At 44.3% G+C, this 72,089-nt stretch overlaps 1 protein-coding gene and 1 long non-coding RNA gene across 3 annotated transcripts; one reads left to right on the top strand and one right to left on the bottom strand.

Moving 5' to 3' along the window:
* The first annotated feature begins 24,657 nt into the window (after nucleotides 1-24,657).
* Nucleotides 24,658-28,735, top strand: LOC142570999 (uncharacterized). The gene is made up of 3 exons (XR_012825732.1): nucleotides 24,658-24,743; nucleotides 25,999-26,130; nucleotides 28,192-28,735. It is a non-coding gene; the product is annotated as an uncharacterized LOC142570999 (long non-coding RNA).
* A 5,084-nt stretch (nucleotides 28,736-33,819) lies between these two features.
* LOC142572781 (uncharacterized) lies at nucleotides 33,820-70,922 on the bottom strand. Of its 2 annotated transcripts, XM_075682132.1 has the most exons (5): nucleotides 70,605-70,883; nucleotides 65,223-65,374; nucleotides 45,846-45,912; nucleotides 38,426-38,512; nucleotides 33,820-34,051 (listed from the first exon to the last, which is right to left on the bottom strand). In XM_075682132.1, the coding sequence occupies exons 1-5, from the start codon at nucleotides 70,719-70,721 to the stop codon at nucleotides 33,848-33,850; spliced, it is 627 nt and encodes a 208-aa protein (XP_075538247.1). In that variant the 5' UTR covers nucleotides 70,722-70,883; the 3' UTR covers nucleotides 33,820-33,847. The 2 variants fall into 2 exon arrangements, with proteins under 2 accessions (XP_075538247.1, XP_075538248.1); XM_075682133.1 differs by lacking the exon at nucleotides 65,223-65,374 and having other exon boundaries at nucleotides 70,605-70,922.
* Between the last annotated feature and the right edge of the window lie 1,167 nt (nucleotides 70,923-72,089).

The raw sequence follows: 72,089 nt of genomic DNA, 5'->3' as shown, positions 1-72,089 counted from the left end.
CTTAGCCGTCGACTAAGCACGACACTTTGTCGACTAAGAACGACAAAACAAATGAAGTTTGTACGTCTTTGTCTGCTTATATGGCGGAGCACCATAAACTGATTGTAGACAGGCGTAATAATTTTTCAAGCAATTTTATGGGCTGTACAGAGGAAACAATCACGTACATGACAAGTACAATTTTGAACAGCTGAACTGGAAAAAGAAAACAAAGGACTAAGAGAGACCAACGAGAATGTAGCTGCACATTCGAACCATGCCCAAGAAACGCGGACACTTGCCATCAGTCAAACAATCTAACTGGTTCATGCATATTCATCGCTGCCAGTAGTAGTTCTGCAAACAGGCAATGACTGGGTGGACTGAAGAACATGGGCACTTGCTATCAAAAACCTAATACCAGCTTCATACACATTCATTACAGTAGCAGTTCCGCAAACAGGCTATGACTCGGTGGACCAAGGAAAATGGGCACCTGCCATGAGTCACACAATAAAACCTCAATAAAATCCAGTTTCAGCTAATGCTGTTTCTTTTGCTCAGTTCGACAAATATAGCAAGTTGCCTGTAATTAAATAACGTTCTTTAAAACGCTCCTGCATCTGTGTTGGTCATTCAAAACGTTGGCCACACACTTCAAGTTTTAGCTAAAGAAATGTTTCACGTAAGCTGTGATCGCGCTACACACGTTTGAAAGCACGTGCTGAATATGATAGTTCTCCCCACTGACACAAAAATTAACGTGGGAAACATTTCTCCCAAAGCAGCAGAGTAAATTGTGTCGTCTTTGTAGAACACACCTACAATGCTCTGGGCATTTTGCGTTCATAACTAAATTGCATAGGCTGTTGCTAACTCCAACTTTAAATCTAGCCTGCAGATCACATATAAATGCTCCTTTATTTTGTCAAAATATGAACACTATGTTGCGATTATTTGATTGAGGACACTGGACACGAACCACCACAAGCTATTGAAATATAGAAAGACAAAGAGCGTTAATTATTTGCAACGCTTGTAATTAAGGCAGGAACAGGAAATGTTTGCACACAATACACTCATTATTGTGCCTATTCCCACCAAAATTGAAGTTCGTAGTTTCTTCTAGCAGTCTGGAAAACATTACACATATTGGCGGTATGTCAGCTTGCAATGCTTGAATAGCTATTTTTATAGAGGATCCACAACATGCTTCTTACTCGCAACAAAATGCAAACAGTGGGTATAGCGTGTTTTTGGGCAGATATACGATCTTCATCGCTTGCTCATTCACAATGTAAACCTCATTGGTATGTCATGCGTAAACTTTGCAGGCATGTCACAGCTTAAGAAACAAATGATATAGATATTTGTTTACATATCTACGCGAAACACAACAAAAAAACATGTGCCATGGCAGTGCCAGCTCAGGTGCATACAGGACAAGAACAAAAATACGCAAAGCATTTGTCATTGTCTGCATCTCTTTAAACTATCTTCTACGGCACTTTTGATGAACATATGGAAATCTGAACGAGTATATAGCCCTTTCAGTCACTGTGTCTCAACATGAGGACGCGATTTTCTTCGTCACCTTTTTCATCAAAAAGCAAAGCAGTCACACTAAACACTGACGCGGTTAATAATCGAAACATACATAAATGCAATGAACGCCTTGTGAAATGAAGCGGCTAAATACTACTGCAGAAAATAATGTTTGAAGACGGACGACTCCATGTTTAACGGTAGCTCTGGTTTGTCGCTCCTTTCTCTTTTACAGCAGCCTGAATCATTCAGAACACTTAAAACCCCTGTTTTATGTAAGGAAAGACCTACCTTCAATGAAAAACAGTTACTCAATACTCATGGTTTTCTTACTGAATAGTTTTGACCTTTCATCCGTGTCTGCATTCGGAGACACCATGACTCACTCAATCTTTCTTTACCACGCCGGCGACCCATTGTCACCACGCGAAAATTTCAAACTACTGACGCTTTTCGGACTTCTTGCGCTATCTAGTTGACCGTCGAAGAATTAAATTTGTTTTTTAGCATTCCTTTTAATTTTAATTGGTGGCCATTTTAAACATCGTACCAATCGTCGTACGCACTGTTTGAACGTGACGATAGTAAAAGCTACGTTTCTGCACTATCAAACTAAGGACGCCGGTCTGGCAATTTTGTCGCGTCCTGGAATGGTTGTCTATATATGGCACTCCTAGTTTGATGCAAAATCAACGGAATTTAATTCGGGCGAAGCTTACCGGCAGAGTCAGTGCAGACTGTTGTTTTTTATTTGAGAATTTTGTTTGCCCTCCAGTTTTCTTTCAATGTCATTCCTGAATAGCTCATTTTGAGTCACCGTCCATGCTCTAAACGAAATGCGATTGTGTGAGGTAAGATGCGAAGGACCACTGACCCCAGTAAGTTCACTCACCGTTTCCGTAGCGGAGCAAGTACGAGAAGTGCGCGGCGAAAACCAGGGCCACTGCCCAAAATGTGTTGTTTTCCGGTGTATCAGAGCTCAGAAGGACTGTCTCTTTCAATATCGCAACCTGTGAAACCGTTGACGCACCACTCGCACAACCTTGAATAAATTGTTGCCCTCCTATCTGTAAACTGGCAAAGTGCACTTGGGAAAAATAAAGTATTGAGTCACGATGTCCTCATACGCGGACGCGACCGAATTTGCATAATAATATTCATAGGTGAATATTTTTCTTCGGACTCCGGAAACCTACAACATAAATACCTGCAATTTCTAAAATATTCCCCGCAGAATACCACAATTCGTGACTGAATGGGAGACATACCGTAGGGCGCCTTTATAAACAAGTACTTCGGGCCTCCAAAATCATTCGTTATACAGGTCACTTCGTCGTAAAGCTCGTGCATTGCACACCTGACACTAGAAGCGGAACCGAATTATTCCTCCGTTATACAGGTCACAATGTTGTAGATATGGTTGACTGTACAAAATCAATTTTCAGTAGCTGCTTGTCCGATTGTGCAGGATGGATGCTGATGTAATGATATTTTCTTCTAGCTTCTTGGTTGGCGTTCTTCAAGGCGTTGACCGGCTGGCAGCAGCAACTGAGTGCGTGATGGCTGCTGCCGAGCGACAGGCGGAGAAAATGGCCGAGGCACCGCGGCCAGGGGGCCAGCTTTCACAGCTACTGACCATGCTTACGTGCGAGCATGGACATTCTTGGTCATTCGGACGACCATGAACGTCCGAACGCCCCTTTCCAGCGGCCGAACGCGCAAGAGCAGTCCCCTTGCGGACTAGCCGTTGCTGAGGAAAGGTTCTGTACGCTTCTGTCACTATGCGATATGCCATGTGAATGTTCTGTGAACGCAGACAAACAGCAGTAGTGAACGCAAGGAAACGTTTAACACCAACTCTCGTATGGGACTAAACGCTGAAGGAATTACACTTCACCACCAACATCACCGCTAATTATCGTCAGTCAAAGTAAACAGCACACAAAGCTTCGCGTACATCGATTCCATCAGCAAGTGAATGAATGAATGAATGAATGAATGAATGAATGAATGAATGAATGAATGAATGAATGAATGAATGAATGAATGAATGTGTGGTTTTTAGAGGCGCAAGGGCCAGGTATGGCCAAAGAGCGCCGTACCATTGGTAATGACTTCGCAGTGCAGCAATGAGTTCTATGAAGTTGATGTGACGTGGCTGCAAAAGGAGCCTAAAAGTAGTTGCTGCAGATAGCATAAAATCTACATGTAATAAGGTTATGGCGATTACTAATGACGTGTACTATGATTAAAGGGAAGCTGAAAGGTTTTTCAGAAAGAATGAGTGAGGAGCTGTACGGTCATGGTCTTCAACCCTTTGAATTCGAATATCACATCGAAATTGAGCGAAAGAAAGCGCAAACAGATTATATTTCGACGAAAAGTGCAGCAGCATCCTTGGGGCATCTCGCGCGCCTCGTTTCCACCTGCGATTGGTCGGGCGCCTCGTGACGTCAACAACGGTGTTCGTCCGGACAGACCGCTGCCGCTACACACGAAGCACTGCGCAAGGTGGTTTGGCGCTGTTCTGCTGAGACGGTAATGGAAAATTTCCAGAGCTTGCGTTTCTCTGAGGAGTTCGGCGTTAAATCTAAACTCCATGAGAGCTATGTTGCGCGTGACGGCGACGGCTTTGAGCGACAAAACGGGCCCTCGCTTGAACAGATAGCTCGGTGTTGTCACTTGACCGGTCGTTTCTAGAAATCTAGAACTCGTCGCTGGTTGTCCGGAAGTGCTATGAGCGACTAGCCAATTGCGCGAAGCCGGAACTGGATGTACATAACTCAGGTATTACTGACTGTTGCACGGAACGAGCAAACTGTTGAATTTTACACGTGCAAGAATAAGAACCTAGTGCAAAACGTTCAGATATAGTTTATGCTCCTTTTTACAGTAAAATACATCAACTTAAGTTAATAAAGCACGCGCCACGCTAATTTCGGCGCGTATATTGCTGCCCTCATACCGGGAAGTCGTCGCTCAAAGCTGTCGCTCGCGTCGAGTTCGGCTTGTAGGTGACGAGTCAGCGCAACAGCCGTCTCCATCGCCTCGCTTGTCGTTGTCGTGTGCAAGATCACTTATATGGGGTTTATACTTATTAAAGCAATCATAGAGTTTATACTTTACTCTATACATGTACGAGCCGATTACGAAGAGCCGGCATCTCCAAGAAGCGAAACATGCTGGTGCAAGCAGTGCTTTCGGCGCGAACGAAGGCGAAGTGTTAGCCTCTCTTCGTGTTGGAAATATTCTTTGGTGAGTATGCTTTTTCCTAAGCTGCACTCAGCGATCCAGTGAGTTCGTTTCCGGGAGAACAACTTTAGTGTTATGTTCCTGCGTGCCTCCTCGTAGAACGTAAGCGGTGATGCGATCTGCAAATTTGTGCGCTGCCCCAAAGCTGTTGGCAATCTACACAGACGGTTTAAATGCGGGAAAAGTTTACCTGCTCTATAGCACGTGTAGCGTAGAACCTTCATCAGCGTGCCATCGGCACGCTACTCGTAACCGGCGAATTCCGTCGGCTACGTGAGATGATCGGTTTCTCTATGTGTGCGAGAGAAGGGGGAGCGCAGTGTCCTGGCGTGAGCCGGCTTTCCAACACATGCGTACTTTACACTTGCATGGCGTTATGGTAGCTGCATGCAGGCTGTTTCACAACACACGTGCGAATAGAAAATTCGCGGCGCTGGGCGACGAAACCTGCGTCAAGGGTGGGAGATAAACATGCACCTTCCGTTCAGCGTGTTAACACGAAGGAGAACCCAAAGCACGCATTACTGATAAACTCTGGTAGTCAACGTCGTCACGTAAGTGATTAGAGCACAACACTGTTCTCGAGCGCTTGAAAGTCTTTCGCTTGACAGCAGCCTCCCACTTAGCTGAAACCTTCTTGTCTTGCGGGAAGTATTGGAAGACAATATCGTCGCGGCCACTGGTTTTCCTGCGTCGTAGGCTGCACAGAACGCCGGCCTTGTCGGCCCACGATTTCAGTTGACGGTGCGCACGTTAACTACTACTCTACATACACACAAACAAAGGAATTCGTGTTCGAGCGAAGCAGCTTATGACGGCACGCACGCAGAAACAGGCACGGTCAGGCTCGGTCGCGTGAACTGCAAAGGAACGGAACACCAGCGCTGACTTCACTACGCCGCAGTTTCCGGTCTCCGCTCGCATCGTCAGCGTCAGCAGCCGCGCGCGGCGTTCGACGGGGGGCGAGCGACAGTGCAATTTCAACCGATGGTTACGTCCTTGCTAAGTAAAAAATCCTCTCCAAAATTTTACCTGCACAGTTTATAAGGTTCCAGCATCCGTATATGAGTGTCGCATTAAATTCGACACTCTTCAGCTTCCCTTTAAAGCGCACTGCGAAAAAATGATATGATCTACAATACATGTCAGCTGCAAAGATTGGCTACAGCACTACCGCCTCACAATAGCCCTTGAAACACAAGGGCCAGGAGGCATGGGCTACACAATACCGCTATCACGAGGGCATCCTCTGAAGAGAGAAAGCGCTGCGAATGTATAGAACTAATAACATGCAAGACAAAATCTTTCAGGAAACCTTGGTCGGTGTCGGTATTAAGAAATGGTTTTGGACCGAGAAACATCGCAGGATGAATAGAGATGAGCTGCTGGTATGCTAGCGGAAAATGTTCCGTTCTCTCAGATTCGGCGTCCCGACACTCCAGGAGGACAAGGAGGATCTTCAGCATCTCCTAGCATGTACCACAGGTTGGAGGTTCATTTCTAGTAAGTAGGAAATTATGGGTGTCAAATGTGCGTGCTATTCTGAGACGACAGAATAGGACATCTGTTTGGTGTGACTTAGTTGCGGAGGGCTAGAAACCTAACTGTGGCTTTATCACGTGCAGCCTATTATTTGTTTCCGCGTCCCACAAGCGTTGCCAGTGATATTGCAGTTTCCTTCGCAAGAAAGGCTTCAAATCTGTGGCAGGGACGGAAGCAGTAGGAGTAGCTTGCGATATAGTTGATGTGGCCATTTGGTCTGCCAGGACATTGCCATGAGAAAGAGGGATCCGCATATTAAATGCAAAGCATTTCTTGGCTAACATTTACGACTTTGACAGTACCTATCAATATTTCCACCCACCCACGTCTTGGTGCTCTCATGGTCGTTGCGTTAACTTGGTATGTACTAAGATTGACATAGTATGACAAGAGTGTCATGACTATGCGCGTCGTGTACGTCATGAAACAGCCGCCTATGTCTGGGTCGCCTCATGGTCATTTCGTTAACTTTGAATCTACCACAGTTGGCACAGTATAAGAGCGTACGACGAACATAAAGAATAGAGCATGACATGAATGTCATCACATTTGTGTCATGTAGGCCAGGAAAAAGCCGCCTACGTCTTAGTATGTGCCAAAAGTGGCATAGTATGACAAGACTGTACGACTAACATAAGGGATCGGTCATGACATGAATATCCTGACATGTGTGTCATGTAGGTCATGAAACAGCTGCCTACATTTTGATGCTCTCATAGTCGTTTCGGTAACTTGTAGTGTACCAAAATTGCATAGTATGACAAGAGCGTGTGGCGAATATAAATGATATGTCGTCACAGGAATATCACGAAATGCGTGTGGCGCAGATCATGAAACAACCACCTACACTTCGTCCGCATGGTCGTTTCGCTAACTTGGTAGGTGCCGAAATACGCATAGTATCACAAGAGTACGACCAAAATAAATGATCGGTCATTTCATTAATATCGTGATATGTGTGTCATGTAGGTCATAAAAGAGCTGCCTACGTCTTGGGGCTCTCATTGTCGTTTCGTCAATTTGGTATGTATTATAATTTGCACAGTATGACAAGAGTATACGCTGAACATAAACCATGTGTCATCAAATGAATGTCATGGCATTTGTGTCATGTACGTCATGAAACAGTCGCCTACGTCTTGGTATGTACCAAAATTGGCTTAATGAGACGAGAATGCATGACGAACATAAATAACAGTTCATGATATGAATGGCATCACATGGGTGTCATGTAGGTCGTGAAACAGCCGCCTTCGGCTTGTGCTCTCATGGTTTTTTGAGCTTAGTAGGTACCCCATTTGGCACAGTATGACAAGAGTGTATGGCGAACATAAATGATAGATCGTGACATGAATGTCATCGCATGTGTGTCATGTAGATCATGAAATAGCTACCTACACCTTGGTAAGTACAGAAATTGGCATACTGTGACCTAACGTTACTAGACTATGTTCAGTTGTCGAACTCTCCGCCGGCGCCGTGCTTCGCCCGTGTCTCCATTTCCAGTTTGGCCGACAGACGGCGGGAGCGTTCGATCGAGATCCAGCTTCGCGGCTGATAGGCTCGCGAGGCTGCTGTCGGGCGGTCAGTGTGAGCGTTAGTTTACGTTAAGTAGGGTAGAAAACTTCAAATGCGTCGCTGCAACAAATTTTAGCCACTGGGTTTGCCTCAAACCCTGTAAGCCTGGCTTGATTTGCAGTTCCGAGTACAAAGACGCCGGCAACGTCTGGCGTTAAGCATTGTGTGCGTCGTTTCACTACCGTTTTAGTAACCTTGTTCGCTGCTTTCCCGCATGCTCTGCTTTATTTTGTAAATTGCCTTGGGTTAAAGCTAGCGTAATTTCAACAAATCAGACATTCTGCATCTGTATTAATGTAAACGATTCATGCGGCAACCTAGGCGCGTCGCAATAAACGGCAGTGGCTTCTGGGCTCGTGAGCAACCCCCCTTCAATGTAAATGCGGCTTCATGTTGTCTCAGTGGGCAAATCACGGCCACTGCCGAAAGTAGCAATTTCAGCATGGATTAGAAAGTAACAGGGCAATAGGGTTTCGTTCAACAGTTTACTGAGATGCATTCCTTAGTGCATTTCAGTTCTGGCTGCTATTGGCATAAAATTAAAAAATTGCGCTAATTGTTCGCCCACTTCGAAAGGCTCAGATTGGCGAGGTGGTGGCATTGAATTGCTATGACGTGTTTGGGTTCCGCACTTAGAAAGTCATGCCACCACCTCGTCAATCTGAGCCTTTCGCAACAACTCAATCGTCTAGAGAAGGCCGGTTTTCCTAAATCCATTATTGTGTCAATATGTGAAGGGCTAGTGAAGAAAATAAAGAAAGGGGATGCACCCCAAAGACAGATCGAAAAAGTTAAAAAGTACGCAGTCATCCCTTATGTACATCAGATGGGGCATGGGTTAAAAAAGACAGCCATGAAATATGGTGTTCAGGTAATCTTTTCAGCAAAGAACTCCTTAAACAAGATTTGCAATCTTGTCAATAGACCTAAACAGGCGTCCAAGGCTACATGCCACGTCAAACACTCGGGGCAGCTTGTGGCATGCTCGGTGGGAGTGGCCTACGTCATTCCACTTCGTGCGGCAAGATGTACTTTGGGCAGACGGGACGCTGCCTTAACATCCGCCTTAGGGAGCACCAAGGTGCGATCAGGAATGAAACAGGTTCGAATCTGGCCGCACATTGTAGAGTTTGCTCATGCAAACCCATGTTTGAACAAACGGAAATACTGTATAAAAATATGCATCAAACTAACCGCGAGATTGTAGAGGCCTACTTCATGCATGTGAACTCAGGCGCATGCGTCAGCCAGCCTTCTATCACTCTACAGGATAAAGAAGCTGACTTTTTGAATAGCAAGACAGGCTAACACCCTTGTAAACGTCATTTTACACGTGTTTACATTTTCTGTATATTATAGTCCGTTGCTTGAAATAATAAACCAGTTGTTAGTCTGCGCTCGTGTTGTGTACTTCCTCTCGTCCTTCGTCCGGGTTGCGCTGCGCACCCATAGGAACATGTTAAACCAAGAGAAACCTGGAAAGCTCCACTAAAGGGAGTGCCCTTAATTTCAGAACCTTTCAGACGACTTCTCATAGACACGGTAGGGCCTCTACCAAGGACAAAGGTGGGTTGCAGGTACTTGTTTATCATGCTGTGTCCGGCTACAAAGTTTCCAGAAGCAATCCCTCTCAAAGAACTCAGCTCCACTGAAGTAGTAGACTGGCTTTTGACAGTATTCGCACAAGTTGGGTTTCCAGCAGAAATTCAGGCGGATCTAGAGGCAGTATCCACCTGCTCACTGACTTCCACATTCTTACAATAGTGCGGGGGTAATGTTGATACACAGTTCCGTCTACTAACCTCAGTCAAATAGTGTAGAAAGGTCGCATTCAGTGCTTAGGCGAGTTTTGCAGGCGCTTTCTTACGAGCACAAGGAGAACTGGGAGAATTGTCTTGCGGCCACTTTGCTTTGCGAACGGTTCCTCACGAGGCTACCAGGTTTTCGCCAGAAGAACTAGTGTATGGGAGTCCAAAATCAAGAAAGGGGTGATAGATGAAATAGCACACTGTAGTATAAAGTTTGTAAACAGGGATGGAGTGCCACTGAACGGATGGCGTTTTTTTCTTAGTGCCTCAGAAAGGCTGGCCAATGGTTCGACAGGAGGACCTATCCTTGTCAAAGGCGGCCTCGTCATCCTCGGCATGTTAGTTTTAAATGGTTAGTGCAGTGACGTCACGTGCGGGTGTTGTCGCTGGCGGCTGGTTTTAAAGAGAGAGACTTCAGAGGTAATGAGCGCTGTCGTCCGACGTCTGTGAGCTTCGTTCCCAAGACGAGGGGACAAGAGCGGGAGAGTGGGAACGCGGGGAGAAAAGAAAAGAAAGAAAAGTAGAGAAAAAAATAAAAAAAAATCTGGGGCGACACCAAGAAGAAAAAAATAATAGAGAAAGACGGGGGCATGGGGAGCGCGTTGGGTAGATGAGAGGTTAGGGGTGTCGTTGGCGGCATGTTTTTGTGGCATTAGAAGAGCCGGTCAGGCGGTCAGTGCGCGAGTAACACAAAAGACAAAAAAGAAACTTAGCTGAAAGAGTGATTGGGTAGCATAGCAGCAATACGTCGAGTATTGTTGAAGTAGCCTTTCTGAGGCACCTTATCCCTGTTTACAAACTTTATACCACAAAATGTATGCGAGGACACTCCGTTCTCCACTGAGAATGTTGAGAGATGTGGGAGGAAAGAGGAGCGAGTCCAACAGTGGTGGAATACATGTTAAATCTTCTGGAACGGCTAAGTGCAACCCAAGAACTTGTCGAAAACAACATGGGAGTAGCTCAAAAGAACGCCAAGGTCTATTACGACAAGATTGCAAGGCTTCGTACGTTTAACGCTGGAGTCCAGGTAATGATCCTCAAACCTTCAAGAAACAGCAAGCTGACAACAAGCTTGAAGTTCACTGGGACGGACCCGTTAAAGTGTTGCACAAACATTCAGATACTCACTCTGCTCTGGAAATTCCCGGTCACAAGAAGGAGGCGAGGATATACCACTGCAATGTGATGAAGCCGTACGTAGAGCGGAGCGGGGTCGTTAACTGTATCATGAAGGGGCACGATGACACTAGTACCAAGTTTAATGAGTATAAGGCGACCTCCAACTCTGAAATCAGCCTGGAATATGTGGTAAAACATTCAGCAACCTCGCACGCTCTTAGACCGGACCAGCTAGATGAGCTAAAAGGGATGTTAGGGGAATATCTCGACAGATTCACCGATCGGCCAGGTAGAACCGAACTAATAGCACATGAAATAGAGCTCACATCACCGAACCCGTGAGAACAAAGCCTTACAGGGTGTCTCTACGACAGAGAGAAATTATGGAGGCAGAGATACAGCGCATGCTAGAGTGTGGAGTTATTGAGCCCGCTGAGAGTGACTACACGTCACCGCTAATCCTTGTAGAAACCCCTAATACGTACCCTCGTCCGTGTGTTGATTACCGGAAGTTAAACGCCATCACTAGGAACCAGCTGCAGCCGATACGCAACATTGAGGAACGAATCGAAATAGTTAGCGCTGCTAAATACATTTCAACTATAGATCTCATGCGGGGGTACTGGAAAGTTCCCCTTTCAGAAAGTGGCAGCCGCTACGCCGCATTTATCTCACCTCTAGAAAATTTTCGCCCTCTCGCCCTCATCTTCGGGCTGAAGAACGCGCCGTTTAGCTCCTCTAAGTAAATAGATATTGTGCTAAAAGACAGTAGTACGCCTTTGCATATATTGATGATGTAGGAATTTTTTCGGACAGCCGGGAAGAGCAAGTATCGCACCTCAAACAAGCGTCCTCACGGTTGAGGGAAGCCGGCTGAACGATGAAAGCGGTAAAGTGTAGGTTTGGCTGCTCGCAGGTTTCTTATCTGGGGCCATGTTGTCGATCAGTGTACCAGACGATCGGCACAGCTGAAAACAGCTACGATTGGATCATTTTCACAGCCGCGCACTAAATAGACATTCGTTCATTTTAGGGACTTGTGGGGTGCCATCAACGGTACATGCCGAATTACTCGCAAATAACAAGTCCTTTAACGAACGCCCTCCGAAAGGGAGCACCGAATAGCGTGCACTGGGATAAGGACAAAGAGAACGTTTCCAACGTTTGAAAACACTATTGGTTTGTCGTCGTGTGCTTCGCGCGCCAGACTGCACAAAGGAGTTCATAGTTCAGTGCGACGCAAGCGACAGGGGTATGGGCTTGGTACTTAGTCAGGTCGGCGAGGATAATGAGGAGCGTCCTAACTTCTATGCCAGCCGTAATCTAACTGTAGGAGAGGAAGCCTACAGCGCTTCAGAGAAGGAATGTGCTTGTTTTGTTTGGGCAGCCCAGAAGTCGTGTTACTTGTACGGAGAGAGGTTCATCTTCGAGACCAAACAGTGTCCTCTGACGTGGCTCAATCAGATGTCACACAGAAATGGCCGCTTCCTCCGCTGGAGCCTCACTCTCCAAGAGTACAACTTCTCGTTAGATATAAGAAGGGAAAGTTGCATAGCAATGCGGATGGTTTGAGCAGGCTAATTTGAAGAATTCTGTGTTTAAGGATCCCGCCTAAATTTTAGGGTTGTCATTGGCAGTATTGTTAAGCCAAGAAGATCCTCACTCATTTAACAGTACTCCATCTAAGATTGCTGAATTTGTCAGCATGAAATTCCTTCGAAAATTGGCGTAGCGAAATGGAGCATTTGTTGTTTCTGCACTTATGTTTTCTTTGAAGCGTAGCGGGTATAAAGTGAGATCCAAGATACGTCATCTCGGCGCAGAACCGTGTTGTGGAGTTCGCTTTGCAGTTTCCTGTCCTTGTTGGATGTTTTGAGGTGGTGTCATCATTTCACAGCTGGTCGCTACAAGGCAAGGCATCCTGCCCTTGCCACCAGCCATTCTCTTCCTTCCCAGCAGTTATCAGCACTGGCCCTTCAAGATTTTCCGGGCCATGGATAAGCTGTTACGTTCGTCCTGCGGGGGCTGGCGATTTTCGGGGAAGCGACCATCGAAACCTGGCCGGCCCATGCGGCGACTCGCTTTGTAAAGACGAAAATGCGCAGCGTCCCCAGCCGAATGGAGCCCGGATGTCTAGACGCAGTCGGTGGACAAAGTATTCTTAGTGGATTCGCCGTCACTGTCACGGTTTGTTTGAAGCGGGGGAACTCCTGGAAGATGTTTTGCGGCGCCGTCTCACGGGCCTTAGAAGTCGTCAGTAAATGGACAGACGCGACGGCAACTCTCTGCGAGGTCAACTGGGGGATCAAGAGGCGCCTGCTCAGGGCAAGACCCCTGTCTGCGAAAATCCTCTCACCTTGGTGGGGTCAGTGAAATCTGAGCGGAAGTATGTAAACCCTCCCCCTCAAAGGCGGGTCGGCTACGATGACTTTGGACGCTCCGAATTGGTAGAAGGTTGAACGGCCGTGTTCCCTCACCTACTGATCTAGGAAGTGTTTATAAATAGCCGTTGTCGGCTCTTCAGTGTGCATTCTCTTTCAGTCATGCTCGACTGATGAAATGTAACGTTCTCATGCAGATACTGTAAATAGATCCCATAGTCCTGGTTCTCCATGAGAACAAATCCTTCCCTTCAACAACGTCCTTAGCGTGGATGAGTTGAACGACGGCATGGCCCAGCTACCATCTATTTCATGCCCGACCCCAATCATTAATTACACTATGTACTAAGGTTGTGTAATTTGACAAGGGCGTATGATGAACATAAATGATAGGTTGTGACGTGAATGTCATGACTATGCGTGTCATGTAAGTCATCCAACAACCGCCCACGTTTTGGTGCTCTCATGGTCGTTTCGTTTACTAGTAGACTCCCCGCACACTGCTTCGCATAACATCGATTCCTACAGGGTGTGTGATCTGCCGGCTCTTCTTGGCACATTTTTACATCCGTCTGGACGGTGTCCTTCAGAATCGTACGGCTTCGTGTTCGACAACTACGCCGAGCCTCTTTCTTGCGGCTACACTTGTTAGGCATCTTAGCTAAGTGCCCTGAACAATGCTTCATTCGCGCTACAGTTGTCGCTTCCAGCTTGTAAGATAACTTTTTATTGCGATGCAGTGCTGTTCATCCAAACTGAAAATAAAGGTATCTGCACGCCTATGATGAGATTTTTTTGATCCTCTGTTTGCGTTGGACTCTCGCTTTGAGAGCGCGAACTGAAGTTGCGCAAGTGAGGTGCCACATGATGTCCATGCCTGGCGAAAACAGAGGACAAACGGCATCTGCCACCGGAATTTCAGGACTTGCTTCGTGGTCCGCTCTTTCCGTTCACCGCAGAACTTACCTAGTTATTGTGCGGTTGGATGTTGCGCGTAGTTTCTCTTGCTCGCGTTCTGTGTATTCATTTTGTGCTTTTTTGATTCAGGCGTGCGCAACGTGTAGACTTCATAGCTCACAGACTATTGAGCTTGATGCAGAGGGCAATAACAGGAACAACCCTGCAATTGTATGGCCAGGCTCGCTATGGAGACGTCTCCATAACAGCGCCGGATACAAAGATACGTAACTTGATTTATTGCCGAGCAATTAGAGATCCCAAAGCAAAGGCATACGAGGTAACCTAATGTCAAAACACTGCAAACGATTTGACAAGTTGTCTCGTGATGAAACGACAGCTTGAAGATAGAGCCCGGGCAATGTCCATTTTAACAGCCAGATGCACTGCTGTATAGCAACGTGTACTGACGTCGCTACCGCTGTTTCATTTTCCTTTTCTTGTGTGCGGCAGAACGTTTTAATCAACATTTTTAAGCAGCCTATACTTTTAAACAAATAAATGACAGTAATTTAAGGCATCCTCTAGCTGCACGCTTATACTGCTGTGTCAAACCGCTCTTTTTATTTTGTATACGAATCGAAATACACTTGTTTTAACATCGCGCTGTCATCTCAGAAACTCCTTTATTTTTTCAAAGCCTGCAAAACAAATTGAGCAAACTTCATGGTGGAACAGTCAATGTGAGCTTTTATACCATTAGCAAAAAAAAAAAAGCATTTCCCGCTCATATGCTGAAAACACTTACCGTTATCAAAGTGCGCTGTTATAAAAGCGCACTGACCTCATATAAAAGAACTGTGTAATCAAAAGACTAAACATACCTTTCGAACGCAATATGTTGTAGAGCTGTTATTTTGTCATTTACCACAAAGGGAACAGTCATGAACTCTTTCTTTAGGTTGGAAGCCATAGTACTACTCGTATTGAACAAACAAGAGGAAGTGGTATATATTTTAAATATTATATTTTCCTGTTAACAGCAACACGCGGTCCACAATGTCGTCTTGGCCATGCATTATTTAGCGTGTGTTTAATTTTATTCGCTGTTTTTGTTGCATTCATTGCGGTAAACACGCCCCTAGGTTTATGCTGGCGTGTTCAGAAAACCGTTTCTGCGATTATATTAGCAAACAGCAGTGGCCACACCCTACAGAATAAGGCTATCAAAGCAGCAGCTAATCGCGTAGCTAAGCTTTCGAGTCAGCAGTGTCGTTTTCCCGTGCCTTCATTAAGAAGCTGCTGGCGCTTCGCTGAAGATTGATGGACGGCAGTTGAAATTTTGAATCCTTAAACTTAACGCGCGAAGGAGATCATTTTAGTTTTGTCAACGAGACGCGTAGCTTTTGAATACTTTCGCATGCATGCTATCAATGTGGCTGTCCCATTTACATTCATTTTTTAATATGAAGCATTTCTCTGCGAACATTTGCCACTCTTACAGTATCTATATATCTAGCCGCCTACGTCTTCGTGCACTCATGGTCGTTCCGTTAAGTTGGTCCGTACCAAAATTGGTATAGTATGACAAGAGTGTGTGACGAACATAAGTGATTGCTTACGGCATGAATGTCATGACGTGCGTGTCATGTGTCGCGAAACAGCCGGCTACACCTTGGTATATTCCAAAATTGGCGTAATATAATAAGAGTGTATCACGAACGGAAGTAATGGGTCATTACATGAATATGATGACATGCGTCTCATGTATGTCATGAAACAGCCGTCTACGTCTTGGAGCTCCGTCATGGTCGCTTCGTTAACTTGGTAGGCTCCCCGAACACTGCTTCCCATAACATCGATTCCCAAAAGGCGTGGGATCTGCAGGCTTATTAGAATGACATCGAGTAACACGCAATAACAAAAAAAAAATCCCTCTGAATATGGGTATAATTTTAATCGTCATCGTTTGACGTTCGCCGCAAGCGCGTGTTTATCGCGGAGGCTGACTATATAACCGCTTGCCAGAGAATAGGCGTGCGCATTCAACTTGAAAGGAGAAGAGCGTGATACTACCGATACAGAGAGCTGTGTTTATGGCTGTACAGAAATCGCAAGACAATGCGCCCAACAGTGATGAATAAAGAAGTTGAATAATCCTGCATAACTTATGGTATATAACATTGATAAGCAATTTGCATAACTACACAAGACGCACGTATAGCATAACCATAAGCTAACCAAAGCATATCCATAAGTGCAACCGTGAGCATAACCATAGGCTAAATCATAAAGCATAACCATAAGCGAAACCGTAAGCGTATCCATAACTTAAACCATAAGCATATCCACAAGTTAAACCGTAAGCATATCCATAGGCTAAATCATAAAGCATAACCTTAAGTTAAACCGTAAGCATAACCATAGGCTAAATCATAAAGCATAGCCATAAGCTAAACCATAAGCATCACCTAAGCTTTCGCTTCGAGATATCCAGGCTTAACCTTAGCTAAGCCCCAGCCAATTTTTTTTATTACACGCAATTAAACCCATGCTCTCCGGCAGGTGCGAGTTCCCAGTGCCTGAGCGATCGGCGGCAGCCGTCTTTTATTTCGGAACGGGCAACCTGCGGCTATTCAGAAGAAAATTCAGTTTTGTTTGGCATAATCATGCATCTTTATCGCCTACACGTCACTTTGACGGGGTGAATATCTGCCGTTTTGTGACGTCCCGTGACAGGCAGGGGAAGTGAGTGCAGCCCGAAAACATTTGACCAATAGCCGAGGGCTAATGGAGAAAAGGGGTCGAATAAAAAATACCCCTTTTTCTTTTGTTCGATCAAATCACACATAAACAGTGTGTACACATCACACAAAGATGAGGAGCTGTCACGGTTTTGTGACGTCGCGTGACAGACAGGATAAGTGGGGGCGGTCCAAAATGTTTTGACCAATCGTGGAGGACTCATTGCAAAATTGGAATAGAAACGTTTGGAATAGCTTTACGCTATAGCGCCCAGGGTTTCTGTACTCCAAAGCGCGCACGCAATTTAGGATTCGCAGCTCGCGACGAAGTGGGAGGAACCCTAGCAGACGACGCGCAGCTAACTCCGCCTCTGGCGCTGAATGCGCATGCGCGGCAATACTTCGCGTGGCGCCCGTCCTGGCGCTCCGTGGAGCGCGGCCACCCGCTCTGTGTTACTTCTAACAGTGTCCGCGCCTCTACATCTGTAAAAAAATAACGTGTAGTGGTGAATTTCGTTTTTACAGGCTTTGCGGGAAACTTTCGTACTGATCGATTGCTTCCACATTGAATATCGACATGCACATCGTGTATTTTCTCAATTATACGAAAGCTAGATCGCCCTAGGAAATGCGGTCACCATTTAGATATTGATTGACGAGCCCTCGCAAGCGAGTCCCTCGCATGAGCACAAACGCAAGGACACTTGAACAGTGCGCCTCTGCACCATTACCAAAGAAAGCGTATATAACGTCAAATAGGGCGATACGCCCTTGAGGGGCTTTTAGAAATGATTTTAGGCGCAAAAAGGAAGACACGCACAACAGAACAAAAGAAACAGACAAACACACACTCGGTATTGATTCTTACTTTGCCCGTTGCTTCACATATACACCCTCAAGCATGAGAACAGGAACATATACAGGTGAGGTCACTTGAGATGGAAACGGAACCTAATCATATCATATCAGCCAGGAAACTAAACTCATTCTCGTGAAGGGACAATGACGGAACGCTGATATACTGGTCACCAAATTTTGATATATATCGCCTCTGCTAGTTCCCGTGCCAACGTATCCTTACTTTTTCGTAATATGCATGTGCCAGAGAACTACAAATGACTGTTTCAGAGACATTATTGGAAAGTGCGCGCACCAAGACGTAAGCGGCTGTTTTATGAGCGACATAAAACAGCCGCTTACGTCTTGGTGCGCTCAATAGATGGATAGATGGATACGGTCAAAGCGGCAAATGTTCGTCAACAAATAGAAAAAAAACTACGCGAAACTAATTTTATGAACGCGGTCAGCTTTGATTTCTGGCACGGTGCTGCAATCGGCGCGTGTAAGAACGCCGTTCGCTCTCCGTTCTCAAGTTCCAGTGTGCACTTGGGTTGTCCTCTCTGCGACATAAGCTATACTTAACCAAGAACCAGTGACCCATTTTTGATATTCGCATTTGAGCAGACATACACAAGCGCGAGACAGCGCGAACTGCATTTGCTTGTAGGTCTTGCTCACCGACAGAATCAAAATACAGCACGCAATAGCTCATGCGTGTAAACATAGATTAGGCATCGTCGCTGCCATAAACCGAGCAGGAGCTTCACAATCTGTACAAGATTTCACCTTATTGCTTTGTACCAAAGCAACGTTCGCAAGGCTCGTCGCTGCTTCGTAAACGTGTTTCATTTCCTGGCACCCTAGCTTTAGCGGCGCCATATCACTGTGCTTGACCGAGAATCGCGCGCTGCGTCGGTCAGTGCTGAGTTCCCAAAGCGAAGCTTTGTTTGCCTACCATTCTGAAGTTTCTTCTAGGTCGCTCGGTCACTGTTCGGGTTCAGGACGTATAGATTCACTTACTCTTAAAAACCAGAAGCGCGTCCGGTGTTGGCATTCGAACTTGGACCTGCCAGCGCAGCAGCCTGGTGTATTAACCATTAGGACTCGCACCGATACTTCATTCTCGTGTGCCACGCCAAATATCTCTTTACATTCACCACCCCGTGTCATGACGAGGATTTTCATACTGTGGCACATACGCACAATATGGGATTGGCCATGATGCGGGCGGTACAAATTGTGCAACCTGCTAGCGCTTACAGGCGATCGCTGCGTGTTGATTTTTATTGTAATTCCCCTGCTGTAGCACTTACCCACAGCCGGTGATCAACCGTAAAGCATATCGGCGTGTTGCTTATGACGATACTGATTTCGATCACCTTAACCTAAAAACCGGCGGCACAATTGCACATGTCAACTATGGTAGACTTGCTTGTCATGAAGCAGGTGGCACGCATCTTGCCATCGCCAATTAGCTCTTTGCGAAGGTGGCCGCGTGTTAACGATGATTATAATTTCCATACTATGACACATATCCGAAACGGACAATCTGCCAAGTAGCGGCCGGCGCATTTAAAATTGATAGCGGTTCGTGTCCCTAGCTACTGAAAAACACCTTAGAAGTGGTTTTGAGCTCGCGTGTATCCGAAGCCGCGCACATAAGCGAAAAACGACGGAGCCATATTGAGCCACGTCGGAGCGCTATGCAGGTCGTCTACTTCCTCCCAAACAATGGGCAAAAATATTTCGAGTCAAAACTGTTTACCTGGAGTAGTAAAGGGTAAATATCGCTAAATGGTCGTAAAGTCTTACGCAGTTAATACTTTTCTATTTCAAGATAAATTGCTTCTGGCAACATAGAAATGTACAACGGTGGCTGTTTACGATAAAGCATGTGCAATGCAGCGCCTTCAAGCTTCACCACTTGAGGCCACTAAGCAGCAATGTGAATGAGTTCACCCAAAATACACCACTTTTGTTTACCGTAGAGTGTCACAATGTGTCGACGTAGGCACTTGCAGAGTGACAACGGCCGCTGGTGCCACAGTTATTGCTATAGGGCCACACACTAAACATTATTATACCCTTATGGGTGTTAAGAGGGGTGCTTTCTGCATTTACACCCAGGTACACACCCTTTTAGCACCCTTTTCGGTCAAAACACCCTATCACAAGGGTGTATACCACACATAAGGTGCGACTTTGCTAGAAGAAGGGTGGTAAATCAACGACTGAAGGGTGTTGAACGCATTGATGCATAAACCTAAGTAACGTGTACACGTCCACGCATTGAGCAAGGTGTGTATGTATTGCATTTTTAATGCGAAAGCATTTTATGGCCTTTCAGGTAGGAAAGATGGCGTTCTCCGCAACAACCATCCATACGGGACCCTGCTCATGCCAATCTTGTCATTTCCCTTGAAAACATTCAGAACCGCGCCGAACTTTTATTCTCTCAAATTATTCACGTCATTCTAGCGTCAGGTCCATGAAAAGAACACTAGGTCAACCTTTTGGTTGCGTCGTAGGTACCTTCGTCTCTGTATTTTTCATAGAATATGGTACTTTAACCCTTCTCTTAAAGAAAATATTTTCACCCCACCAAGTTATATCTCGTCTCGCATGGACGATCAACACAAAATTCATGTGCCATTCTTCCTTTTTGCCAAGAACAGCCACTGAATGGAACCGCCTTTCCGCTTCCACAGTCCCAATTTGTGACACCACTAATTCAACATCGCTGTTCAAAGTGTCTTACAGTTTGATTTTCTATTCTTGACCTGCACTGCAAATATTGTATACTTTCACCCCTTCTTTCTGTTGTATCTACTAGGCCTTGAAAGTATGTATAATAAAGCAATAAAATGTGACGTCATCAGCGTCTTGTATGACGTCAATAGTGATACAGAAGGTAGTAAATAGAACAACGTTAATTATGAGCAATTATGGGTAAATAATGTGTATTAGGGTGGAATAAACTCGGTTACGGTTCGTACAAACTGTAGCAAGGTGGATTGCGGCAGATGAAGGTAGAATTGTAAAGGACACGTGACAATGTAGGACGTATCACGGTCACGTGATAATTGCAAGTGTACATCCATGAAGTCATTAAGTTTTCGCATTCCTAAGTGGCTGTCAATCTTTTTCTAGGATTCTGATGTTACTCGCATGACGGCCACTCCAAAATGTATCATTGAGAAAATGTACGCACTTTCACTTACAATTTAATTATCACTATATTTTATGCTCACAATTATATTATCATGCAATTAAACACTTCTAAGACAAACTGCAATAGCAGAATGAAAACGCGCGAGCAACTTGCACAATTCTGCACGAATATTTCGGTGTCCTTAAAAGCCCAACAAAAAGTGGCGAAATTAAAGAAGCTGTGTGGATACATTGCTGAACAAACAGGGACGTGCTGTTAGACGAGCCTCTGCTGTACAATGGCATCAACGCAAAATTTGCTTGGTGAAGCCATAACGAAGACATTTACAGCGGCGAGATCACGCTGGAAGTTCTCAAATCCGAATCTCCACGTACCTTGCCTAAGTTATTCAGAGTTTTACCAAGCTACTGGTCTGCTTTCTAAGCGCATCCTCGGACACAGTTTGTAAGGCTCAGCCTATATATTAGGGGCTGGTGTAGTCAAAGCTGTAATTGCTTATCCACAGCATACGCTCTTACAAACACATTCTTCAGCCGCCTCATGAATGCTTACGCGTCGCTGTCGCACGACCAAGATGTGAGGGTCTTTATCGAGCCAGGATATCGCTGTAACTACGCTGTGACCTCGCAAGGTTGCTTCGTTCGGACGCAGCAAATAATCTAATCGCACCAGCAGAAGAGCGCCGATCGTCTCGCTCACGGTCCCGATTTATATACTGTACCCTCAGTCATGCAGCACAGACTGCGTCCCCCCCCCCAAAAAAAAAAAATGCTCGGCACAAAACGTAGTAACAACTACCCGCCTCACCGCTCTAGTTGGAGACCAGAACGAAGCAGCAGCAAACAGGCGGCCATGCGAGCAAGCAAACCTGTCAGAATAAACGTTCAATTTGCGCGGCCGCCCCCTGCCCAATGAAAAGCGACCGGAAGTGACGGAAGGACGCTGTACAGTCACATGCCGTCACTTCGGCGCGCGGCAGGACGGGAAGGCGGAAGCTACGCCATTATTGCATTCTCTCGCTACATCAAATGCGTTCGCGTCTCGCGCTGTGGGAAATAATTTTAGGTAACACTGAACTTAGTGTCACACATTACTTCCCCCCTCTTCCTTGGCTTCTGGATTGGATTGGCGCGGCCCGCTACGTGCTTGCGCGCGCTTTTCCGAGCGCAGATTGCTGTGCGCCTGGTTGCTGCACTAGGCTCTTATACAGTTGCTTTTCGAGCGCAGATCGGTGTGCGTCTGGTTTTTGCACTAGGCTTTTATACGATCGCTTGTCGCTGCTTTCCATTCGTCGCGGCTTGGTACTGGCGCACAGACTTGGTGCGCGCCTGCTTTTTCCACTGGTCTTTGAAGACATCGCTCGCTGCTCGCACTTGAGCAAAGTGAGCGTCGCTTAGCGCGGAAGTGCTGCGCCGCGAGCGTACCGTGTATGTAAGCGCGCAGCAATGCCGAGAAACATTCATGCAAAAGCAAAGGGTCAGAAAACTGCGCTTTGTTATCCATTACTTTGTCATGTACCTTCACACTGGGTAGCGCCGAGCGATCGCTTCTAACAAACGCAGAAATGAGTCTTTGCAGCGCGTGTGGCCATTAATTGACTCCCACCCCACAGCCATGTGAGGTGCGACTCCAGCAGCGGTGCAGTTACTCTGCAGCCGGCGGAGAGGAGGTGGCGCTTCACTTGCTGCGAATAACTTTCTTTTTTTTTTTTTTTTCGTGTGAACGCCCGTGATAGCTCGTGAGGTTGTGCGGGATGAGCTGCTGGCGCGACCCCCACTCGGTGGCCCCGGGAGGATTGTGCAAATTGATGAATGCCTCCTTCGCGGCGAGCGAAAATACTATCGAGGCCGCCTGATGACGGGCGACAACGTTCCGCCGAGCCGCCAAAATCACGGCGGCATTGCAGGTCGTGGACCATGGGTATTCGGCATGATCTGCGTGATCACCGGGCAGCTCCGACTATTCAAGGTCGACAGACGAGACGCGGCGACGCTAGGCCCCATTATTGCAGCCTACGTTGAACCGTGGACCACTATCCACAGTGATGAATATGTCGCATACAACTGCATGCCGAACTTAGTGGATGCTAACGGAGCGAGCCTCAATCTGCAATGGGAAACTAAACCACAGCGTGAACTTTGTGGACCCAATCACGGGCGTTGACACGCTAAAAAATGGAATGTTATTGGCATGCAGAAACTGAAGCGCCACCTCCTCTCAGCCGGCTGCAGGGTAACTGCACCGCTGCTGGAGTCGCACCTCGCATGGCTGTGGGGTGGGAGTCAATTAATGGCCACACGCGCTGCAAAGACTTATTTCTACGTTTGTTGCGATCGCTCGGCGCTACGCAGTGTGAAGGTACATGACAAAGTAATGGAAAACAAAGCGCAGTTTCCTGACCCTTTGCTTTTGCATGAATGTTTCCCGGCATTGCTGCGCGCTTACATACACGGTACGCCCGCGGCGCAGCACTTCCGCGCTAAGCGACGCTCACTTTGCTCACTTCGTAATTATATATAACTGCGAGCAGCGAGCGATGTGTTCAAAGACCAGTGCAAAAAGCAGGCGCGCATCAAGTCTGTGCGCCTGCACCAAGCAGCGCCGAATGGAAAGCAGCGACAAGCGATCGTATAAAAGCCTAGTGCTAAAACCAGACGCACACCGATCTGCGCTCGAAAAAGCAACTGTACAAAAGCCTAGTGCAGAAACCAGGCGCACAGCAATCTGCGCTCGGAAAAGCGCGCGCAAGCACGTAGCTAGCTGCGCCAATCCAATCCAGAAGCCAAAGGAAGGAGGGGGGTAATGTGTGACACTAAGTTCAGTGTTACCTAATTTTATACGTGTGATTAGTTTTGTGCGCGGTGTAGAAAAAGGTGTGGCCCGTGTTTTGTGTATTACTCGTGCTCCACTTGAAAGCAAAGCGTTCGTACGCGCTGGAAGATGGATCTATGGACGCTGAGACCAGCAGTTGCAATGTGCCCTGTGTCGGCGGTCGGTAGTACTGCCATAATGGGAATTTTCAGGCAAGTGCCCATTTATGTGGTATTTCTTTCGTGGGTTACGTGTTTTTGTTCGCTCTAGAAGTTTCTTACTGTGATCTCGTAGCATAATTCACTAATGTAAGAGCAAGAGCAGCTGCACTCCTAGTAGGGCAAGTTAACTACCTCGATCGCGCCCCGTCTTATATCGGGCGCGGTGCGCCTACATAGTTACGCTTTGTTTCTCAGCGCTTGAACGTTTGTAGATATGATTCTTTTGTGCGTTCAGCGTGGCTTCTTGTAATGTGGTCGACCACTTTTGCCTCGCGTAGCAAAAGGACGACTGACTTTGCCACCTTTCGAAAGAACTGGCGCGGTATTGGTTCTCCCTGATGCGGTCGCGTGCTGCTGTTGCTGCTTGCCGGGCGCCTTTAGCATGTTTTCGGCTCGTTTTGTCTGTGCGTGTGTGCGTGCTCGCGCTCGGCTCGATTCGTGTGTGTGCGTGCGCTCAGCTCGCTTTGTGTGCGTGCGTGCGCGCGCGCGCGTACATGCCGGTTTGTATGGGCCGGCGTGCTTGCGTGTGTCTAGTGCGTACGTGTTTTGTGAGCTTGTTTCTGTGGGTCGCTGTGTGTGCGTGCACGTGACAGCGTGTCTGCCTGCATGTATGTGTGCTTGTTTGTGTTTATCAATGTGCGCTTGCGTGTTTTGTGTCTGCGCTTTGAGAGTGCGTATATTTGTGTGCGTGCATATGTATTGCATAAGGCCGGTAGTTTTACTCGCAATAAAACTCTTCCAATTTGGTGCAGCGAGTGTTGCCGCCTGAAACACGAGTTTGGTCTCAAGCCAACCTGGACAACTGCTGTATGAGGCGCCGTTTCTCAGGAGGATCAGTGGGAAGGCGTCAGGTATACGCTTCCTCCTTTTTCCCTTCTCTGCCCTGATGAATCGATATCCTTGATTGTTATTCTAAAGGGAACGTTACATCCTACCCGCCGTGGTTGCTCAGTGGCTATGGTGTTAGGCTGCTGAGCACGAGGTCGCGGGATCGAATCCCGGCCACGGCGGCCGCATTTCGATGGGGGCGAAATGCGAAAACACCCGTGTGCTTAGATTTAGGTGCACGTTAAAGAACCCCAGGTGGTCAAAATTTCCGGAGTCCTCCACTACGGCGTGCCTCATAATCAGGAAGTGGTTTTGGCACGTAAAACCCCAAATATTATTATTATTATTATTACGTTACATCCAGAGCATAAATAAATGATTAAGAAATCTGGTAGTGTGTTTCACCATTACACTAATTCTGATGTTAAAGACGTGAATTTCCCATTAGCCCACATTTCCGTTGATACAGACAACCGCTGAAATTGTGAACAGCAGGTTATTCGAGACGTCCTACGTATATAACAATTGTCCTCAGGAGCTCTAATGAATTTTGAAAATTTGGAGTGTTGTTGTTGTGCTTTAGAGGTATCATATGCAAGCTTTAGGTCTCTCCTGGTAGTTTACATGCCCTTCGAGAGCTGTCGCCTATAGCCCTATTGAAATTCGTAACTACAGTTTGGAGAACTGGGGAAGCTGGAAGGCTTGTCCTGTCTCTCGAGAAAGTGTTTAAGCTGGAAGTGTAGGTTGAGGAGTTTGGGGTTGGTCACACGAAGGCTTTTTTATGCCTTAGCAGTAGGAGTGTCAAAGGATAAAAAATGCAGTGTGCCAAGCGTGGGAAGTTGCTTATGTGGTAGAGGCTTGTGTGTTGTGTGTGCGTGTGTGTGCGCGCGCGCGCGTGCATGCATGCGTGCGTGTATGTGAATTCGCTCCTCACAAGGGAGTGTGTGTGTGTAAGTGAGCTACTTCTTTGCTGGTGCTATTTGCCAAAAATTGGGAAGAAAACACAATGATCAATATAACTTGAAATAATAAGCTATGCAAAGCATGCTGGCAGAGTAGCGACAGCAGCATATGAGCATACAAACGTGCAGCTGTGTGACAATGTTAATGCATGACTGCAACATCTGGAAGGAAGCTTGCTTCTTTTTCAGTAAGCAGCACAAAGTCCATATTTTTTGCTTTTCTCGTGCAAATCAAAACGAGGCTCATTGCCAGTGATCTTGTCTTTCATTCTAATAGCATTTGTTTATCTTTAACATAGAGCGTTGTTTCTCGCAGGTCATGCAGATGATAGCAGCAATTTCACAATGCCCAGCCTTGGTGCCCTCCATCAAGAGCAAGCCACTTGCGTTCGCCTTCAGGCAGATAGATGGTTGATGTCTTCTAGGTAGCAGTTGGGAAGACAACATTGTAAGTAGATATAGGTGTGAAGTTTAATATAGTAAGTCAAGTTATAATTTAAAACTCTGAGGCTCCTTGGCGGCTTAAGCTTGATATTATGTGCAGTTGTGTGTGTTTTTAAATATTGTCGATTGTACTGCATACGGCAGGTATGACTGCTGATCCAAAGCATACACTTGCATTTTCTTGATGGCCTTTCATAATGAGGATTTTCTTTGTGCAAGAATATTCACAGACTGGATCATTCCAGCGTGATATTCTTTATTGTGCATTCAGTGCTAATTTCGTATGACCTTCCTGCTACCAATGTTTTTGCAGGAAAGGAATATTTCCTTACTCTATGCAATGAGCTTGTTATTTGCTCGTTGCATTACTCTGCTACCTTTAATTTAATCCCGTATAATTCTCAAAACCTTAAAATTTGAGCAGTTTTTATTTCAAATACAATATCAAAATGCGCCGGATTGCAATCTAGACTGCAAGGGATTTGAAGAAATTACAAGAAACTAGGACCTCTCATGGGTGTTAAAAAACATTTCCGCAGGCATTGCGCCTATTTCTTGTACTGAGCTAGCTGCTCATGAATATTGCAAGCATATGTCATTTCACACAGTTTTGCAGGATATAGTAGGCCTATCATTGTCACTAAGCACAACCTTTCCTCATTTGCATCATGAAAATCTGCCTCATGCTTAATTTTGTACAAGTCTTGAAAAATGAATGTTTCATAATTTTGAAACTACACAAAGTATTGGTTGGGGCTTGGCAGTTTTCAGACAACTTGACCATGTTGAACCTAGCCATTACAAGACGAAAAAAAAAAAACATGCACAGGACTCATTCAATCAAATGCAATGCTGTGGTGATTTTCCATGTGGAGAAATGTACTTTTAGGCGGGAGAGGGTGGGTAGCCAATTTACAACCATAGCGACTCATGCGGGTAGTGGCAACACAGGATGAGAAATGGTTGTGGCTCTGAGGTTCATTGAATATGAACACTTAGATACAATCCCTCCCCCCCCCCCCAATGAGGGGTAACCGTGCAATATATTTCGGGTGGTAAAGATGATTTTTTTAGGAGACAAGAAATTTGGGGCTCTAGTTGAGAGGCTACATAAAGAAGGACCATGTATGTATTCGCAGAATAACATAAACTGCCTAGGAGGGGTATCACAGTTTAGAGCATGAAGTAAAAAGTGGGAGCATGACGAAGGATCATAAGTATATTTAAACTTACGATCTTTGGGAATACTACTTGTCACCATATCGCCAAGCTAACCCATTGAAAGAAAGGGGCCTGCTCTAAGGAAAATAGTTAGCACATGCTAAATTTTCAAGGAAAGTATGCCGAAATGTCAGTTCTTACTAAATTAGTAACTAAGAAATACACAATAAATTTCAGTATACAGAAATGGTCTAATAAACTGCATTGGAGAGTTGGAGATTGTTGGGCTGGATGCAGGCATTGCAGGGCAAACGAGAATGCCAGTGGGGGTTCCCTCATTTTCATTTTGTGTGCACTCTCTGTAAAACTACTCTTTGTCTCCTAGTGTAATAATGTGTAAAAACAGCCATTTTTTAATGTCTTGTGCATGTCAGTCTTAATGTGCCATATCCCGTAAGGTTCTCAGCTGCAGTACTTATAAACTGTAATGCAGAGATATATTGCAGATTTCATGTCAATTTATATTAAGGTCACATACACACTCTTCGACAAATGTCTTTTGAGAGATGTCATTGGTAGTGTCATTAAATTTAATTCACTCTTATTTTCTATGGTGAAAAGGCTACTGTAAATTTATTTGCTTCTGCTGCTGTATGTGCCTTGTATTCAAAGTGACATAGTGGTTTAGTGTTCACAGTAAATGCAATTCCTAAATTTGCAAAATAAAAATTTCTCCTACCTTTCACCTGTCTTGCCCAGTTGCCTGAGCTGTGCATTGTTCCCAGTCACATTAATTAAATTTGTTACTTTCAGGAGCTTGTTGCCTTATCAAATTTTCCACAGTGTACATGTGTAATTGCACAGACTGAACTCTCATGATTCTCTTCTTATTTTGCTAATGCAGGACGCAAGATTCCAGCAATGCCATGCACTGCCATTTATTGGTCAAGATGCTCAGAGAATGGAGTCCCTGCACCTCGTGGTTAACCGTGAACATTTTTTTTCTTTTGGAAAGCTAAACGTCATTTGCTGCATCAATTGCATTTTTGCAGCTCAGATGTGTACTATATTTTTCTAATTTTGAATCAATTAATATTCACTGTGCAGTATAAAAAATGATGCACAGTGGGAAGGACAAGGACTGCGAGAGATGACATACATTGCGCTGACTTCCAACAATATTTTATTGCGTTGCCACATAGTGTGTTTATACACAAGAGGGGTCATGGGGGGGTCGCAGAAAATGAAAGGCAGTCACAAGGGGTGTTCTAACGGCAAGTCAATGTACTAAGAACATGGTCACGAAAAAAAATCACAATCTCTATCTGTGGAGATACAAGACTTCACTAGGGGTCAGCGTGATAGAGGGGGAACTAACGCACACACTACCCAATTTCCTGGTGCATTCAGCTTCAATAATGTACCGGGTGAGCTGTGTCTCGCTAGAACTTGCGTATCTTCATAGAGGGGCATGCAGCGGCAGTCCCGGCAATGAACGCCCAAGTGGCCTTGAACAGTGTTATGGACGTTATAGTGCACTCTTGAACGATCATTTAGGCACCTGCATGTCCGTCCAACGTATTTACTGCCTCAAAACAGGGGAATATGGTAAACCACATTCGGTGCACATATCGCAAAATCTTTTCTGTGCCCGACAGAGCAAGAGCTCTGACGCGATTTAGGCGCGTTTACATGCTTACAGAGCTTTGCCAGCTTTTCCGGGGCTGAGAAAAGAACTGGGATTCCTGGAGGTTGCCGAATCTTTTTTAGCCTATCGGAGACATCATGTACATATGGTAGCACTGCGAACCTGTGTCTTTCAACCGGCTGGTTCCTTGACTGTGCTCATCACGTTTTGTGCCCTTCAGAAGCTGTTCCGCTATGGCTGAAATTAAGGCCAAAGGGTAGCCAACCCAAGAAAGGTGATCAACCTGTGCAGCTATACTATCTTGCATTTCATGTGAGCAAGATTTATTGAGGCTGTTAACGAGGCAAAACTACACAATACCTCGTTTAACAAGCTTTGAATGTGCAGAGTTAAAAGGCAAGAGTGACTTCTTACTTCTCGGTTCAAAGCACTAGCACACCTGTTTGTTTTCAAGGCACTGCCTGAGATCTAGAAAGCGCAAAGAATCATCAATGGGGACCTCATTTGTTAGTTCTAGAGGCTGCAGCTCTTAAAGATCTCCAAGTCTCCCAAAGCAGCAGGCTCTAAAGCGTGATCAGTGCAATCAATAAATACCAGGTAGTCGTCCACAAACCTGCACACTTTGACAACGTGAGACGCATCCAGGTGACCTTGAATGTTTCAATCATGATTAGCTAGATAAATATCAGTGGCGGCGCCAAGCATGATCCTTCACAATATACAAATAAATGCTGTTTGTATAGGATCATGCCTCACGCCGCAACTATGTGATATTTATCTAGCTCATGATTTCGATATTGAAGGTCACCTAGATGCATCTCCTGTCAAAGTGTGCAGGTTTGTAAATGGCTGCCTAGTATTTATTGATTGCACTGATCACGCTTTCGAGCCTGCTGCTTCGGGAGTCTTGGAGATGTTTAAGAAAACCTCTACAACTAACGCATGAGGTCCCCATTGATGATTCCTCGCGCTTTGTAGATCTGAGGCTGGTGCTTCGAACCGAGAAGTAAGAAGTTACTCTTGCCCTTTAACTCTGCACACTCAAACCTCGTTAAATGAGGTATTAAAAGTTTTGCATCCTTAACAGCCTCAATAAATCTTGCTCACACGAGGTGCAACATAGTCTTGCTGCACAGGTTGATCGCCTTTCTAGGGTTGACTACCCTTTGGCCTTAATTTCTGCCATAGCGGAACAGCTTCTGAGGGGCACAAACCGTGATGAGCCTGCTCAGTCAAGGAACCAGCCGGTTGAAAGACATCGGTTCGCAGTGCCACCGTATGTGCATGATGTCTCCGATAGGCTAAAAAAGATTCGGCAACCTCCAGGAATCACAGTCCTTTTCTCAACACCGGAAAAGCTGGCAAAGCTCTGTAAGTGTGTAAAGGTGCCTGAATCGCGTCAGAGTTCTTGCTCTGTCGGGCACAGAAAACGTTATGCGATATGTGCAACGAATTTGGTTTGCCATATTCCCCTATTTTGAGGCAGTAAATACGTTGGACGGACAGGCGGGTGCCTAAATGATCGTTTAAAGTGCCCTATAACGTCCATAACACCATTCAAGGCCACTTCGGCATCCATTGCCCTGGAACTGGCTGCGTGCCCCTCTTTGAAGATACGGAAGTTTTAGCAAGACACAGGTCAACCGGGAAATTGTAGAAGCAAATTTCACCAGAAAACTGGGTAGTGTGTGCATTAGTGCCCCCTCTATCACGCTGACCCTAGTGAAGTATTGTATTTCATGAGATAGAAATTGTTTTTTTTTTCAGGTGACCACGGTGCTTAGTACAATGACTTGCTGTTAGACGCCCTTTATGAGTCATTTTCTGCGCATGCCCGCTCTTGTATACATACACACAATGTGGCAACGCAATAAAATATTGGAAGTCAGTGCAGTCTGTTGTCTCTTGCAGTCCTTGTATATTTATAATGTCTGATACGACCATTTGCTGGCAAATGTTAACAGTGTGATATTTAACTTCAACTTTTACCTGACTGCCTGTGTTCTTTTAGTAACCAGAGTATGGCTAATTTATTAAACCATATTTGCTAATTTGCATACTCACATGCTACAGCAAGCCCTAATCTTGTATTATTGCATCTAAGTGCAAATAATTTAGAAATTTACTACGTATTCTAAAACACTGCCCACCTTTCATGCTCAGCAAAATCGTTTACTCAACAGTGGTCTGCTTTTATCAGGCCTTCTACTGCACTTTGCACCCACACAATAGTAAATGTGGAATATTCACCCTTGATTTATAGTAAGAAAAGTACCTATTTTCAAACTACATATTGTATATGTACCAGTGCCTTCGGGTTACAAGACAAAAATTTATAGAAACTGGAATTGTAGTTAGAAAATCTACTACACAGCACCTTTAGCACAGAGAACTCTCGTTTCACAACAGAGGACAAACTATGTAGGCACTAAAAAATTCTACATATTTTTCGTGCTCAAGTAATCTTGTTAGAAAGAGAAAATTAGCAATAATGCTGCTGGCTTAAGCCTCACTTAAAGCACGTCTACGCTTGGAAAGTATTGTTTCAGTCTGAAAAATGTTGGCCAGTTATGCTTATATCGACCATCCAAACTTTTCATAAGGCTTTGCGATTACATTAGTTTACAAAATAACAGGTGTCTTGTGCATTTGCTCTGCATTTCAATTGCTTCCCTAATTCACCTTTGCAATATCCCTTTTTTTTTCAAGGCATCAAAACTTGAATTTTCGTTCATTGAGCCTTATACTGAAAATTTATTCCTTTATGTGGCCCGAAACACTGCGAGGTCAACTCAGGCTCTTTCAGTGCCGCTATACATAGTTTCTTCTCTAATAACAGATTTGATCAATACATATATTTTAGATACCTTTGTGGGAAATGTACATGTTCTTGTACTTACCGATGTGTTTGGTGAGTGTGCATGTTTATATTTCCTGTGATTTATGTATATCATGTACTCTGTATTGCAGCATGCAATAAATTTACATTTTTCTTGAAAATGCAGCATATATCGTACCAGTCTGTGTTGCATGTTATGTGGATCTGGAAATCGTGATAACCGTTGGTGTTGATATACATGCTCAAAAGTGACATTTGCTAGGTTGTATTTGTGCAGCGAAGGCAGATTTTGCAATATACACCGTGAATTACTAATATGTCATGTGATCCACACGTATAGGTGTGTGTGTGCCCATCGAAGCTTCAAGGCCGGCTGTTCGACGGTGCGTTTGGTAGCCGAACTTGAACCTTCGGACACACGCGAGAGTTACGCGCGGATCGCTGTACATAGTAGTAATTAAAGGCGTGTACTGCCGAACCTGCCTTCCATACACACTAGAAATAAAAGGGTGTACACCCTTCCAACACCCACATAGATGGGTGTTAATATGGACTTGCACGCCTACACCCTAAATTTATTTTGCTGGACACCCTTCCTCTAGGGTGCTATAATGGCACCCCAACTGTAGGGTGTAGACAACAGCACCCTTAGGGTGTTCGTCTGGCGACAAACTGATTTACACCCTTAAGGGTGTTAAAATGTTTAGTGTGATGCATACTGTTCGCCGCTTTCTGACAAGCACGGACACTTACATCTCACGAAAAAGGAAAAACAACACAAGCAACGAGGTTGTCTAGCCGTTTGAATGTGAAACTAAAATAAGTGGACAAAGTACAACATGGGGATGCCACAAAAATATATACCATCCAATTTTACGCTATATGGAGCTCCTGCTTATATCAACACCTTCTTTAGCCCGATGGGTGCAGCCATTATAGAGCTTTGGTGTGGCCGGTATTCCGGCAAACACTAGTTCAAGAAGCATCGCGCTCATGCACTCTCACGTTCTAGCGCACCGTTAACCAACCAGTCAGGCCACAAAGTCGACAAATGTACCTCAAGGTGAGTGGTCAATTTGCTGATACGAAGTCGCAGCGTAAGGTACTGCGAACTGTTTTCAGTGCTGTATAGCGCAACCGCTAGCACCCCACTTTGAATTGGAGTTGCCGATACAGACAAAGCTACCCTGGAACTAAAACCCCTTAAACTTCGTAAAGTAGTGCCACGCTTTGAAGAATTCCGCCTCCTCCTCGCGCGCTCTGGCCGAGGCCGACGCCACGTCGCTATTGGCCTAATAGCATCACGTGGGCCCTCGCGTCGTGCATCAGCACCATTTTCACTCGAGAAGCGTCTACGGAGTGGCTAGGGGCGCATGTTGGCGCCGTTGCTACGCTACGGTTGAGGAGGGAGCGTGAAAGAGAGGAGAAATGAGGAGGAGTGAAGGCGGAGGAGGAGAGTGTCGCTACTTTACGAAGTTTAAGGGGCTTTACCTGGGACACATCAGCCTCCCCTCTCGTTGGTCGCTCATGCCGCTTCAAGATGGGAAGAGAGGACGTTAGCAGCAAGCTGCTATGAATCATACCTATTTTCCGCGCATCAAAATTAGTTTTCCGCCAACGAATATCTTCGTTTTGACTTCGTGGCTCTTTTTGTTGTTATGTTTGTTTGAACGATAATAATATGCTTAGTCTACTTCGCTTGACTTTGAGGTTTGTATCGTACTCCGGTAGCATTTCTTTTAAAAAGGAAGACTTCCAGAAGGGTGGGGCTTGTTCATATGGAAACTATGTCACCGAGCATAACTGCCCGATGCTGCAGTCGCTCCGCCACTACCGCGAACTGGGCTATGATGTATCAATACTCTGTTTTAGCTTGCAGTGACGCGTAAGAAATATAATTATACGATTTGGCAATGATTTCTGGCTTCCAGTAATGTGTATTTCAGCCGCGATTTTATTGTTGAAAGCTTCAAAAGTTTCCTCCAGAGGACCAATCAAAATTGTGCCTATAGTTGGTATTTTACAGAATTGTGCTAGACACCATGTAAGCGTGAGAAACTTATTTTGCAAAGATTAGTCAAGCGACGTGCTGTAGTGCAATGAATAATCTCCATTTGTCATTGCTATAACAATCCTATGATCCATTGACTTTAAAAAAAGGGCTGCAGGTCTCATCATCAAATGTTTGTTTAGCGTCTTCGCACTTGTCTTCATATTCGTCTGTGCAACGCTCAAGAACCTTGTTCTTTGCTTCCCAAGATATCCACAACATGCATTCTGTGGAGGCAAAAAACAAAATTGGAACAGTAAATTATACAAAACAGCTTAAGTGGTATTAAACAGCAGAACAAGAACAAATAAACATTCTTTTTTAGTTTCTCAGCTGTTGAAAGCTATCTCTAAAAATATATCAGGCAATGTGTCTCTGTGTTTACCATTTTTATGAGCAAACAAGAGTGTAACTTTGAACCTAAGAGGACATTGCAAGATTACTACAATTATGGCAGGTTCAGTTCCGAAGACTGCGATTGAAACGTCCGCCGAATTGGTCGGAAATGTTTTTCCAAAGATCAAGTTGTTCCTCTAAATTCTCCATTATAATTTATCGACGAGCTTCATGACGTCATTAACAGGATTTTACCATGTTATCCTTCTTAGCCAATTATATTGTGAGATGATTTTAATTTTCGCAACATCTCCTGGGACGGCGCTTATCCCGTAATTTCTCCGTTCTCGTCACAATGTCAAAGGTATTTAGAGCTTTGCGCGTGTGTCAATTTCACTGAACTAGTTTTCAGCCCAAGTAGATGTACCGCACATTATGCTAACACTGTAGATGTGGGACTATCTACTCACCCCGAACTCCTCTCTATTACCACTTTACTGCCCGGCCTAAGCGACCACGCTTTGCTCCGCTTTTTAAAGGCTCCACCGAGCCTAACCAGCCAATCAAAATTAAAAATCATTCATGATTATCCTAGGGCCAATTTCAATATTATCAATGAACAGCTGTCAACTTATCTAGAGTTATATCTGACCGGCTTACAGCAGTGTTCGGTTCATGAAAACTGGGTTTTGTTTTGCTCAAAAATTAACGAGCTTATCAACACATATATATCTGTGAAGAATATTCAAACTAATGCTAGAGCACCACGGCATAACCGAACTCATGCGCGTCTGCTTTTTCAGAAAAAGCGCCTATTTCGTCTGGCTAAGTCACGGCAAACAGATGCTCGCTGAGATTCGTATTTTTCTGTACCCACAGACTACGCTAAAGGCTTTTGCGCTATTAAAGAGCATTTCTTTGTCGACGCATTACCAAATATGCAGTTCTGGTACATTCTTAATACCAAAGATAAATGCGATAAATTCTTTTTGTGACGAATCCGGCCAGCCGGTTTTGCAAAAGGATTGCCCTCTAGTTTTTAACAACGTGTTTAATAGCATTTCTTGTTCTTCAGTTTTGGAAGTTGACAATCCTAATGCCTCTAATCATGATTGCTCTCCGATGTTTCCTATTCTTAATGATTATGTAGGCATTGTGAACATAATTGATTCGTTAAAATTATTTTTTCGTGGGCCCGATAACATCAACTCAAAATTCCTAAAAGAAAGAAAGGTCTACAGCTCCATCTTCCTGGCAAAATATTTCAGCACTCCTTGGACAATGGTGCCTTAGCCCAGCAATGGACAACCGGGAAGGTGCCTTTGATATATGGATGAAGTCACAGACTTTCACCACTAAAGTCTAGACCCATTTCCTTATCTAGCATTCCGTGGAAAATAATGGAGCATATATTATACTCCCAGCTCTTTACCTTTCTTGAAAGTAATGACTTTTTCACATCATCACAGCATGGCTTCTGACGCTCGTTTTCCTGTCAAACGCAACTTCTGCATTTCACGCACTCACTGCATGCTAGGCTAGATCAGGGTTCCATGCTAATTGTGTTTTTCTTCATTTTTCAAAGGCGTTTGACAAAGTAAGTCATAATTTACTAATGTATAAGCCATCTTTACTTAATTTGGATACTGATTTGCTACTATGGCTCGAGTGTTTTCATACGAATCCCTTTCAGGATGTTACTATTAACGACCACGATTAACTACTATTTGCGGTGACATCTGGTGTTCCTCGGGGTTCTGTTTTAGGTCCGTTACTTTTCTAATATATGTTACTGACTTTCCCAATAAAGTGCCTTCATAATGCACTTATATGCAAACGCTGCGTTCTTTAGCGCAAAATCCGCGACCTCAGTGACGAGCAGGCCTTACAAGCTGACTTTAATTCTGCCACAATTTGGCGTAAATCTGGGACAATGGAACTCAACTTTAGCAAATGTAAACTGATGCGCGTTTTACGTGCGAACATTTCGCCTCCATCTGACAATTTAAACAATATTTCAGTAGAGACGGTATCTTCCTATAAGGACTTAGGTGTTCTCATCTCTGCTGACTTGGAAACCTCACGTTCACTCGATAATCTGTAATGCTAACCGTATGTTAATGTATCTTCGGAGAAACTTGTGTAAAGCACTTGCCTCTCTAAAAATACTCACCTATAAGACACTCGTTCGATCAAAATTAGAGTATGCAGCTTCAATCTTGGACCCTAACCAAGCTCGCCTATCTTAAGCCCTTGAACTTGTCCAGAATAAGGCAACTCGCTTTATCCTTCCTAAATACAAGCGCACAGCTAGCGTAGCCCCAATGAAGAATAGCTTGTCATTGCCGCCGCTGTCATTACGCCGAAAGGCTTTCCCTCTTTGTCTTTTCCACAAAATTTACATGTATTTGAGAGACCAGCTCATTTGAACACCCAATGTCTCGGTTTGACCAGAAAAATAAAGCCGTCTACATCCGCTGCAGTACGAAGACTTTCACTAATTTTTTTATACCACTCACAACTATAGACTAGAGCCACCTGGTGGCTTCTGTTGAATCTGTCGCCGGCAGTATGTTTCTTTTTAAATGCTTGTTTGATTATTTTTCTTGAGGTACTAGCCTGATATATTTATTTTTCGTGCTACAATACATATTATATACATCTGAAATAAATATATATATATATCTGTTCGCATGGTGCACATTCACTGGCCACCTTACATTATGTGCGCATCTGGTCTATCATAAGTGGCTGGTGCTTACCTTTCTTTTTTTTTGTAGTTTTCTACCTTTCGGTTTACTGTACTATACTACTTTAATATCATGTAAATTTAAAGGTTTCCTATAATTAATGTTTTCCAGTGTTCTTCAATTGTTTAACACTTGTATAATGTAGCCACCTTTCTTTCCTGAATATTCAATTATTTCTTCAATTGTAACCCCACTTCCCTATTGGAAGTTTCGGCAATTCAGAGTATTCGTAGTAAAATAAATAAATAAATAAATAAATAAATAAATAAATAAAAAATAATAAATAAATAAATTGAGTTATTACCAAGGAATCTCGCAATGCACGTATCCTACTCAGAATCTTGCCTGCTTTGGCTACTTGCAAGAAAGTGCTATTGTCTTGAGAGATTCGTTTCCGATGTAGTCGACGTGGAATTCGGGACTTATACTTAATACTAAGGTGAGGTTTAGACTGAGGTCGTTAGTTAGTAGACATTCCGAAAGCTTGACTTCATGCGGCTGCTGCCCTGCCCCGAGTTTTCAGAGACAAAGCTGGTATTGATAAAGGAAACAGTGCCTGTTACAATAGAACTATTTGCTAGTCTATCACGTTCACGTGTCACGAAGACATAACAAACTAAAGCGATAAGCTGGAAATAAGAATATATAGAGGTAAGTGCTTCTAATTGTGTTCATCGGTGCAATCGTCCCAGTGCGCGTTGATAGGCCTTCGCTACGAAGTACTTGTCAGCAGCTTGTCGACGTTTCTCGCAAGTAACACTGCCGCTGCTTCTGCTATGGTCTAGAATTTTTGGAATTAAACACACAGTGCTTTCTCTTTAGGGCTATAGTTACGAGGCAGCCTATGTCGATGTAACCCATGGGGTTTTACTGTTATAAAATATTGTCGTAAAAAGATGACAGCATCTGTTTAGTGCGTTAGCATTCCTCGCACTTTGCAAATATACCCACTCGACTTTCTCTTCTTTTAATCTTTCTGTCCAATTTTCCCTTTCCTCAGTGTAGGGTAGCTAACCGCGCTCAGTCCTGGTTAACCTCCATACCTCTAATTTATCATATGCTATCTCTCTCTTGCAGCAAGAAAAAGTAGTATATATACATATGAATTTTTCCACAAATACTCCACGTATACTAAGAGTGAGTCACTGTGTCGTTGTTGGCGTGGTCCTACTGGCACCATTTTTTTTTTCTTTGCTAAGCTGCCCGCAGGTACGAGCGAGGCAATTTCAGGTTGTGCATTCAAGCAAACATAGTCGATGTTGGGTAATAAAATGAAGATAATGCTTAAGTGCCGTTGCAGTGTAGTCGCAATTTGTATTCATGTACTTGCTTCATTTAAATGTTAGGGTCATTTCATGAATCAAATGACAGAATACATTATAAACCGCAGGTGCATTCACTGGAATGCTATTCGTTCTTCTGATAGCGTTTCATTTGAATCCTGGCTGCTCAAGAAGTGCGCTCTAACAGGTATTCCTAAGGCAGTAGGTGATTAGCAGCGTAGCTGTCTTTTACCTTGTGAATTTCCGTAAGGCAAAGCCGCCACGATACAGTCCTTGTAGTCAGAGTAGAATACTGTACCCTCTTGAAGAGGCCCATCAGCTGCAAGGAGATGGAGACGGTTAAATGCCGCACTTATATATCCAGACGGTTTTCTGTAGGCAGTATGTGCAGCTCGAACCTGTGACGAGTTTAGGCTGCTTCACGCGGCGCCCAACGATGGCTATTGGTTGAATCGGAAATTCGGCGCTGGCGTTGGCACCAGGCATTACTTAAACCACTGGTTCGCATATTGGTATAGTGCGTTTACTAGGATTTGGGAAGGTAAAGAAATAATTGGGTGCCACATTTTGGAGCGCCACAAGCATGAGTCCTTCGCTGCATCAAGACTTATCGCCACTTAGAGCTAAACGTGTGAAGTCTGAAACGTGCTCTTGGGACAAAGGAACGGCGACGTAGCAGCGGGAACAATTAAAAGGGCATTTATTGCGCCTTGTATACATGAACCAAGCCAGCCGAACTACTACCAATAGAGCATTCTGATGGGCGTTGATAAAGCGAGCAAGTCCAACTAACTGAATAATATTGAAGGAATATCTTCGCCCCATGCCGAACTCCAACGCCAAATCGTTTACGTGTACAGGCCCGCTAAAGGTGGCGCGTTCGAACCATCGTGTTATTTCATTCCGGTGCCCCGGTTTGAAGTTTTTTTGCAGGACAGTCGTACGACGCGTGCCAGCGAGCGCACCGGTTTCCGCGCGCCACCGGCCCCAAGCCAAAGGGAAACAGGCTACTTCCTTTACCGCCCTAGTAACCCTGCCGTTAGGTGGCGTTAGCAGCCCAACACTTTCGTAATCTCTCGTACTATTGTTAACTACACGGCACGTCGGCGGGACACAGCTATGCGGTAAACCGGGATTATAGGAGACGCGAGAGGAATGTGGGGAAAACAACATCAGGGTACACGTGAGGGTCCAGTGTCTACCCGTAACCTTATATTGTTACATATTCTGGCGAAGGATGTCACACGGTGTAACATGAAGTCGTGCTTCACAAACAAGAGGCAGTACATGCGGCAGAGGGCGTGCCGAGGGAACGTCCTGGCGCCAAACCCCTGAAGTAGGGATACTTTCTTCACCTTCCCTTTTTCACCAAGACTACAAAAATTATAACTATAAAAAGTACCGACTCTAAAAATTTGCAATTCTTTCCATAACGTATGCGAGAACACACAACTAAAGAGAATACAATAAAAAGAAGCACTGTGAGGCTGTCACTTTATCTCTATACTTGCAAATGAGTGCACCTGGTGTCAAGCTTACCACGGAGATCACCAGCTACTTGCTCGACTGGCAATCACAGAATGATTTTGCCATACCTCCGACCAAAGAGATCGTCGGCATGCTAGATAAGGTGTCTAGTCGAGATAACGGCTCCCGAGAAGTTTCCCTGAAATTTTTTTTTCTTCAGTGCCTTTCTTTTTTTATTTGTGCATCACTGTGTCTGCGAGCTAGCGTACGTCAGCGTTCTGTTTCATGGGTTTGTATAGAAAGGGTGTGTTTCATTGCTTAAGAAGAAATTTAAGCTCGGACCTATCTCCGATGCCGGGTACTCAAATGCATCTGAAACGCAGGAAAGTATTTATGAGAAAGCCACTGAACCAATTTGAATAAAACTTCTTCCACTTAGGAGAGAAACTTGGAGTGGTGCCGCAAAAACGTTTGATATTTGGCACGATATTTTCCGGAACAATTGTCGGAAATCGGTAAACTTGAAAGTAAGCACGAAGTTTACAAATCGATAACTCAGCACCAAAAAGAAATTTCGCATTTCTATCAACAGCATCCGTTGGAGCAAATAACGTGGAAAAGATCTATGTACGAACTTACAAATTATGCGAACTTGGTACAAAGCTTGAAACGGTTTACCAAAGGGCATGTTTACAAATTATTGTTTATTTCAGGGTGGCGCATGAAAAATCATGTATCCCCAGTACATGTAATATTAGGTGCAGTTTACAGAACTTGAATATTGTTTTTAGTTGCTACCGTATAGAGTTGTATACTTCGTTCTGCTTTTATAAATTTTGTTATTTTTACGCATTTTTGTTAAAAAATCTTGTAGCCTAAATAAAGAGCTGAGTTTCTGAAATACCTACATTATAGCCTTTTCTTCTAAATTCAACATAACAGATAAAACTAGGTGCAGCCGTTGCTTAAAACAACGATTGTCGATTTCCAATTTACTATTATATGATGCCGCGACATAGACCCACCGCTTTAGTTCGAGTTAAAATAAGGTATTTGTCAGTAGGGATGTTTGTAAATCTGCTTGGGAGGAAGAAAGAGGCAGGAAAGGGAGTAGGCAGGGGTGCTAATTGGAAAAGTGTTTTATTGGCTAGAAATCACAAAATTCTTACCTCGGGAATTCTATATCTGTTAGGCTAAATAATTTAGAACAGGCTACTGCCGTGTGTGACGGAACAATTCAAAGCGCTACGCTACAACGTTCATCAAAGACGACCTGTTCTTCAGTAGTTATTCTTAGTACACGAGTGAAATATTGTCAAGAAATTGCCTGGGGCCCTATAATCTAAACTGTTTCCAATATGTTTTTTATTACAATCTCCTGACGCCAAATTTACGCAACCGCCGAAGCAAGCAGTGGGCGGTGACCGGCAGCGTTGCCTCAACAACACAATCAAACACTCTCCCTGTTTATCGGAGGCCACTTTTATTTGCTTTGAAAAGGAATAACATTGCCTACATTGAGCGGTTTTTCTTATCTAATTGACTGACAATACGAGGCTGACAAGAGGCTTTAGTGGAGAGGGCTTCAATGGGGGCCTAGCTAGTGCACTGAAAACCGATAAACGGATGAAGAAGGACGTGCCGGCGTCTGCGATTGGTTCGCTGTCTCTTAGCTTGCGATGGCTTGTCTAAAATCGCTGCGGCGTGTAACGGACCGTTACAAATGCCACTATAACACATCCTCAACAAAGAAGACTTGGCACAGGGATGTGCATACGTGCTGAAAGGGTTCGATAACATTATACTGCCATGTGAATCTCTTGTTGTACGCAAATATACCCGTACTTTCCGGCGTGTGCGAGTAGCAGCGCCTGAGCGATCGACGGCAGTTATCTTCTATTGCTTTCGGAACGGGGCAGCCTGTGGGTATTCCGAAAAAAATCCAGTTTTGTTCAGCATATTAATGCATATTTAAAGGGACACTAAAGCTTAATATTAAGCCAACGTGGACTGTCGAAATACCATCTAAGAAACCTCGCAATGCTTGTTTCATGCGAAGAGGAGATTTATTTTAAGAGAAAATGCGTTCTGAATCATCCGCGTTCCTCTAGCGTAGTTCAAATCGTCCACTCTCTGATTGAAGAGTGGTGACGTCATGGCCTCATAGTGACGTTGCGCCGTCTATGAGTAAAACGGCGCCCGCAGACGGGGCTACGACTTTTCTGTGCAAAACGCAAACGCGCGGCCAGAAACAGAGCCGAGACAGAGCCGGCAGCAGCACGAAAGCAAAACTATGGTAGCTAGCGGAAGGGAAAGCGTGCGACGATAAGCTGGTTCTTTATTTTATGACGCCAACTTCGACCCTCGTTGCAATGGACGACCCTGACAACGACACATTGGCTCGCGATGCTGGACTCGACTTCAGCGATTTAAGCTCTGATGAACGTGACCTGCTGCTGAGGGTTCGCGCTGCCGGCGTCGTTTCGTGCTACTACGACGGCAACTGCATGTCATGGCTGTACATATTCGCACATTGCTAGCTTTTCTTTCGTGAAAACCAAATGCCACACTCATCGCCCCGTCTTCGACCTGCAGTTGTTCTTGCACTTCGGAGAATGCAGGCAAGACCGACGGAACAGCGCTACGGGAAAGCGTTGCCTTGAAAGGCGCTCCGCACGGCTTCAGTAAGTCGGCGTTGAACTCGTAGTCCTTTGGACAGAAGTTCAGCGAGTACACTATGCGATTTTTCGGCTTTTTGCCAACGCGCTGTGGCAGAGGTACGGCACTTAACCACTTCGAACGGAGAGGTTCACTCGTTGGCACACAGTGATAAGTAACGTTGGATGTGCCGCTGCAACTGCACTTGGCCAAGTTTCGCGGATCTTTCGCGCATCCCAGGACATCACATGGACGTGGAATTCTCGCTGCTTGTTTCAAATGCAAGCTTCGCGAGCCAGCAGAACCAGCGCAGCACGATGCGATAATGAAACAACTAGAACTCCAAAGCGCGCGCGGCGCAGAGTCGAGCGAAAACGAAACCTTTCGACCACCCATACTACTCAAGGGTAACGTCAAAATGTTATTTTTTCTTAGAATCGAATAGAAGTAGACAAGTAGCATTTTCTTCCGTCTTATAATCTAATGAAATTATCTTTTTAATACGAGTAGTTTAGTAATAGTGACATAAATTATGATGAGGAGTGCCTTCGTTATCGGGCTAGTACCCGAATGTCACTGGGGGGTCTCAAATCGTGTTACGCATTTACCCCAATTTCTTGGTTACTAAAGCTCTGTTCGTGATTACATTGACGCCTTAGACGTTCTAGAGCATTGCTATATCACTTTAACTTGACTTCATAGTAACTTTTAGTGTCCCATTAACGTGGACACGTCACTTTGACACAATGAGCTTTTGTGGTTATGTGGTATCGAGTGACAGACAGGGGCTGTGGGTGCAGCTTGAAACCTTTTGACCAATAACAGAGGGTTAATTGCGAAAATGCGTCGAGTCAGAAATACTTATTTTAATTTTGTTCGTCATGTCACGTCGTGTCAGATTGGAAGCTATCGTGGTTTTTGTGACGACACATGACAAACGTTTCAGCGTCTGCTATGACATGATCCGTTTTAACGGCATTCTTTACCTTCCGTTGCACATCGCCTCGATTTTCGATCAGCCACAGTGAGCTAAGTAAGGGGAAGAGGGCCAATCGCAGACGCCATAAACACCTTCCTCATCCGAATATCTACTTTCACAGCGTTGGCAACGCCCTACGGGAAGCCTCTCCACTTGATCGGGCTCCTCGCCTCTTGGCAGCCAATCAGATAAGAAAAACCGCTAAATGTAGGCACTTTTATTCGTTTGCAAAGCAAAGAAATGTGACCTTCTATAAACGATGAGAGCATTTGATTGCGTGCTAAGACACCGCTGGGAGTCACCGCCCGATGCTTGCTTCGGCGGTTACGTAAATTTGACGTCTGAAGATTGGAATAAAAGCAGATTGGAATAGTTCTTCGTTATAGGGCCCTAGCTTTACGTTACTAGCGCTGCTCGCAATCTCAAGAACGTACACAGTTTGCGCGGCCTCACAGAATCCAGTAAAATTTCTAGCTAAGCTCTTTCTGTCGAGCAGTCACAGTAGGAATTTTAATCGCCTGTAATAATAATATACCGCTTAAAGCGTTCCCAGCATATTATATTGCAAATTATGCACTCCAGAACGCCATTTGTCGTACGTGGAAAGCCAGTGTCAGGTTGTGTTGTCCCGAGACGCGTAAATACATGTGTACAGAACTTGTATAACGCGGTGATTAACGGCACGAACGAAACTTCGCAAGCACGTATGACGGATGTGCGCATTTCTAAAAATGTGAAGTCAGTTTCTAGTTTATCAGACAGAAGACAATGGGGACACCTACTACATGTCTTGTATTGCATGAGAAAATTGGGGGGAAAAGCAATATTCCCTAACTATATGCAGCGCTCACAGCTAACCCCGGGAATAATGAGCTTGAAGCTGCGAATTCCTTTCGCTATGTTGGTGTCATTAGCGTCCCCCAATTCTGGCTTCATCAATTCAGTGCTTTATTGAAACTTAAAATAAACCTTTAATGTATCAATCAACAATTCCTGGTTTGAAAGACAAAGGAACAGGCCAATAAGATAAGGAAAGGTGAAACTTGGCAAGTGCTAACCACAGGTTTAAATTGTGAAGTATTTGAGCTAGTAGGAATCCGCCGATTTTGATCCGTGTAACTGCGATTCAATTGACTCAGGCTTCAATTCTCTAAGCACGTCACCATATTGCGATCATGTAAAAATTCTTCAGCATTCATCTGTTGACTTATCATTCAGTTAACTATAGAGCGGCGAAAAACATGGTAAAAATTTCAATTGAGGGCTCTCTGACCTTGACGTCGTCGCTAATTGGCGTAAGGAATGGCTCGTAAAAACAAACGCTAACCAATGCAAATTGACGCGTGTTTTATTGTTTACTTGATCTTTAATGTGTATTTAAACATAACCGGCAGGCACCATGAAGGCGATTGCGATCAGTGGTGATTTGGCGTACGGTGGGCCCGTACATCACATCCGCCGGCTAATTCCACGCAACAATGGTTATTGGAAAAAAAATAACAATCATAGAGATCATCACTACAAAGGTATGAGCCAACTTTAGGTGGATGGTTATTGCACGAAAAAACATAATACTGGGTCTTCAGATCAGCAGATTCCCGCATGATTTCGGAAGGTTGAATTAACCAGCTTTGGGGCGTAACCTGCTTCGTCGTTCAAATACAAGCATCCAACCAAGTTTATTTAACACGAATGTGACTTATGCCGGGCTTTTACCAGATTAGAGAGCAGCAGTGCGAAGTTATCGTACGGAAAGTGCAGTATACGGTACGCTATTATCCTTCTGTTTTAACATACTGCGATGACCAAAGACGTTTTAGTTCCTTGTTTATCTCAATGCGTGCTATAACGTGATAATCACGATAGTACCCAAGATTCAAGCGTTCCAGAATGCAACAACTATGGACTGAGTGCGAAATATTCATTTCAGCGAATACCAGAACGCTTTAATTTGTCCACACACATATTACTCTTTAGGGATGTGCCCGATTACGGAAAATGTGGACGCCAGCGACAAAGCTGGTAGCAACATCTTGCGACACTTTGTCTTACAACGCGTGAAACCTTGTTTTATTACAGAGGTGTTTTTGGCTAAGCAATCAATAAAAAAGGGGCATTTTTTTTGTAAGGTGCACTGCTGCCTACACTTACATCAGCAGATAATTAGACAATATGTACTTACTGCAATAAAAACTCACGCCCCCTCTATGTAAACTCTGCGTCGCTAATGGTGCCTCGGATACAAAGTGCTGCTTTTTTGTCACCTTTCATTTTTTTATAAGCATAGCCAGACTTGCTTGCTTCGTTCACTGAATAATCTGTCATCAATTCCACAAATTTGGTACGCTTTTTTATCGGTTTCTTTTCAGTTCTCCTTAGCGGAACGTTGACCTTTCGCTCTAAATTTGCCATTTCTTTAAAGCCATGTTCAGTCCTTTAATAAGATGCTATTAGGCAGCGCCATTTCTTCTCGTTATTTTGTTTCTTTCTTTAATAACAGCCCCTAGTTATACAATGCGTTTCTTCTTGACCGCAGCAATATATTCACCATTTTTGTCCTTGAAAAGGAACTGGCCAGGGCATCGCCGGGGCGGACATAGAAGTAAATATCTCGCCTGCAATGATCGAGAAAATGTTGTTTGAAAAAGACATGCATAAAAATAATTGGATTTGGGATTATGTTCAGTTCGCCACAAGACAGTACGTGACGGCTTGATTGCCATAATGTACTGGATAGTAGCTCGTGTGTTGTTTCTCATACCGAGTGGTATGAGCAGCGCATTAACCTTCGTACTCATCTAAAGATAAATCGCACAATTTTGGAGGCTATAACGAAACGTCGTCTTTTACTCGGACAAGAACTACGGCAGTGCGCCAATCGCCTCAACACTGGATACCGCACTCCGGACTGGCGTTGAAAGGAGTCCTAAAGCCTGTTTCACATGGTTCAATTTTCGTCCTTCCACAATGGTGATTTTTGTCGAATGTTCCCCCCCCCCCCTTCCCCCACATATACACGCACCTGTATTAAGGAAAACGTTTATTGTCAATATCAAAAAGCTTAACTGTGACTATCTAAAAAAGTTTGACAATGTTTCGATTTGAAACTTGCAAAGGTAAAGAGTTTTATTTCATGGTTGTTGACAAATAAGCACATAAAAGCGGTATAGCTATCGTCAAGGCTTAAAGCTTTCCCTCAGAGCAATAAGTAGTATCCTATTAACATTGAAGAAGCTTTTCAAAACAAAGAAAAAGAGCCAGTTTCCTTTGTTTTCAGCATTAAGTCATTGCTGGTAATTCAAGGAAACAGAAAACTTTGGTAATGCTATCCATATGGTAGTACCAGATTAGACTGAACCTTGAGGCGCCTTGATTTGCATTTTCTTACCTTGTTCGATTCATCCACTTAGAAAAGATTCCTCTTGGGATGCTTTACTATTGATCTAGTAAAGGTTAAGTGCATGACTCGGTTAACAAATTGGAATTATTGCTTTAATTTCCAGTGAAGGAACTGTAACAACTGCTCCGGTTGCGCAGGTTTTGATATTCCGTGCTTTCGAGCCTCATTTTAAGATAATCTGTTGAAGCAGGTGGCGGCACACGCTTGTCAACGAGATTGGCTGATACTTACGATAGCTTCCAACCTTTCGCGTTCAAACAACTAGTACAAACAATTTAGGCGCTCTGTCTTGTTAATAAACCAGCAAATATAACCCGAACAACGTATGTCATGTTGGCCGTGCTCTACGCCGCCGCGCTGCGTAGTGGAGCATATAGATTTTGCCTTATTGGCACACATTCATAGTATATATTAAGAGCGCGAGACACAGGTCAAGAAAATGCATTACATTCGCGTATGTTAGAGTGCTGTGGTACCAAGTTCAATTCCTCAATAAAATATGAGGTCAGTGTTTGCGTCTTTCGAAACATTTAGTGAGGCCTTCACAGCACACGCGCCCCGAGGGTTACACTGATAGCTGGAAACATTGCTAAGGAAGCCACCCGTTGATACAACTCATCATGACGTTGTCGTGACTAGCGTGCGCCAGTAGCCAACGCCAGGAAAGACAGTTGCTCTTCAACAAATCCAAGCGACCGCGGCTGCAGAGCTCCGTCGTAATGAGTTGTTACCCCGCACTTCCATCAAAAAGGTGACGTTGATAAAGATTAGGCAAAATTACATTTGCAATATATCTACACAGGAGTAGAAACCAAGACGCCAGAATAACCACAACCACGAATGAGCCCTTCGAAGGTCCTCTTCGTCAGCCTGGTGAGCACGTTCTTCAGAATGCGGGAATTGCTTGTAACAATATTTATAGTAAAAATGCTAATTTTGCGTGCGGAACGAAAGTCTTTATCTCTGACATAAAGTTAATTAACTCACTGCTATCAGATGGATAAGCAGGCACCCTGCGTAATGTTACGTTCTACTTTTCGCTGTAACCGTTTATGCAAAAAATACCTTCCAGGGCCAGCGTTTTGTTCTTCCATAAAGGCCCAGCGTACTTTATAACGTGCACCACTGTAGAATTCCAAAGAATAAAGCACAATTCGTGAAACATTCACGATGCATTCATTGTGTCTTGGAGCAGTGGGTACCAAATGTCAATAAAATCTAGCTCGTCGACTATTCGCTGGGCTTTAATGAATTCGGGAACCCCGCCAATCTCGTCATTATGGTGCAGATTTTGGTGACAGAACAACACGGTTCGGTTTTTAACAAATGATTATTACTTGTTTTATGTATTGAGAACAAGAATGATGTGCGGGGCTGAACGAAACGGACTGATAATGTTTCATGACCTTACTGGTTAGGCATGATTTTGCTTTGGCAGCGCAGCGAACCGTGCTATCCATCCTGCGATCGCAAAAACGATGGTGCGTTCTCAAGCCGGTAGTTAATTATTTGATTACGCCGAACATAGCTGCCATCACTGACTCTATACTTTGTTGGTTGACAATAAGTGCTACATAAGTTGCGCATTACAGAGCATTTAAACAAAACCTCAGAGGGGGTGCGAAGGGTAAAGGAAATCAAAGCTGCACTTTAAAAAAGATGCATCAGAAGGAAAATCTACTTAAAGGGCCCCTAAACCATCTCCAAACTTTTTATTAACATTTCAAATAAACACGCGTATCAACTTCAGAATGCCTTCAAGATGAACGATACCAAAGCCTGAAGCGCTACACGCCATGAGAGTGCCGCAAGGTCAAAAAACAACCCCGTGCTCCACTCTGGGACTTTCTAGTATCCCCAGCTCTCGTAGTGACGTCACCAGGATGAATCTGGTGATGTCATCAGGAGCAAACGTTCTCTATTGGTCGAGCAAGGACCTGCGACTACCGGTTAGCCTGCTTGCAGGTACAAATGAGGTTTAAATGTAAAACTTGCTGGGGAGCGGAGGAGGCACCCCTGAGCTAAACCGCGCACCGCCACCCTGCCATAGGCAGAAAATGCCCCTTCCGCCACGGTAGCTGGGGTGCGTAGTCAGCGTGGTGGCGTCCGGACGTTGCAGTGGTTACGCAGCAAATCCAGCGAAAAAGGACTCTGGGATTAAGTTTACTTGAAAGTAGCACATTTTAAGCTTCATGAAAACTTATCTGCGTTTCGCAACGCGCGCTGACAGCTGGCAATCTGCCCCTAGTTTCACATCTGATATTCATTGTTTTTTATTTCAAACAGGTTTCCTAAGAAAGCGAATATGCGAAGCACGTGGGAGCAGGCTGTCGGCGGGAACGCTGGAAGCCAAAAGACGGCGATTAGATACGTTCGAGGTGCGTCACGCCGGATGGTTTTGACCAGACCGGGCAGACAATACGGCTACGACCGGGAAGTTGTCCGACCGTGTTCGACGCATTTTGAAAGCCCCTGAAAAGCCGGTGAGTACACATTCTTGTGCTGGCTGATATCGCCGGTGGGGAGCGCGAATAGGAAAAGAACGTGCCGTTTGCTATTTGATGATATGGAATTGATGACTCCCTAGATTTTGTCATCGATTTCTGTGTTCTCTTGTTTAAAAGGGTTGCTCGCAACTACGAGAGGTTAAGTAGTGTCGTATGGGCAATATACGAGCAGCTGTGTTGTGTTACGCTTGTGTCCTTTCTGTTCATATATTTGTGTTTGTTTTACGCGATACAGTGAGTAGATCCAATAGTTCTAAACTGTGCAATTCTCGCTCCAGCTAAAAAGGAACCGACCCCAACCGAGGCCCCAGAGTACTTCAGCCGTAAAGTGTTGAATTAACAAAGTTGTCGAAGATGTGGCAGTTGCATCGCCTACAAAGGAGCATTACAAACGAAATCATTTTTCTCAAGAGGAGATAACACAACTTAATGACATCAAATTTCTGCCGCAGAACAAACGGTGACTGACCAAAAGGAACGATACTTTTGAAGAGATAATAAGGGATATTAACAACCAGAAGCGCATGTCTGAGGAGCGCATGGGATTGTTCACTGCAGTCTTTTCAACTGATATAAAACAACTCCTCAATAGGGCAAGGGAAGACGCGAAAGGCACGTACCCATCCGATCTGCGTGCATTTGCCTTAACGCTGAACTTCTATTCTCCGTCAGCCTATAAGTATGCACGCTCGAAGTTTAATGGAGTACTGCTAGGAGAACGGACTATACGAGAACGGTACAGTTCCATCAACGGCGATCCTCGCTTCACGACTGGGTCACTGTATTTCGTGATAAGCTTGTCCAATGCCACACGGAGACTCTGTAGTGTGATTTGATTGTTGATGACATGTCAGTCAAGAAACGTGTTGAGCTTGGGGGCGACAAAATGGTTGGATATGTGTTCTTTGGGTCTGGAATGCATGATGACAGTCTGCCAGCCAAGAATACATATGTGTATATGCATGCTCGTTGGTTTGAACTTGGGACTTAAGTTGCCAGTTCGGTATTTCTTAATTGATTCATTGACAGAAGTAGAGGAGTCACGCTAACGAAACAGTGTGCTGAAAAGGTAACGTCCATAGGTTGTTTCACTGACATTTGATGGCACTGCATCAAATATCGCCATGACGGAGTTCTTCGGCGCAGACCTCCGACTATACTTTGAGCCCTTTCAACATGTTTTGAGAACCGGTGCCATCGTTAAAATACATGTACATAATCTTGGATGCATGTCACATGGTCAAGCTCATCCGTGATTCCTTGTCAACCATCAGTCGCTTGTTTGATGGTGACGGAACTATGTGACGTGCTCATGCAAAAAAGCACTAAAAACGCTGTCACGACAAGAAGGGCTGTGGCTATGCAATAAGCTGACGAATGGCCATGCGCAATGGGAAAAACAGAAAATGAAGGTGAGGCTCACAGTCCAGAAATGAACTGCGACAGTGGCTGATGCTCTGGAGTTTTGTGAGACTGAACTAGAGCTGCCAGAATTCAAAGGTGGAAGTGGTACTGCAAGATTTGTAAGAATTTTTGACTGGCTTTTTGATATGCTAACTCCAACAATCGTCTCGCCAAGTCGTTCGAGGCACGGTTGAGTAAGCAAAAGGAAGCTAGCTGGAGGCTGTTCTTTTGCAAAGCCAACGCCATGTAATTACTGTGAAACAGCCTAAAGGCCAACCAATTTTAGAAAGTGCAAGGAATACTGAATTTTCTGGCTTCCTCGTGAACATAGAAAGCAGCCAAGAAATATTTGACCGGCTGGTCGGACAAAGCGATCTCAAGTACATTCTGACTCACAAAATGAGTGAAGCCCACAAGGAAACGTTCTTTGGAAGTATTAGAGGATGAGGTGGGGTAGAGTAATAACCCGACAGCACCGCAGTTCATGGCCCCGTACAAGCGACTTCCGGTGCAAACTGAACTAAAATCTTCAGGCAGTGGAAACTGCACACAAGACATCGTGTCCATACTGAGTGGCACAGCAGCTCTTTAACCCTTTGAGGGTAGTTTTTATCGCCAGATGCGATCGCCTAGGGTCGATGTTTTTTTATTGCTGATTCCAATTCTTCTTAGGAAGTTATTTTGAAAAAATTTCCGTAATCTTTCTAGTGTGACTGTAGAGTGAGAAAAAAATATTTTGCGTTGGTATATATGTACTCTTCATTCATGAATAATAACAATAAAAATGAAATAAGCTTATCAGAATTGAAAATTTTATGAATAGTATACTTCAAGGCGTTGAAAATGCGCACACGAGAATATTTCGCAAGACTCAAATGTTCCTACTCTTACACTAATATGTACATTCATAGCGTAACCGAACTGCGTAGGTGCGTGCACTCAAGAAAACTGTGTGGTTGTGTGCCCGCAAAAAAAAAAAGAAAGCAAAACGTGTGACAAACTTCGGCTAATCTTCATCTTATCGCCAACCAGCGGCAATTAGTTTTCGCGAGTCTCAAAAAATAACAGCAACGGAAACGCATGCTCTGCGGCATCTTTCCTATGCGCACACCTGTGAGCACTAAACGAGCGAGAAACAAATGGTCGCCCTTTGAACGATTAGTAACGAGATAGCCATCAGTTTTGCAAGCGCAAGAAGCCGAAACCGCCCGCCGAACAAAATCCAAGCCGCCGCCAGCCCGCGCGCTATATAGACGCGCGGGAGCGAATTAGCGCTAAAACAAACCATGCAACGAAAAGTGAGAGAGGGAGGGGCGCGAAAAAAAATTCCCTGTATTCCCACATAGTGGCAGCACATTACAGAAAGGAAAAAGTTAGAATATTGGCGGGCTTTTTAAATATGCAGACGACGCCGTAAATATAGGGCATTGACCATTTTGGAGTTCATTCGCGGCAGGGGCGTAGCCAGGGGGGGGCTTATGGGGCTTCAGCACCCCCCCCCCCCCGAAATTTTGTCGTGCTGTCATGAGCCGCCGACTAAAGCAACTCCCGGCGCAGGAAATCATGCTCGATTTTGACTAGAGTGTCCTTTTCAGTCTCGAAAAGACATGTCAGCGCGAACATTACGAAATTGGGCTGTAGTTCGTGGCAACGCCAATGCACCGGGAGTCACATAGTAACGCCCCCCCCCCCCCCCCCCCCCCGGTTTCAAAGGCGTTTTGATGGCTAGCGGGCTTGTCGCTGCATCTCGCGGAGGCCGCGGAATCTAGGGAGCGCTTGGATTTCAATTCTGAAACTTTATGGGTATAAAGTTCTCATAAACTTTTGATGCGAAAGGTGCATTGACATTTCCAAATTCGTGCTTTAGATTTTAAATTCCGGAGCTTTGCGGGTTTAATGTTGTTATAAACATTTCACGCCAAAGGAGCATTAAGTTTTCTAAAGTCGTACGTCGGACCATACAATGAGACAGAAAATCAACGCACTATCGGACAAGTTTGCTAAGTACTCAGTGAGGTCCGATGAGTCGAAGCGTTATGGGGGTTCATTTGTGCCATTGTGTCACAGAAAAGAATATCGACATGTTTTTCACCTGCGCCAAAGCATCCATGTGAAGACACTAAACCAAGCGAAGGTACCTACGTTCTTATTCATTTTTGGAGTTTGACTTTTATTCGCGAGTGCACATTTAACCTCTTCACTTTTCTTGTTCTCGTTACCCGCGGGCTGCCAGAGCGCATACGTTTTTCTTGTGTTGTCCCGACCACCGCGCGGCGCACTTCGGTGCGTATTCATTTGTCTGACCGAGTGGCTTTTTGCCTGGCAAAGTTTTGGACGCTTTCTGGCTAGCAGACGAGTAAAAGAAACAATGGTCCCTCGCCACCATCACAGTGGGGACTCGACGGATTGCAACGCGTTCGCTTGAGCGCAATATGTCTGGAAAATCCTGTCTCGCCGGTGCAGGATGCCGAGGAGTATGCGTATGGTTCTCTGTGGGTCAAGCGTCTCACGTTTTCTTCGATATTCATTCGGTATCCACATGAGGTACCCAAAGTGGGCATTCGATTGTGGCCAAGATGCTTTCCTTTGCGTATTTATTTTTTTTTCATTTCGGTGCCTGCGCCCCAAAAAGGAAAAAAAAAGACATTGCTGCGACGCAGCGAATTGCCGCATGGTGAAAGTTAGATTTCGTTACTTCTTTTGCGGAGGATAAAGGGCTACGGGACGCTTCAGTTGCCGGGTACTCTTATTATATTACTCCAATAGCAGTTATATGGAAACTCCCGGCGCATTCCTGCCGTCGCCGTCGAACTCATGTTCTCTATGAAGTCCAAAGGCAATAACATCGTGACCGCGCTCGGCATGTTGCATGTGCGAGTGAAAGCGAAAGGGAGGGGGCGGCATGGGTCAGCCGACGATGGTTGCTCAGTCTTGTGTGCGCAAGGGAGAAAATCTGGCAGGAAGCGCGCCGCCTTCCGTGGCGCGCATTACATGGGGGGATTGGAGGGAGGAGGGGGCGCTGATCTGTGAATCTGTGGTTGCGCAACATGTTTATTTGCCTTGGCTGACGCATCATATATAGTGACTTTTGCTTAGATACGTAGATTTATTGGATAGTTATACGTATATATAAATATCTTATTGCGAGGTTTTGTGTATATGTACAGTGAACTTTGTTTCCAGTTACACATTTTACACAGATACACATTTGTGTATTCCATTGTATCTTCGTGTTGCTAATGTACGAAGGCGAATTATATGAAAGTGAGCCAACTCACCCTGCACAATAATGACTCCGTTCATTACCTGCGACGCATGCGCGAGACACAGAGGCATCTCTCATTTACAAAAGTGACACGTTCTTTAATGCTCTCATACACTAGGTTGAACATGGTTGGGACACGTAATGGACATTCCAAAGTTGAACGGTGGGGCGTCGTGAGGTTTGTGAGAGATGATGTTTCCCAAAAAGAAATTAGTTGCCGTATGGCCGCCGTGTACGTTGAACATTGCGTTTCATTGGCCACTGTAAAGCGTTGGAGCAAACGGTTCAAAGAAGGACGGGAAAGTTGCGAGGACGATCCAAGACCAGGCCATAGCCACCGTGCAATCAACCCCAACACAGTTGCAAAGGCTGATTAGAAAATAACGGATGATAAGCATCGAAGAATTGGCAGGGCGTGTGAACATCAGCCACGGTTCGGGTCCGACCATAATTCATGAACATCTTGGTTATCAGCTCTTGTGTGCGCAATGGATGTCCAAGATTTTGAACCACCGCCAGAAGATGGATAAGTTCGGCGCTGCCTTGACTCATTTGATCCGGTATCATGATGAGGGTGACGACCTTTTGTCTGCAATTGTGAGCGGGGACGAATCATGGTGCCACTACTACGGGCCTGAAACAAGACGGCAAAGCGTACTGTGGAAACATTTGAATTCCCTACCCCTAAGGAAAGCAAAGGCCGCCATTTCTGCCGGAAAGGTGTTGTTGACTTCTTTTTTCTATCGTCAGGGGCCATTATTCATAGAATTTGCTAAGCCTGGAGAGACTATCAATCGTTTCCGATGTTATGAAACATTGGATCTGCTGCGTGTCGCACTAAAAAAAAACACCATGTAAAATTGAGGAGTGGGGTCATGGTGCTCCGCGACAATGCCCGTCCCCACGTTGCTGGTGTGGGTAATACAAAACTGGCAAAGTTCAAGTGGGAAACGCTGCAACATCCGCCATACAGCCCAGACCTCTCGGGTTGCGACTTCCACATTTTGGAGCATTAAAAAAAAACAGCTCAAGGGAACCATGTTCGTGTCGGACAATGACGTGAAATAGTCAGAGACATTTTGAAGCAACAACCCAAGGAGTTTTATTAGAATCACGCAACCAGCTAGTCAGTGGGACAAATGTCTAAATGCTCATTTGAGGCTACTTTTCAATAAAGTACCTTGTTTGTTATATATTAGCATTGACTCACTTTCATTTCCCTCGCCCTCATATATTTTGCAGAACTGCTGCTTTCTATATATTCTCTCTGTTGAGACTATAATTTTGGTGCAATTACTCACAATACACGACCAGTGACAGCTGCTTCTGCACAACACATTGGAACAAAGGACAGCGTCATTGAGATTGTTCCCTGGTCGTTGCATATGTACAAAAATGTAAACAAGTTTCTTGAATGACAGAGAGAGAGAAAGATGCAACTGAGAGAAAGGCAGGGAGGCTTATGAAGCTTTATAAAAGTATTTGTCCTCAACTTGTTCATTTCAAGGCCTTTACATTTTTCATATCAGCGGCATGAACTGCTTTGCTGGTTTGAAACTGACATAGTTCTTAAGTTCGTGTGATATTTGCTTTACGCATTAAATATACAGAAAACATGGAAGCATCGATATCAGTTATTTCCGGCGCAATTTTTCAGACATACGTGTATATTCTCAATGAAAAAATACACATTTTACTTGTCTTGACAGTGCGTAGCGTTCAAGAATTGGTTTGCAGCATCTTTGGCAATGGCAGCGCAGTTATTATTAATGTGTAATGTACTTGATCCCTGGAAAACCTCTATAAGGAGGAGGCCGAGCTGCAAATTGAGCCCCCTCCCTCCCGCCCCCGCCCCCCCCGAACAAAATTCCTGGCTATGTCACTGTAATCATATGAACAAATACACACTTTACTTGTCTTGACAGTGCGTAGCGTTCAAGAATTCGTTTGCAGCATCTTTGGCAATGGCAACGCACTTATTATTAATGTTTAATGTATTTGATCCCTGGACAACCTCTATAAGGAGGAGGCCGAGCTGCCTTCTCTTGGCTTCTCTTGGCACCCATTCTGTAACTCTAATCGCGCACCGGTTGTTCATCCTGCGCATTAGTTGGCCTACCCAGCTGCATTTTGTCTCTAAATGTCAATTAGAATATAGGCTATCTCCGTTAGCTCACTGGTCCACACCGCTCCCTTCCTTTGTCTTAGCGTTACGCCTAATATTATTCGTTCCATCGCTCATTGCGTGGTCCTCAGCTTGTTCTCGAGGTTCTTTGTCAGCCTCCAAGTTTCTTCCCCATATTTTAACACGGGTAGAATGTATTGATTGTACACTTTTCTTTTCAATGATAGTGGTAAGCTCCCAGTGTTAAGGTTCCGTATGCACTCCAACCCATTTTTGTTCTTCTGTAAGTTTACTCCTAATGATCAGGATCCTCTGTGAGCAATTGACCTATATAAACGTACTCATTTACGCACTCTAGAGGCTGACTGGTGATCTTGAAATTTTGTTCCCTTGCCTGGCTAATGGACATTATCGTTACAGTCAGCACATTAATCCTCAATCCCACTCTTACACTTTCTCTGTCAAAGCCCTCAATCATTTGTTGCAGTTCCTTCCCAGCATGGCTGAATAGGACAATGTCATCAGTAAACCAACGGTTGCTGTAACATTCGTCGTTTGTCCTAACTACTAAGCCTTTATATAGTTTGATAGCTTGAATACTTCTTCCAAGCATGCGGCGAATAGCATTGGAGATATTGCGTGTCCTTGACGTCTCCCGTTTCTTTATAGGTATCTTTCGACTCTTGTCGTGGAGCACCAAGCTACGTGGGCAATCTTTGTAGATATTTCCCAAGATATTTACGTATGCCTCCAGTACTCCTTGATTAGGTTACGCTTCTATCACTGCTTGTATCTCTACTGATTCAAACGCCTTTTCATAATGTATGAAAGGAATCTAGAGAGGTTTATTATACTATGCATGTTTCTCGATTGCCTGATTGATAACATGAATGTGATTCATTGTAGAGTATCACTTCCTAAAGCCAACCTGTTCTCGTGGTTGGCTGAAGTCATGTTTTGCACTTATTATATTATTTTCTTTATTGTTTTATTTAGTACATACTGCAGACCTTTCGGTCCATGCAGAGGGGCAATTGAATGCATACAAACAAAAGAACAAATTAGGAACAAGCATATACAAATTTATACAATTTTTATTCCCACTGCGTGTGCAAACTGTCGTTCCAGTCTGATATTGTTCTGGGAAAAAAAGAAAATTTAAACGTGTCAGTTCGAGCATATTAGGGTGTTTGTGAGTCCGGATGATGCCGTCTTTTGTGCCGTGTTATTGCAGGCATTATGTACGTCGGTGGTTTATTTCAAGCCTGTTGTTTAGAAGAAGGGAAAGGAATTCAAGCCATAGCAGCTTTCGGCGTGATTCAAAAGTGGGCATGTAATTTTCTGTCATCATTTTAGAGGGAGAGGCCAATCTTGCGAGTTTATGAAATGTAAACCTAACTGCCTTTCTTTGTATTATTTCAAGACGCACGATATTTGATTTAGTGTAAGGATCCCATAATATACATGCATACTCTAACCTTGCTTTAATAAATATAAAATAACACAGCAATTTCCCATTAGGACGGGCATTTTTCAGTTTGTGTCTTAGGAAACAGAGTTTGCGGAAAGCAGAAGAACAAATATCATTAATGTGCACGTTCCATCACAATGTGGAAGTCAAAGTAAGAACTAAGTATTTCTAAATGTTAGTTTCACGCAGAGCTGAAAAACCTAGCGTATAAGAAAAAGTTAGTGGTTTTTTTACGAGTAATACGAAGAAATACGGATTTATCAGCGTTAATAAACATACCCCATTCATTACACCACTTCAATATGTTATTTAAATTCTTTTCGAGGACAGTGTGATCATTCTGACAGGTTATATCACTGTACAAAATACAATCATCGGCAAACAGTCCAATTTGCACACCAGCAGTTATGGTTTTGACAATGTCAGTTATATAGAATAAAAACAATAAAGGCCCCAAGACACTACTTTCGGCACCCCTGATGTGACTGGGAGAGTGGGCGAGCTATGTTGACCTGTTATAACGTACTGAGTGCGTTTGCTCAGGTAAGCAATAAACCAGTTTATGAAAATGTCAGGTATGCCAATAATTCTAAGATTGAAGATTAACGTGCGGAACCTTATCGAAGGCTTTTCTGAAATCTAAAAATATTACATCTATTTGGCAATTATTGTCTATAGATAATGCAAACGAATGAATCACTGATACAAATTGCGTTACAGACGAATAAGCCTTTTTGAAGCCATGCTGAAACTCCGTGAGCCCATTGTTTTCAGCCAAGAATTCTTTATATAGTTTGCCACGATGTGCTCCAAGAGCTTGCAGCATTGTGATGTCAGTGAAATGGGACGATAATTTTGTAATCTTAATCGATCTCCTTTTTTAAATATTAAAACAACTCGGGCCACTCTCCATTCATCGGGCAGTTGTGCCGACAGCACAGAAACAGAAAAAATTCGTACAAGAAAGCTGGCAATAAGTTCGGGATAAAGTTTTAGAAAGATGTTTGGGATTTCGTCAGGACCACAAGAAGCTTTGGTTTTCAGGTTTGCCAACATGTTGAAAATTCCAGCATAAGAAATAGAATCCACATCAAATACCTGTTTCACTGGAAGCCTAGTAAGGAAATCATCTGACACTGCAAAGGTAGTTTGAAAGTACTAATTAAAGGTCGTGCTATGTCTTCGTCATTAGTTATTGATGTGCCCTCAATTATTATCTGTGAAATTGGTTTCTTTCTTTCCTTCATATGGTCGCAGAATTTTGTAGGATCATTTTTAATAAACTAAGGCCGAGAGTTGTTATAATAGTAACTTTTTGCAGCAGTCACCTTCTGTTCGAGAGAATTCTGCGCCTCTTTTACTTAACAGGATTACAATGCTTTCTGTTTAACCTTTTTACCTTGCGTTTAATATGAATACCATTGTGTGTCATCCAAGGTGTATGTTTGCGAACTTTCTTATTTTTACTGGGGATGAATTTGTTCATGCAGTAGTCGCACATGATTTTGAATCGTGAACCGTTAAAAAGCGAGGCGGGGAGACATAGTCAACGCGGCAGGTGCGCTGCGGCTAAAACCGTTTCTCACCTATGGCTAGCTGCTCGCCGCGCTCGCAGCGCCGCTTCACCACCGCCCATTGGTAGCTATTGGCGACCTCCGCTCCAGTACTTTTATTTAAACCTCCTTGGCAGGTACGCGGATTCCCTATCTTATCAGTGTGCTGATAAGATCAACAAGGCAGTTTTCCATGTGCTCTATGATGGACACATCATAGGCATGAGAATAATCTTTGCAGCCAAGCACTGAGGAATAGTTTTGCGCCATCTGTACAACTGGTAAGGTAATGCTCACTATGCGGTGGTCGGGAAGTCCTTCTTCGATACAAACAAAATATTCCGAGAAATCCTGGCTAAGAAATACCAAGTCGAGAATGGAACTGCAAATGCCCTGTATGCGTGTCGGCTTGCGTACCACCTGCTTCAGGTTATAAGATAGCATAATATTGAAGGCAATGTTGGTGTGCTTGCTGAAGGCGCTTCCAGTATTAAGACGCTCCCAGTCGATGTTCGGTAAATTAAAGTCACCTACCAATATCATCTTATTCTTACTGTGCCTGTTCAGATCATCCTCTAATTTTTGTAAGTATTCGGGAGTAGTATCCGGTGGCCTGCATATGGCGTAAACAATAAATCTGTGACCCCAAGAGCTTATCTTGACGCGCAAACATCGAATCTCAGGGATATCTTCGAAGAGATGGGCAGAAATGCCATTTCTGATCAGGACGGCAACACTGTCCCCTCCCCTCCCCCCCCGCGCCCCCCACCCTGGTGCGCCTGGCTTTTCGGATAGGAAGGAGGAAATATATCGTCACTTATTTCATCATGTAGCCAAGTCTCAGTTAAGAACGTAATATGATGATCATGCTTCAGTAATAAAATTTCCAAAGCAACAGTTTTATTTTTAATACTACGGGCACTGACATTAATCAGTCTGAGCTGCTCATGTGGCCCTTGGGGAGCACGTCAATCCTGTGAGTTTGAGGAATGGTTTAGTCCGTTTGTTGTGGGAGTCCGAAGGGAGCTTAAGGGAATTTGTACGCGTCTGTTTAGGCATTCATCCCAATAAAAAGCGTCCCTGCCAATCTTAGGCTTATCATGGATCAATGAAGCTCTTTTTTTAAGCAGCCGGTCTTCTTTACGGCTGTTCCACAGGAGTTTTCTTTTTTTCAATGTGGAAGGGGAATAATCGTTCTGAATGTAGATGTCAGACCCTTTGAGTTTCTTGCAGTTTGCAAAAATTGCCTTCTTTTCACTGTAATCCCGACTGTAAATTATGACCGGTCGGTTTCCTTCGTTTTTCCTAGCCTATGTATTTGACCAATAGACTCACATTTCACACCCAGGTTGCCTTGGAATACTTCTTTTACAATCTTTTCCTTCATGTAGGCTTATCTTGGTAAATATTTTATGCAGTACTGAAGTAAGCTAATAGGCCTATAATTTTTCAATTCTTCAACGTCTCTCTTTTTGTTGATTAGTATATTTTTGGAATTTTTGCGGTTCTCTGAAACCCTTGAAGTCGTGAGACATTTCGTATAAAGGGCCGCAAGTTTTTCATGCATAATATCTACTCCATCTTTGATTAAGTCGACGGTTATTTTATCTTCTCCTGCCACTTTTTCCCCGGTTCTGTCTTGCAAGGCCTTTCGAACGTCGTCGCTAGATATAGAGAGAGCCTCTGAATCCTGTTCATAATACTACGAATGGTAGTAGGGTGGCTGTTCTGGGTAGTGTGCAGGTCAGTATGGAATTCTTCCGCTGATTTCACTATATGTTGCCACTACTGAACATATTAGCCTTCTTATCTTTCAGTGCATACATCTTACCTTGTCCTAGGCCAAGTTTTGTTATCACTGATTTCATGTTGTGGCCATTTTTTTGCTTCCCCAGCATTACTCACTTTATAATTTCGAATATCACTTAATTTCTCCTTGTTGATCAGTTTTTAGAGTTCCGCAAGTTCTCTTCGATGTCTTTAGTTGGACACTTCCATGCTTTATCATTTCTTCATTAGGTCGTTTGTTCTTTGGGGAAGCTTACCTACTGGTTGCCTTGGTGACTTACCTCCCATTTAAAAGGCAGCTTCTTAAGCCATCGTAGTTAGGCTTTCATCCATTACCTTTATGCCATCTCATCTCTTTTCTAAAGCTGCATATTTGATTGCAAGCGCCCGCCTTCATTGGTCTGCTTTTACTCTTACTGCGCCTAGGCTGGCCAGTTTCCTCTTCACTAATTTTACTCGTTCTCTGTTCGTATAAGCGAAATCCTGGCCCTCACTAACCTATGATCAAAGCACTTTACCCCACCTAGCACTTCTACATCCTGCACTATGCTAGGATCGGCAGAAATTATGAAATCAATTTCATTTATTGTTTCACCATTAGGGATTTTCCAGATCCACTTCCTTTTTCCACGATTCTTGAAGAAAGTATTCATTATTTGGAGCTTATTCCTTACCGCGAATTCTACCAACATCTCTCCTTAAGTTTTCTTAGAACCGATGCCGTAGTTTCCAATTGCTTGTCCACGATCCTGCTTTTTTCCCACTTTTGCATTGAAGCCGCCCATGACTACACTATACTGAGTTTTCACTTTTCTCATCGCTTGTTTCCCATCTTTATAAACCTGTTCTATTTCTTCATCATCGCGACTGGAGGTTGTAGCGTATAGGCTTGAAGTAATCTCATTCTATACCCCCAATTTAGATTTATTACGACTACGGCTACCCTCTCATTAATGCTGTACGCTATGTTCTTATGGATTAGGCATCCTACCCTTTATTATTACTTATCTAGAAGTCCTGTGTAGCAGGGGACGGGCCCGTTAATCAGCACTGTATAAGCCTCACCAATTCTTCTAACCTCACGAAGGCCAGTAATATCTCAAGCAATGCCTGATAGTTCCTGAAACAGTCCTTCTAAGCAGCCTCCACTCGAGAGGGTTAGTGTATTGAACGCTGCCAGGTTCACTTTCCAGTGGCGGCCTGTCCGAGTTCAGATATTCTTAGCAGCCTCTGCTGTGTTACAGGTTATACCGCCAGCTTGGTCAGGCGCTTTTGAGCTGCTGGGGACTGAGGGCCATGGGTTAATTATATAACTCATGAGGGATATGGTGGCCAAATACTGCACCCGAGAGGCGAATTGCTGTTCTGATGAGGGAGTGTCTTTTGTTGAATCTTAGTGGGCCTTCTTAATTTCATTACACCAGGACTAGAATAGGCCCACAGGCTCTCCGCATTTTTCTTTTTTGGCCTCCTTAGGCGCCACTCCAAGCCTGAAGACGTAGTGAACTGGAGGGGGTTATAGCTCGATGATTTACCTCTGCTCCAAGCTACCGCCCCACTCACATAGCTGCGCATACAACACTTCCAATGGGACACTCCAAACAAAAAGAGCGGGGGGGATATGAACTTCCGACTACAGCAAACGAGCAAGCAAGTTAGCTTAGTCGCATAACACTCTAAGCCGCGAGGCCACCTTGTGGCACAGAAGACCAGCCCAGAGCATTCTACATGCCTAAAAACTCCCTTGAATTATCCGCCATATACGGGTTTATGTAGAATTATTTCTAAATGGTTCCAACATCGGGCTGCCGGAATCTCAATATGCAGGTGCCCATGAACTGATTATTTTTTAAGCACCAGTCATACAGAACCTTCACCGATGTTGATGGTTACAAGGACAACGCTAAATGAAACAAAATAAAGGTGATTGCATTGTTATCTGACATCTGACTTCTTATTATTGACTACTTCCGCTTTAGTACTCGCGGTAACCGTTAAAAAGCGAGGCGGGGAGACATAGTCAACGCGGCGGGTGCGCTGCGGCTAAAACCGTTTCTCACCTATGGCTAGTTGCTCGCCGCGCTCGCAGCGCCGCTTCACCACCGCCCATTGGTAGCTATTGGCGACCTCCGCTCCAGTACTTTTATTTAAACCTCCTTGGCAGGTACGCGGATTCCCTATTCTCCCTCTTCGTGTTGATTTCTTGTGCGCACTTGCCAATCGATAAACACGGCCCGCAACACAAGTGCCAAATCGCTCGCGTTCCAACGCAGTCGTGTCTAGCGGTCTGATGAAATGCTCGAACAGAGTCCGACTGTTTTTTGCGATGGCTATAGAAGGCATCCGCGTGCGGTACTTGGCTCTAGAAGCGCCGACTGCAAAAACGAAACGAAGCGACACCGGGTGCATCATCATGACGCCCTGCTGAATGCCGTGCTTGAGCGCATTGGATTTGCGGCAGAACGAACGCGCAACGACGATTTAACTGTTTTTGGGCGCCAATTCCTTGCCCCACACACACATTCACTGATGATGCCATTAGCGCGAAACGGGCTGACAGTCAGTTGGCGAAAACAGCAGCGAGTACCAACTCCTATTGTCGCCACGATCTGGTAAAGGAGGCGACGGCGGCTCTTCATCTTCTGTGGAGGTACTTCGTAACGGCGTTTCACCATACGGATATATTATATTCCGAGCCTTTTCAGACGTCGTCGTAACACAGGGTCCATTCCAGCACACTTCGCAGGAGTACTGGCCGGCACGGCGGCAACAGCGAGCAACTGAGAAGTGCGGAGTATCGGTAACCGGAAGTGGACAGTGTTTTGAAAAGCACGTTGACTGATAACGTATTTCACGTGACATTTGGAGGAGCACTCGGCGAGGAGGAGTCCAGTCGGCGAACGGAGCGTAGCAAAGAGCGAAATGAGCGGGGGCACCATTTCGATCATCAAACGCCGCCGTTACAGCACTATTTCTAAAAATTCTCGCGGCTACGTGTTCGTTGCAGACTCGTGCACAACGGCAACACAACTAAATTCGACTTCTGGGTGGTTTTGGGGCCCTTTGAGGCCCCCTGTGAAATATTTGTTTCGGTGATGTTATGGCCCAAGAGCACAATGTGATGATGAGGAACGCCGTAGGGCGAGACTCCGGATTGATTCTGACGTGCACCCATGCAAGGTTCACGAGCGTATTTGCACTTTACCCCCATTCAGAATGCGACCGCCCTGCCTGCGTTTTGTTCCCACGACCTCATCCTCATCATCGGTAAGGTTAGCACCTGGGCCTAACCTTACAGCTTATGAATTGGACCTTAGCACTGCAGGTACGGCCCAATTCATGATGGGTAACATAGTGCTTATTTGTCTTTTGATTTTGCCCGTGCAAAGCAAGTATTGTGGTTGGCGCAGAACTCCTCCTAAGTAGTGAACCCCGAAAAATCCGTTCGCTGGTTCGAAGGAGCCGCTTATAAACGTCTCTTAGACCAGTGGCTTTCCAGCGGCGACATGGAAACCACACAGCTCCGGCAGTAGGAACATGCGCACTACCAGTTCTGCTACGGATGTGGCGGACTTGTCTCGCATGTACGGGCAAGTGGTTGCCGCAGCGGACAACGGGATCCTACCGCTGAATTTAGCTTACATGCTTATCGAGATTGGAAGTGAGCGGTTTAGCACTGTTTATGTCGTTATGCAGTGCAATACCGCACAAGCCCACAGCGGTACGGAAGAAAAGCAGATTTGCAGCATTGCTCCGCGTGATTTCTGGCAAGAAACTTCTCTTATCTCGAACATGTCTAAATTACACACCGCCCCGTGTTTAGTCAGCTACACTTCATGGAGTTTTCCCCGCGTTACCAGAGTGTTTAAACACTTTATGAGTGCCACTTGCCTCCCGAAAACATGGCTTTCTCAAACTTTTGGAGTAGTTCTTGTGGCGTTCTTACGCCAGTAGCGGCCGCTCTCAATATATGAATTAAGAAATGGTAGACATAGGAGTAGCCTTTCTTCTTTTTAGCCTGCGGCTGACGCAGATCACGATTATAGTTGTACGCACAAACTCAAAAAAGAAGAGCCATTGAAAGCGACGACTGCGACACGCGTCGGTAAATTCGACAGTAAGTACTTTCGTATCGCTATAAGCAATGGTAAACTTAAAGTCATCACTTCTGCTTAGGGACGTTAAATAAGGAGATACGATAATAAAAGCAGAATGACCACAACTGGCATTTAATGGAAGCTGCCATTTGCAGAAATCCGGAAAACCTTTCAATGTCGTAAACCGTAAAGTGGATCTGTCTGTGTATGACATACGTGTGAAGCTGCGAGACTCTACGTCTTAGGCTATGAAGACCCTCTCGGTCTCCTGTTCAGCGATAACTCAATAGCTGACTAAGCCGAAATTAAGCTTACGCTTCGTGTCCGTTTACGGCTTGGAGATGCCAGACGTATGTTGCACTTTCCACGCTGGCATTGTAATCGACTTGCGTAGCCGTTAAACAGTCAAGGTCACCGTCGTTGTCGATGTCGGAGAGTGCAAGACCGGCCCGAAAGCCTTCGAAAATCTGCCAAATAAAAAAAAATTACAGCAGCAAATTAACATTATTTCCAATAATTATATTACTTCGTCGTTAACTTTCACTCTTTCCGTGACAAACACTTCTGGAGAAATATTGCCACATGGCGAGAAAATAAGAGGACCACGAAGGTTCCTTCTACGAGCGTTAGCATTTCAGCGGGATCTCTTTCAGGTCGATCAGCTCTGCTAACGTTCTTCTGTCAAGAAGCAGGCAATCGTACGTAAGAAGTTTGGAGGAGGCGCGGGGTACCCCGCAACCCCCACCGAAACTGTAGTTCTGTCGACTCAAGTTCCTACTTACGTGGCGCCCTATCCTGCGTCACTTCGACCTGTAAGTTTTTTTTTTGCCGCCGAAATACATACTGACGTCATTGGCATAAGTATCGGACAACTATAGACGGAATCAGAACGCGTTGCTTCTGATTCCACTTGTTGTCTGAGCAATTCTCAGCGAAAAGTCACAGTCATGGAAACAGAATATCTCGCGGCTGTTCTGGCTGTTCAGATATTTCGTTGTTATAGTTACATTCGCCCATTAAAAATCATAGCCGATACCGTACGCTGGCTTGTAAGTCATCGAGATCCGTCTTGTCGTCTCGCACAATGGACTTTACGACTTCTAGAATAGAATTTCGGAGAAACCTACAGCCGATTGGATCTCTCGCCTGCCATCGGCAATGTCAGACTCCGATGAAGATGCCGTCGATGACTGTCGGTTTCCGATTGCTCAGTACTAGCAGACGTTATCATCATAGAGCAGGAACAGCGTAAAGACATAAAATTGTAACTTAGATTTTTTCACCGCCAGCACTTCGAGACCAAGTTGTCGATTTTCTATTTTAGTTGACTTGCTTTGTAAAACCAATTACTCAGTGAGTGGTGCTGAGTGAGTGGTGCAGTGAGTAAGGAACGCTATATCGTGTAGTGTCGCCGAGCTTAACTTGGTGGAAATAACGCGTAAGCAATAGAGACAAGAACATGCTCAACTACTATTTAGGCTAACAATTTCGGTTCCTGACCTTGCTTCCAGCTGTCTTCAGATGTAATATTCAGGAATTGCAAAATATGGATAAGAGAACGTATGACTGTTACTGTCAGGTGACATCATACATGCAATGTGCATTCAACCGCACAATAGTTTGAATGTGGGCTTGTTGGTATTCTGCTAGCGTATGAAAGAACGCGGACACAAGAGGACGCATAAACACACACACACACACACGGAGCCAACTTCTAACAGGAATTTATTTTCAGAAGCAACAGTTTCCAAGCGCAGTTTATTTTCAAGCTGAAGGCATAATGGCCAGCGCTTTCTTAATATCAACTGGTATTGGAAGATAGCGCCGGGTGTGTGCATACGCGTCTTCTTGTTTGCGTGTTTCTGCTTGTGCTACTGGAAAAGCTCACGTTGTCAATCCCACACTACGCACTCTACTGTAGGACGGAGTTGGCAATTGTCTCATTATATTCAATCACCATCAAGCCATAAGCATCAGTTTAGAGTCATTTATGGTCAATCATATAAACAATACTAATTGCTTAGCAGCAATTCTGCATTCCCTTCTCTGCTGAACTATCAGTACAACTCTCCAGAGACTGGCCATTTCGTATAGAATACTAAAGGCTTTGGAGTACAAATGAAAATGTCCCCCTACGGGTTGCAAAATTATCGCGCTGCTCCCCGATGGACGCAAGGAACACATTAACTAAAGAAAACAAGACAACGGGTGACACAGTAGCTACAGAGGTGACGCTCCGCTGTAGCATAAAGACTCACTTTTGAGGCTGCAGAATGGTACCGAGGATATAACTTGCATGAAGGCAAAAATAAAGCACAAGTCTATAAGCTGCATATGTATGAAATATAGAAGCGGCAAAGTGAGAGTGAGAACGAGAAGTTGCACAGGCTAGGCGGTGTTATTTACTGGTTTGAGCGCTGCTTCTTGTGCTGCACTAGGGAAGGGACAGAATAAGTTAAAAAAGTAGACAGCGGGAAGAACAGGTTACGGCTCCCATTTTCTGATAGCAATTATATGCCGCTGCATTCTGCTAGCGATTATATGACGCTGCAAGCGAATTTTCATTGTTGTAGACGTCTCCATCGCTGCAGAGCTCTGCATATATTTCGGTATGTACATACTCAATGCTTATCAATTCCACATATGTCGGATATATTGCTAAATGATTCAATCACTAAATTTGCTCTAAGCTGGTATTAAGTTATTGACTAAATTATTCCTCAACCTTTTAAGAATATCAGCCCACAGACAAATGAAATGTAACATAGCAATCGCAGCATATGTCTGTTGTGAATCTTTTCACACTAATAAATACTAAAAGTGCAAAACATTATCAGCGTTCTAACCTGTGAGCGGCGTCATTGTAGGCCCTACACTACGTGTTACAGCATTTGAGAGTTTTACGCAGGTCCGTGTTAGTCGGACCTGCGTATAATTAAAACACCACCAAAAAAAAATTCAAGCACAACGCTAAGCCGTGCTATCGCAGTCAGTGCTTCATAGTTCTGGCGAAACTGCAATATTTTTTTCAATCCGTCAAAACAGGTCATCTAGGCTGCTGGAATTGAAGAAAGAGAGCAAAGCCTTATGGCTTAGTACAACACATATACACCAGGCCATGGTCGGAGGAACTTTTCTAAAATAGCTGGCGTATAATTTTCCAAAACGGTCCGAAAGGAAAGCCTCTGATCTTTCTGTGATCAACAGTCACCTAATAGATCCGTCAAAATATTTCCGCCGCATATTTTCCCACCAACCATTGCAATTATGTATGAAAAGGGATTCGTGAAACGTACAGCAATTATCGTAGCTAATGGTTCAAATAATCGAAGCTTATTGTTTCATACCACACTGCGTTTGTCTCTGCATATTCTTGTCAAGACGTAACATCAACGTTTTTTTATGTGGCTGTGTAGTCCAGCGCATGCATCGGACTGACGCGAACCTCTACGCATGAACGTCATGACAAACAGGTCTGTCGATTTTGACGTGTGTAAAACTGTCACGCAACACGCGGCGCCAAGCGCATGTTTTCCGCCTCAGAACTGCGCCGATAGCAAAGGCGATGCAATGTCACATAGCCTGTCAATGCGCTAGATGATACGAGGAAAAGATGACTGGTGGTGCTCTGTAGCTTTTATAAGTAAATTGTGGCCACGTGATTCAACGCACGTGTCAAGCATCCTGAAGACATAGCTTGAACAAGGGAAGGCCTGGTACACAAGCTTCTTCTCATTTTTTTTAAACATGTGCCTGCGGCGTAAAAAATTCACACCGTGAGCTGTAGGAGCGCCTCCTCAGGAGCTTCATTTTCGGCAGTACGCACTTGAGGGTTCGTACCTTACGAAGAGGCGCAATAACATGTCCTAAAAAGTAAACACGGGTGCCGAGACTAAGCGGCGCTCATGTCACATCCCTTGACCCCTGGTACAATGCGATGCTGGTGGTTCTAACGATGATAATTTATTTACATCTCCTTTAAAACGAGGCGGTCACCGTCACCTAGCCTGCGTGAGTTGACCAGGCCCAGTTTCATGCAACATGCAACTGCTACATGCACCTCCTACATGTCGAAACACTTGGTGGAATACAATGCAAGTGCAATGAAAAACTTACACGTATCGACGCTACGCAGCGCGCAAATCAAGTTGCGACTAACGTTACTGTACTTGGCTACCTGAGGGAGCCATATACAGAAGTTCGCGAGGTCGATCTGCCTTAAGTAAGCGTAATTTCAAGATTTAGATTTTTGCTAACTCCTGATGATATCGGTTTTCATTCCTCACCACATAGACCACCATGTGCCGAACCCTGGTTTGCATTTCCCGCCAACATGCTATCAGGTGAAGTGTAAGGACCATCCCAAATAATGCAATGGTGGGACTCAAATTCTAAATTCTTTTTCGCAGTGAAAACGCAAATTACTTCGATTAAAATTTCCGTGGCGAAAGGTTTTATTCTTCTCAATGACATCCGCTCTTCTGCTTACTTCTTTGCATGGACCACATTAGTGTGGTACTAACGTCTATACATAGGCCAAAAGAGCATTTTTGCCAAAATTTAGGCTATTATTTTGGAGCCTGTGAACATCCCATATTCGAATATACAATTTTAGAAAATATTACGTTTTATGAAAAGCTCTCCAAGATAGTTTCAAATTTTCTTCCCTGACTACTGCGTTCTGTGAAGAATTTCGCAAGAACGCTAGAATCTGCGCATTTTCACTTCGACGCTAAGGGGAAAAAACACGAAGTTTTTTTTTTGTGAAACAGCTTATAAGGAAACAATAATGTTGAGGTAAAGAATAACTCGAAATTTTGAAATAATACGCAATACCGTAGATTTATGGCGAATTTCTTTTTTGCACCTAGTTTTCCGTAATTTCGTGAAATTCAAATGGCGCTCACGCGGGCAAACATTTTTTTCCATTCAAAACACTTTGAGGACATACTGTTCAAGAAATGCTTATAGACTGGTAATTCTTTCGTAATTATTTGAGAGAAATTATTTTTCTCGAGCACCATGTTTGGGACAGTTGGCGTAATCCCGTTGGGACGGACCGTTCAGCAGCGCTTACACGTGAGCAAAAACCGTCGTCGTCTGTAATACCTAGGCAAACGCATATTATCAGTGTTCTTTGTTTATATATATATATATATATATATATATATATGTATATGTATATGTATAGTGCCTTCCTGCTATGGTCTCAGTAGAGACTGGCAGTATTGTAAATAAATAAAATAAATAAAATAAGGAAGAGTCCGCACCAAAAAGTCGTCAGATCTCGCAAAACTCTATAGAAAATTCCGCAAACGTTTTTCTCGCGACTCTCTCGCATGCGCACTACACGGGGCGAATACGAACAAGAATCTGTTGTGAAGGTACTGGCAGTTCTTAGACATAGGAACGATGTTGCCAACACATGCATGACTAACTTCACTGGAGAAAGCGGATGGAGGCTCAATTCTGTAGTGTAGTAGTAATAAACAGCTAATTAGCTCACGCAGCTTAGGTGATTTGTTTACGCACCAAATCTAAAGAAATTTCATACGAAGTAATCATAAGCATCGTGGTTATCATGACAAAATTCCAGGAATGCTGTGCGGCCATTACCCACTACGCGGTGGGCACAAAAGCGAGTGATATTCCAGACTAAATGGACATGAGCGCAAGCAGGCAATATGGATCGCTCACCTTCCCCACATCCGGAAATTCAGGCTGGAGCTGGTTCTTAGCGTTGCCCAAAATAAGAGGCAGAGAAAACACTCCGATAACAACAGATATTCTGGGAAGTCGTTGCATGTTTAGCATTAGAGCAGAGTTTAGTGTCGGAACAATTGTGCCGACCCTTTATACAGAATTCGCAGTGTTTCGCTATTGGCTATTGCGCCCATGTCATCCTGGCTTGATATCAAAAACAATAATGTCATTATGAGCGAGGGTGCTATTCTGTAAGCGTCCTCCTTAGGTGGACAAGTTGATTTCGTCTGCTGCTGAAGGGCTGATTCACCGGGACCGCCTATATACTTCACACGCGTACAAAAACCCGGCTAATAAAAACTTCAGTGTAGGAATAAGTGGACACGCCGACTATGTTGACCTAAAAAGTTCCCCCCGCTGCCCCGAACTGCTTCAATTTCTGCTACGTGTGTTATGTTAGCTAAGCTCGCCATATGAAAAAAAAATACCACTCGCATTTCAAAAGGAGACCTCGTCAGAATGAAACTCGGGCTTCCCGAACAACCTTTTGGAATAACTGTATATTTACTGCAGGTTGTCCCACTTGTGTCTGACAGTGGCAGAGTGAAACTCGAGTTTGGGAGATCAGCTTTTGTAATAACTCTCTAGGTACAAGTTTTCCTTCTCTTGTGTGATAGTGCTAGATTAAAACTCTAGTTCACAAACCAACATTTCGAAGTAACTGTCTACAAACGAACCACGAGTTGTCTCTCTTGTGACTGATAGAGTCAGATTGAAACTCAGGTTTGCAAAGAATTTACTGGAATAACTGCCCACGTACGACACGTTGTCCATCTCGTGTCTGACCGTACGACTATGGCAAAATGTGGTGTTATTGCTTGGCTTGATTGCATTCCAGTTAAGGAACAATGAACGCAGGCAAGCCTCAACTGCCAGGGTACTCATGCCAGCACTTCCACAATGCTGGGGAATACATTATTTATTTTTTTTATTTATTTATTGATACTGCAATCCCCACCGGGATTTTAGCAGGGTGGGTTACAATACATGAGAGAAAATACAACATAACGGCAAACGAAATATATGTACATGCCTAGGTCACAGTCAAGAAAGAATAAAAGAAAAATTAAGCAAAACATTTATCAAATGTGCAAATGAAATAGACGAACACTCAACGCATACATCATATAGACAGTCACTATAATATAACCAATTATGTTTCAGCCATCAAGAAGGGACACGAAAGCTCACAAAGAGTCTGCTTGAACGATACAGCTGTTGAGATTATTCCAGTCTCTGACTGTTCGTGGAAAAAAATGAATACTTGAAAGAGTCATTATGAGAACGAAAAGGTGTTATTGTTAGTTCATGTCTTTGGCGTGTCGAATAACCGGAAGAAAATGTAATCCATTCGCTAACGTCGACTTTATAGTGCCCCCTGACTAATTGATATAAAAATTTTAGTCGCGATGAGCGGTT

Source organism: Dermacentor variabilis, chromosome 2, assembly GCF_050947875.1.
Source record: "Dermacentor variabilis isolate Ectoservices chromosome 2, ASM5094787v1, whole genome shotgun sequence".
NCBI classification, from domain to species: Eukaryota; Metazoa; Arthropoda; class Arachnida; order Ixodida; family Ixodidae; genus Dermacentor; species Dermacentor variabilis.
This window is presented reverse-complemented; position numbering and strand designations above follow the sequence as displayed.

What these genes read in the sequence shown, in the direction of transcription:
- LOC142572781 (XM_075682132.1), bottom strand. Translation starts at nt 70,721, where the DNA reads ATGCTAAACATGCAACGACTTCCCAGAATATCTGTTGTTATCGGAGTG. An exon ending in GCCGTAAACGGACACGAAGC is followed by an intron (nt 45,913 to 65,222) that starts GTAAGCTTAATT and finishes CGATCATTGCAG; the next exon opens with GCGAGATATTTACTTCTATG. An exon ending in GCCTTACGGAAATTCACAAG is followed by an intron (nt 34,052 to 38,425) that starts GTAAAAGACAGC and finishes TTGCCTCCACAG; the next exon opens with AATGCATGTTGTGGATATCT.